This window comes from Ornithorhynchus anatinus, chromosome 3, assembly GCF_004115215.2.
Source record: "Ornithorhynchus anatinus isolate Pmale09 chromosome 3, mOrnAna1.pri.v4, whole genome shotgun sequence".
Classification (NCBI taxonomy): Eukaryota; Metazoa; Chordata; class Mammalia; order Monotremata; family Ornithorhynchidae; genus Ornithorhynchus; species Ornithorhynchus anatinus.
Window position 1 is genome coordinate 3,479,656 of NC_041730.1, and position 69,421 is coordinate 3,549,076.

General features: G+C 60.0%; 2 protein-coding genes across 2 annotated transcripts in view; both read right to left on the reverse strand.

Annotated features, from left to right (window-relative positions):
- Positions 1-16,421: 16,421 nt before the first annotated feature.
- PNPLA2 (patatin like phospholipase domain containing 2) lies at positions 16,422-46,453 on the reverse strand. Its single transcript, XM_029059409.1, has 9 exons — positions 46,185-46,453; positions 33,961-34,193; positions 33,794-33,859; positions 24,504-24,713; positions 22,492-22,552; positions 20,217-20,390; positions 19,476-19,608; positions 17,499-17,621; positions 16,422-16,695 (listed from the first exon to the last, which is right to left on the reverse strand). The coding sequence occupies exons 1-9, from the start codon at positions 46,369-46,371 to the stop codon at positions 16,422-16,424; spliced, it is 1,461 nt and encodes a 486-aa protein (XP_028915242.1). The 5' UTR covers positions 46,372-46,453.
- A 14,426-nt stretch (positions 46,454-60,879) lies between these two features.
- Positions 60,880-69,421, reverse strand: part of RPLP2 (ribosomal protein lateral stalk subunit P2) — an 8,931-nt gene continuing 389 nt past the window's right edge. Inside the window, exons 2-5 of the mRNA XM_029059430.2 lie at positions 65,267-65,390; positions 61,892-61,940; positions 61,283-61,384; positions 60,880-61,000 (exon numbers count right to left, since the gene is read on the reverse strand). Coding sequence (XP_028915263.1) covers positions 60,921-61,000; positions 61,283-61,384; positions 61,892-61,940; positions 65,267-65,389 — 354 coding nt within the window. The 5' untranslated portion in view covers position 65,390 and the 3' untranslated portion in view covers positions 60,880-60,920. The remainder of the gene's footprint in view (positions 61,001-61,282; positions 61,385-61,891; positions 61,941-65,266; positions 65,391-69,421) is intronic.

The following is a 69,421-nucleotide window of genomic DNA, read 5'->3' on the forward strand; positions in this document are numbered from 1 at the left end:
CTGCCTGCTCTGCTCCCACTCTGACTTCCATCCCCCCTTCTCCCCTCTCGACTGACGGTATTTATTAAGCGCCTACAGTGCACGGAGCACTGTTCCGAACACTTGGGAGAGGACGGTAGCCTTAATAACCATCATCTCTCCCCTCAAGGAGCTCACGGCCTACTTCGAGGCGAACTCTGCGCTCGACGCTTGGGAGAGAAGAGTAGAATTAGTGGGCGTGATCCCCGCCGTCGAGGAGCTCGCCGTCTACTGCGTGCAGAACGCTGTGCCGAGCGCTTGGGAGAGTCCAGTGGACTTAGTAGCTACAGTCCTTCGAGAAGCTTACAAGCCGACCGTGCAGGGCACTGTGCTGAGTGCTTGGGGAAGGACCGTAGGGGCAAAAGGCTCGGTCCCTGCCCTCGAGGAGTTTAAGGGTCTACTGTGCGCAGAGCGCCGTGCTGAGCGTTTGGGAGAGGACAGTAGAGTTGGTAGACACCATCCCTGCCTTCCAGAGACTGACACTTTGGGGGGAAGCAAGAGAGAGACACTAAAGTATGTTAGAGATCCAGCCTTCCTGTCCCGCTTGCCCGATGCCAAGAATTCAATCGGTGATACTTACTGAACGCTTCCCGAGAGGGGGCGGGGAGGACGGGGAGTCCCGCCAGCAGGAGCCCAGCCCTCATCACTGACACTTTCCCCCCTCCCCTCTCTCCATCCTCCTTCCTCCCCCCTCTCCTCTTCGTCCTCTCCCCCTCCCCTTCCTCTTCCCCCTCCTCTTCTTCCTCCCCTTCCCCTTCCCCTTCTTCCTCTCCTCTTCTCTCTTCCTCCTCTCCCCCTCACCTCTTTCTTCCCCCCTTTTTCTCCCCATCTCTTCTCCCCTCCCCCTCCTCTCCCCTCACCCTTTCTTCCCCCTTTTCTCCCCTTCCTCCTCTTCCCCCTTTTCTCCCCCTTCCTCCTCTCCCCCCTCCTCTTTCCCCCTTCCTCCCCTTCCTCCTCCTCGCTTTCTTCCCCCCATTTTCTCCCCCTTCCCCCTCCCCCTCCCCTCTTCTTTCTTCCTCTCCCCCTCCACTTCTTTCTTTCTCTCTCCCCCTCTCTTCCTCCTCCTCCTCTCCCCTTCCCCCTCTTTCTCCCCGTCCTTCCTCCTCTCCTCCCCTCCTCCTCTTCTTCCTCAGCCCCACGACCCCCCGGACCGGGCTGGGCTTGGGGGTCTGGGCTTGGGGGGTCTGGGGGCGGGGGGGGGGGGCTCTGTCTCCCAAACACCCCCCCCCCAAGGCCGGCAGCCGCTCAGTACACTGCCTGGCCCTTAGCAGGCGCTTAACCAATAGCATTAAGGCAAACTAAGGGCCGGGGGCCGCCAGCTGGGCCCCGGGGCAGACGCCCCCCGGGGATCCAGCTGGAGGGACCCCAGACCCTCCCCTCCGGAGGCCGGGGCGGGGGGTCCCGGGGCCCTCCCACCCGCCCCCACCTCCTACCTGCACCGGGAGCGACACCTGCAGCCCCGGGGGGCGGGGCGGGCGGGAGGGAGGGAGGGGCGGGCTGGTCCCCGTAACCCTTTCCCCGCCGGCAGCACCCCCCTCCCCGACCCCCCCCCCCCCACCCCGGGGGTGGGGGGGAGGCCACCGGGCTGACCCCGGGCCCCGACCCCGGGCCCTGACCCCGCTGACCTTGAAGCCCCCGGAGCGGTCCCGGCTTTGGGCCGGAGCCCGGGCCCAGCGGGCGGACACACCCTCGCAGGGCACACGCAGGCACACACAGAGACACACGGAGACACGCAGAGACGGGGGCCGGGAGGGCGACACGTCCGGAGACAGAGAGGCGACCGAGACAGGGAGAGAGAGCTGGGGGGCGGGGGGGGCAGAGAGATCCGGGAGGCAGAGAGAGATCTGGAGGGGAAGAGAGACCCAGGTGGAGGAGAGATCTGGGGGAGGCAGAGAGATCTAGGGGGACAGAGAGACCCTGGGGGCAGAGGGATCTGGGGGGCAGAGAGATCTGGGAGGCAGAGAGATCTGGAGGGGAAGAGAGATCGGGGGGGCAGAGAGATCTAGGGGGACAGAGAGACCCTGGGGGCAGAGGGATCTGGGGGGCAGGGAGAACTGGGGGCAGAGAGATCTGAGGGGGCAGAGACACCCGGGGGAAGAGAGATCTGGGGGGATCAGAGACACCCTGGGAGCAGAGAGATCTAGGGGGCAGAGAGACCCAAGGGGCAGGGATCTGGGGGGGCAGAAAGACCCTCGGGGCAGAGAGACCCAGTGGGCAGAGAGATCGGGGGGGCAGAGAGACTCAGGGGGAAGAGAGATCCTGGGAGCAGAGAGATGGGGGGGGCAGAGAGACCCTGGGAGCAGAGAGATCCGGGGGGGCAGAGAGATCTGGGGGGCAGAGAGACCCAGGGGGAAGAGAGATCCTGGGAGCAGAGAGATCTGGGGGGGGCAGAGAGACCCTGGGAGCGGAGATACCCGGGGGGGCAGAGAGATCCAGGGGGCAGGGGGCGAGCGGGCACCTTCCCTGCAAGCCACTGGGCCTGTCCGGTGCTGGGCTCCTTTCCCAGCCCTGGGGGCCCAGCCGGGGCTCCGAGCCCAGAACCAACCGGAATGACCAGGTGGAGGGGGAAGGGAAGGGGAGGGAAGGAAGGAGGAAGGGGGGGGGGGAGAGACAGGTGCGAGGTTGGGGGTGGGGGGCGGGCGGGGGGCGATGGGCCAGTCATTTCACTTCTCTGGGCCTCAGTTTCCTCATCTGTGCCTGCCCCCAAACTGTAACCCCGTTGTGGGCAGAGACTGTCTCTCTCTATTGCCCAACTGTCCTTTCTAGGCACCTAGTACAGGGCTCTGCCCTCAGCAAACGCTCAATAAATAGGACCGATTGAATGAATGAATGTACACATGGGTGCGTGCGTGCGCACGGACTGTACGGATACATATGGATGCGGGGGGACGTATATGTGCGTGCTGGGGGGGGCATCTGAATATGTCCGCATCCAGGTGTGGGTATCGGGGTACGCGTATGACAGGGTGTAACTTTTTGTGTGTGTGTGCAAGGAGGTTCAGTGTGTGTATGGGAATGTGTTATCTTTGCGTATGGTATTTATGGTATTTGTTAAGCACTTGTTGTGCCAGGTACTGTACTAAGTACTGGGGCAGATAGGAGCAAATTCATTCATTCATTCATTCATTCATTCATTCATTCATTCATTCATTCATTCATTCATTCATCCAATCGCATTTACTGAGCGCTTACTGTGTGCAGAGCAAGGGACTGAGCGCTTGGGAAGTACAATCTGGCAACAGATAGAGACCACCCCTACCCGACAACGGGCTCGCGGTCTAGAATCAGGTTAGACACCGTCCCTGTCCCCCGGGGGGGCTCACGGTCTCAATTCCCCTTTTCCAGATGAGGGAACTGAGGCCCAGAGAAGGGAAGTGACTTGCCCAGGGTCACGCAGCCCACAAGAGGCAGAGCTGGGATTAGAACCCACGACCTCTGACTCCCAGGCCCCGGCTCCAGCCACTGCACCACTGCGTCTTTGCCTAGGTAAGTGCATATTTATCCCCTAGATGGGCAGAGAATGTATCTGATGTTGAATCGTCCTCTCCCAAGTGCTTAGTACACTGCTTTTCACACAGTAAACTCTCAATAAATATGATTACTACTACTACTAATAATAACGATGGTATCTGTTAAGCGCTTACTATGTGCCAAGCACTGTTCTAAGCGCTGGGGTAGATACAAGGTCATCAGGTTGTCCCTCGTGGGGGGTCACAGTCTTCAACCCCATTTTATAGACGAGGTCACTGAGATACAGAGAAGTGAAGTGATTTGCCCAAGGTCACCCGGCAGACAAGCGGCGGAGGCGGGATTAGAACCCACGACCTCTGACTCCCAAGCCCGGGCTCTTGCCACTGAGCCACGCTGCTTCTCGTCTAGACTGTAAGCTGGTTGCGGGCCGGAAATGTGTCTGTTTACGGTTCTATCATCCTCTCCCAAGCACTTAGTCCAGCGCTCTGCACATAGTAAGCGCTCAATAAATACCACTGACTGACTAGAGGCGGGGAGGGGTGGAGCTTCTATTAACGTCTGTTTCCCCCTCTAGACGGTGAGTTCGAGGCGGGCAGGGAATGTGTCTCTTTATTTTTATACCGTCCTCTCCAGAGCGCTTAGTCCAGTGCTCCGCACACGGTAAGTGCTCAATAAATGAGAAGCATCATGGCTCAGTGGCAAGAGCCAGGGCTTGGGAGCCAGAGGTTATGGGTTCTAATCCCGGCTCCGCCGCTAGTCAGCTGCGTGACCTGGGGCAAATCACTTCACTTCTCTGGGCCTCAGTGACCTCATCTGGAAAATGGGGATGAAGACTGGGAGCAGAGTAAGCGCTCAACAGATACCAACCTTATTAATAAATCCGATCGAAGGAAGGAACGACTGAATCCCGGCCAAACGGGCTCCGGCCTGCCCCGTTCCCAGGACGGCCGGGCCCGCCCGGGCAGCCCCGCTGTCTTGGCCGCCGTTGGCACCCGCTCCCTGCCACGTGCCCCGCTGCCACACGCCCGCTGCTTCTGCTCTCCCGGCCCCGGGGGGAACCCGGAGGGACAGAGGAGACGGAAGGAAGGGAAGCAGCGGGGCCTAGAGAAGCAGCGTGGCTCAGTGGAAAGAGTCAGAGGTCATGAGTTCGAATCCCAGCTCTGCCACTTGTCAGCTGTGTGACCCTGGGCAAGTCACTTCACTTCTCTGGGCCTCAGTTCCCTCATCTGTAAAATGGGGATGAAGACTGTGAACCCCACGTGGAACAACCTGATTCCCCTGTGGCTACCCCAGTGCTTAGAACAGTGCTCTGCACAAAGTAAGCGCTTAACAAATACCAACACTATTAGCGGGGCTCAGTGGCAAGAGCCCGGGCTGGGGAGTCAGAGGTCATGGGTTCTAATCCCGGCTCCGCTACTTGTCAGCTGTGGGACTCTGGGCAAGTCACTTCACGTCTCTGGGCCCCAGTTACCTCATCTGTAAAATGGGGATGAAGACTGTGAGCCCCATGAGGGACAACGTGATCACCTTGTATCCCCCCCCAGCGCTTAGAACAGTGCTTTGCACATAGTAAGAGCTTCACAAAAACCAACATTATTATGGAGAAGCAGCGTGGCTCAGTGGAAAGAGCCCGGGCTTGGGAGTCAGAGGTCACGGGTTCGCATCCCGGCTCTGTCACTTGTCAGCTGTGTGACTGTGGGCAAGTCACTTAACTTCTCTGGGCCTCAGTTCCCTCATCTGTAAAATGGGGATGAAGACTGTGAGCCTCACGTGGGACAACCTGATGACCCTGTATCTCCCCCAGCGCTTAGAACAGTGCTCAGTGCGCTTAATAAATACCAATATTAGAGCCGGGCCTGGGAGTCAGAAGGACCTGGGTTCTAATCCCGGCTCCGCTTCTGGGAGACCTTGGGCGAGTCACTTCCCTTCTCGGGGGCCTCGGTTCCCTCATCTGGAAAATGGGGATGGAGACTGGGAGTCCCATGCGGGACGGGGACTGGGTCCGACATGATTAGCTTGCATCTACCCCAGCGCTTGACGCATAGGAAGTGCTTAACAAATGCCACCGTTATCGAGGAGCTTATAGTCTAGAAGGGGAGACAGACAATAATAGAAATTAAAAAATAAATAAAAAGAAATGGTGGTATTTGCTAAGCGCTTACTATGTGCAAAGCACTGTTCTAAGCACTGGGGGATACAAGGTGATCAGGTGGTCCCACCTGGGCCTGTCAGTTTTATGGGTATATAATTACAGAGTCAGGATTTAGAGGGGGTCCACTCCTTATCATTATTTATTTCTATTAATGTCTGTCGCGAATGTGAAGGGAATGTGAAGGGAATGTGTCCGATTATTATTATTATTATAATTATGGTGCTTTTTAACACTCGCCATGTGCCAAGCACTGTTTAAAACACTGGGGCAAATACAAGGTAATAATAATGTTGGTATTTGTTAAGCGCTTACTATGTGCCGAGCACTGGGGTAGATACAGGGGAATCAGGTCGTCCCACGTGGGGTTCACAGTCTTCATCCCCATTTTACAGATGAGGTAACTGAGGCACCGAGAAGTTAAGTGACTTGCCCAAAGTCACACAGCTGACAGATGGCCGAGCCGGGATTTGAACCCATGACCTCTGACTCCAAAGCCCGTGCTCTCTCCACTGAGCCACGCTGCTTCTAGGTAGTCAGGTTGGACACAGCCCCTGTCCCCCGTGGGGCTCACAGTCTTAATCCCCATTTTCCAGACGAGGGAACTGAGGCCCAGAGAAGTGAAGTGACTCGTCCAAGGTCACACGGCAGACGCGTGGCGGAGCCGGGATTAGAAGCTTCTGACTCCCAGGGCCATGCCGGGGGCCACGCTGTTTCTCCCAGGGGCTCGGTAGAGTGCTCTGCACACTGTAAGCGCTCAATAAATACGATTGCACGAGTGAATGAATGCTGCGAGGTCGACAGTTCGGGAGGACAAACAGTATTGTCCCAGTGTCCCTGTCCAAGTCACAGGTGTTGGGCCAGCTGTCACTCCTGGGTTTATAGTTGATTTCCTCGTCGGAGGAGCAGGAAAGAACTTGTGACCTTCCTGGCTCTTCGCAACACTTCCTTCAGCGCGATCGTGGGGGGAGCCCTGGACTGAGCATTTTCATCCATACAATCCTATTTATTGAGCGCTTACTGGGTGCAGAGCACTGTACTAAGCGCTTGGAAATCCAACTGGGCAACATAGTAATAATTATAATAATATTGATATTTGTTAAGCGCTTACTATGTGCAGAACACTATTCTAAGCGCCGGGATAGATACAGGGTCATCAGGTTGTCCCACGTGAGGTTCACAGTCTTAATCCCCATTTTACAGATGAGGTCACTGAATTATAGTATTTGTCAAGCGCTTACTATGTGCAGAGCACTGTTCTCAGCGCTGGGGTAGACACAGGGTCATCAGGTTTTCCCAAGTGGGGCTCACATTTTTTAATCCCCATTTTGACAAATGGGGTAACTGAGGCCCAGAGAAGTGAAGTGACTTGCCCAAGGTCACACAGCAGACAAGTGGCGGAGCCGGGATTAGAATCCACGACCTCTGACTCCCAAGCCCGGGCTCTTTCCACTGAGCCACGCTGCTTCCCTACCCAACGACGGGCTCACGGTCTAGAAGGACGAGACAGACAACAGAACAGGTGGACAGGCATTAATAGCATCAATATAGATAGAATTATAGATTATATATACATCATTAATAAAATAAATAGAATAATAAATATGTATAGACACAGTGCTGTGGGGCGGGGAAGGGGGGAGAGCAGAGGGAGGGAGTCGGGGCGTTGCGGAGGGAAGGGGGAGCAGAAGAAAAGGGGGGCTCAGTCTGGGAAGGCCTCCTGGAGGAGGGGAGCTTTCAGGATGGCTTTGAATTCATTCGATCATATTTATTGAGCGCTTACTGTGTGCAAAGCGCTGGACTAAACGCTTGGGAGAGAAAAATAGAACAATAAACTGACATATTCCCCACCCACAGTGAGTTTACAGTGGGAAGCAGCGCGGCTCAGTGGAAAGAGCCTGGGCTTCGGAGTCAGAGGCATGAGTTCGACTCCCGGCTCTGTCACTTGTCAGCTGTGTGACTGTGGGCAAGTCACTTCACTTCGCTGTGCCTCAGTTCCCTCATCTGGAAAATGGGGATTAACTGTGAGCCTCACGTGGGACAACCTGATGACCCTGTATTCACCCCAGCGCTTAGAACAGTGCTCTGCCCATAGTAAGCGCTTAACAAATACCAACATTATTATTACAGTTTAGAGATGAGCTTCCTTACTGTGTGCAGAGCACTTTACTGGGCACCTGTTATGACCAGAGCCCTGTTCTGGGAAGCAGTATGATCTAGCGCTTAGTACAGTGCTCTGCATATAGTAAACGCTCAATAAATACGAGTGAGTGAACGAATGAATGAATCTAGGGGACAGAGCTTGGGCCTGGGAGCCGGAGGACCTGGGTTCTAATCCCAGTTCCGCCGCTTGACTGCTGGGTGACTTTGGACAAGTCCCGTGACTGAACTGTGCCTCGGTTCCCTCATCGGTAAAATGGGGATTAAGGTTGCGAGTCCCACCGGGGACGGCGACTGAGTCCAATCTGACTACCTTGTATCTACCCTAGGGCTCAGTATACTGCCTGGCACATAGTAAGCGCTTAACAAATACCTCAGGGAAAAAATAGGTAACCATATCTGAATTCATTCAAGTGCTTAGCATAGTACTTCCCGCATAGTAAGCTGCAAGGTCTAGCAGGAGCCTAGGAGTCAGGGGACCTGGGTTCTAATCCCAACTCTGCCATGGTTTGGCTGTATGACCTTGGGCAAGTCAGCGTGGCTCAGTGGGAAGAGCCCAGGCTTGGGAGTCAGAGGTCACGGGTTCTAATGGAGTCAGGGCTCATGAGTTCGAATCCCAGCTCTGCCACTTGTCAGCTGTGTGACTGTGGGCAAGTCACTTAACTTCTCTGTGCCTCAGTTCCCTCATCTGTAAAATGGGGATTAAGACTGTGAGCCCTACGTGGGACAACCTGATTCCCCTGTGTCTACCCCAGCGCTTAGAACAGTGCTCGGCACATAGTAAGCGCTTAACAAATACCAACATTATTATTAACATTATTAATCCCGGCTCCGCCGCTTGTCAGCTGTGTGACTTTGGACAAGTCACTTCACTTCTCTGGGCCTCAGTGACCTCATCTGTCAAATGGGGATGAAGGCTGTGAGCCCCGGGGGGACATTTTGATGACCTTGTATCCCCCCCCAGCGCTTAGAACAGTGCTTTGCACATAGTAAGCGCTTAACAAATACCATCGCTATCATTATTATTATTTACCTTCTCTGGGCCTCAGTTCCCTCATCTGCAAAATGGACATTCAATCCTCTTCCCTCCCATCCAAACCAGAGCCCCATGTGGGACCGGGACTGCGCCCAACACTACAACCTTGTATAATAATAATAATAACGTTGGTATTTGTTAAGGGCCTACTATGTGAAGAGCACCGTACTAAGCGCTGGGGGAGATACAGGGTCATCAGGTTGTCCCACGTGAGGCTCACAGTTAATCCCCATTTTCCAGATGAGGTCACTGAGGCCCAGAGAAGTGAAGTGACTCGCCCACAGTCACCCAGCTGACGAGTGGCAGAGCCGGGATTCGAACCCCTGACCTCTGACTCCCAAGCCCAGGCTCTTTCCACCGAGGCACGCTGCTTCTCTCTCTGCCCCAGCAGTTTAGTACAGTGCTTGGCACATAGGAGGCTTTTAACAAATACCACACCATAGTGATCCAGCCCCAGTCAATAGCAAGGCTAGGATGGCGTGTATCTAGCTATAATTCTATTTATTTATATTGACGCTATCGACGCCCGTCTATTTGTTTTGTTCTGTTGTCCGTCTCTCCCCTTTCTTGACAGTGAGCCCGTTGTTCATTCAATAGTATTTTTATTCAGTAGTATTTATTGAGCGCTTACTATGTGCAGAGCACTGAACTAAGCGCTTTGAATCGGCAAATCGGTAACAGATAGAGACCATTCGTTCATTCAATAGTATTTATTGAGCGCTTACTATGTGCAGAGCACTGGACTAAGCGCTCGGAATGGACAGATCGGTAACAGATAGGGACGGTCCCCGCCCTTCGACGGGCTCACGGTCTGAGCGGGGGAGACGGACGGATGAGAACAATGGCAATAAATAGAATCGAGGGGAAGAACAGCTCATTAAAACAATAGCAAATAAATTGGGTAGGGATGGTCTCTATTCATTCAATAATATTTATTGAGCGCTTTCTATGTGCAGAGCACTGGACTAAGCGCTTGGAATGGACAATTCGGCAACAGATAGAGACCGTCCCTGCCCACTGACGGGCTTCTATCTGCTGCCCAATTGGCTTAGTACAAGTGCTCTCCCAAGTGCTTAGTACAGTGCTCTGCACACCGTAAGCGCTCGATAAATACCACTGAATGAATGAAGATGGGGGAATTGGGAAGATACAAAGGGAGTCCGAACCTTTTGCAGCCTCAGAGAAAGGAATTGCTAAATGGGATGGGGCAGGACAGACAGAGGAGGCAGAGAAGATAAAAGCGGAATGATCGGCGATGAATCGGAAGCCACAGATAGACGGATGCCACGTTCCCCTGGTCGGAGGTGAGATCAGGGGAGCCCTCCCCACCCCCACTTCGAAGCCGTATCGAAGGCCCGTCTCCTCCCAGAGGCCTTCCCTGACTGCGCCCCCCTTTCCCCTTTTCCCGCTCCTTTCTGTGTCGCCCGACTTGCTCCCTTTCTTCATCCCCCCATCTCTTGCCGCCTTCCCAGCGGATACAAGTAAATGGGGTTGGACGCAGCCCCTGTCCCCCGTGGGGCTCACAGTCTCCCTCCCCATTTGACAGATGAGGGAACTGAGGCCCAGAGAAGCGAAGCGACTCGCCCAACGTCACGCAGCAGACAAGGGGCAGGGTCGGAATTAGAACCCATGACCTTCTGATTCCCAGGCCCGGGCTCTGTCCGCTACATCATGCGGCTTGGTGATTATTTTGTATTCATTCATTCGTCCAGTCGTATTTATTGACTGCTTACTGTGTGCAGAGCGCTGTACTAAGCACTCTACTAAGTACAATATAGCAATAAAGAGAGACAATCCCTGCCTACAAGGGGCTTCATTCATTCATTCATTCATTCAATCGTATCTATTGAGTGCTTCCTGTGTGCAGAGCACTGTACTAAGCACTCTACTAAGTTCAATATAGCGATAAAGAGAGACAATCCCTGCCCACAAGGGGCTTCATTCATTCATTCAATCGTATTTATGGAGCGCTTACTAGGTGCAGAGCACTGGACTAAGCGCTTGGAATGGACAATTCGGGATCAGACAGAGACCATCCCTGCCCAATGAGGGGCTCACGGTCTAACGGGGGGGGGAGACAGACGGCAGAGCGAAACAGAACGAAACGAAACAAGACAACATCATCGCGATAAACAGAATCAAGGGGATGGACACCTCATTAACCAAATAAATAGGGTAATAAATAAAATATATACAAATGAGCACGGTGCTGAGGGAAAGGGGGAGGCTTACAGGGGCTTACAGTCTAAGGAAGGGGGAGACAGACATCAATAGAAATAAATAGAATTATAGATTTAGACGTAAGCGGTGCGGGGCGGGGAGAGGGGGGAAGAGCAAAGGGAGCGAGTCAGGGGGATGCGGGAGGGAGGGGGAGAGGAAGAAAAGGGGGTTAAGTCTGGGAAGGCCTCTGGGAGGAGGTGACCCTTCAGTCAGATTTGATTTGAAAGGAGGGAGAGTCACTGTGTGGCGGATTTGAGGCAGGAGGGCCTTCCAGGCCAGAGGGAGGACGCGGGCCGGGGGTCGGCGGTGGGACGGGGGAGATGGAGGGACCGGGAGAAGGTGAGAGGCCGCAGAGGAGCGGAGGGAGCGGGCCGGGACGGAGAAGGAGAGAAGGGAGGTGAGGGAGGAGGGGGCCGGGGGATGGACGACCCCAAAGCCGATGGTGACGAGTTTTTGTTTGATGCAGAGGTGGGTGGGCAACCGCTGGAGATTTCTGAGGGGCCGGGGGTGATGTGCCCCGAACGTTTCCGTAGAAAGATAATCCGGGCAGCGGACTGGAGTATGGACTGCGAGCCCTTCGTCGGGCAGGGAGGGTCTCTATCCGTTGCCAAATTGTCCATTCCAAGCGCTTCGTCCAGTGCTCTGCACAGAGTGAGCGCTCAATAAATACGACTGAATGAATGGGGCAAGGCAGGAGGTTGGGAGGTAATGACGGTTCTGTTAAGTGCTTACTATGTGCCAAGCACTCTTCTAAGCACTGGGAGGCAGACACACGGCAATGAGGTCGTCCCCCGGGGGGGGGGTCACAGCCTTCAACCCCATTTTCCAGATGAGGGAACTGAGGTCCAGAGAAGGTAAGTGACTGGCCCAAAGTCGCACAGCAGACAAGTGGCGGAGGTGGGATTAGAACCCACGGCCTCGGCCTCCCAAGCCCGGGCTCTTGCCACTGAGCCGGGCTGCTTCTCAGCCACTCTGCTTCTCACTAGGTCAGAAGCAGCGTGGCTCAGTGGAAAGAGCCCGGGCTTGGGAGTCAGAGGTCATGGGTTCGATTTCTGGCTCTGCCGCTTGCCAGCTGTGTGACTTTGGGCAAGTCACTTAACCTCCCTGTGCCTCAGTGACCTCATCTGTAAAATGGGGATTAAAACTGTGAGCCCCACGTGGGACGACCTGATCACCTTGTATCCCCCAGCGCTTAGAACACTGCACATAGTAAGCGCTTAACAAATACCCACCATTTATTTTGGGAAGCAGCGTGGCTCAGTGGAAAGAGCCTGGGCTTCGGAGTCAGAGGTCATGGGTTCGACTCCCAGCTCTACCACTCGTCAGCTGGGTGACTGTGGGCGAGTCACTTCACTTCTCTGGGCCTCAGTTACCTCATCTGTAAGGGGGATGAAGACTGTGAGCCTCCCGTGGGACAACCTGATTAACCTGTATCTACCCCAGCGCTTAGAACGGTGCTCTGCACATAGTAAGCACTTAACAAATACCAACATTATTTATTATAGTCTTAAGGAGATGTTCATCCCCTTGAGTCTGTTTACTGCTATTGTTCTCGTCCGTCCGTCTCCCCCGATTAGACCGTAAGCCCGCCGAGGGGCAGGGACCGTCTCTATCTGTTACCGATTCGTCCATTCCAAGCGCTTAGTCCAGTGCTCTGCACATAGTAAGCGCTCAATACATACTATTGAATGAATGAATGAATAAAGTATCTACTCCAGCGTCTAGTGCCGTGCCAGGGCTCATCGCAAGAGCTTAATAAACACCCTTAAAGAAAACCCCCCAAAACCCCACCGGGTCTGAATTTCCCCGGGGGGACGGGCGTCCCTCTCTGGACCCTGGATGCCAAGCCTAGCCGGACCTCACCTATGGCCACGCCGACCAGCTGGCTCATTCATCCAATCGTCTTTATTGAGCGCTTACTCTGTGCGGAGCACTGGACTAAGCGCTCGGCAACAGATAGAGACGATCCCTGCCCAGCAACGGGCTCACCGTCTAAAAGGGGGAGACAGACGACGAAACGAAACAAGTCGTCGGGCGTCGGTGCCATCAAGATAAATAGAATCGTAGGCACATCATTAACAAAACAAATAGAATAATAAATAATAGATACAAATACGCACAGGGCTGAGGGGAGGGGAAGGGGGAAGAGCAGAGGACGGGAGAAGGGGGAATGGGGAGGGGAGGAGGGAAAGGGAGGGCTCAGTCTGGGAAGGCCTCCTGGAGGAGGGGAGCTCGGAGGGGAGGCAGACAGAAAGGAAACTTTCTATTTTTGTGGTACTTGATAAGGGCCAGGCGCTGTGCTAAGCGCTGAGGTGGATTCAAACTAATCGGGTTCAACACAGTCCCTGTCCCCCGTGCACGGTCCTCGTCCCCATTTGGCAGAAGAGGGAACTGAGGCCCAGAGAAGTCGAGTGACTTGCCCCAGGTCACGTGACAGACAAGTGGCGGGGTCGAGACTAGAACCCAGGTCCTTCTGACTCCCGGGGTCGGGCACTAGCCACTGGGCCACGCTGCTTTAGCTTACCGTGTGCCAAGCACTGAGCTAAAAGTTAAGATAAGCGAATCGGACGGTCTCAAGAAGCGTGGCTCAGTGGCAAGAGCCCGGGCTTGGGAGTCAGAGGACGTGGGTTCTAATCCCGGCTCCGCCGCTTGTCTGCCGTGTGACTTTGGCAAATCGCTGCACTTCTCTGGGCCTCAGCTCCCTCATCTGTAAAATGGGGATGAAGGCTGTGAGCCCCACGTGGGACAACCTGATCACCCTGAATCCTCTCCAGAGCGTAGAACAGTGCTTTGCACATAGTAAACGCTTAACAAATGTCATTATTATTATTATTTCCTCACCTATAAAATGGAAGTGGGATGCCTGCCTCATAGACTGTGAGTCCCACATCATCCCCCCCCCCCCCCCCGGCCCCCAGGGGACAGGGTCCATCTGATTATGTGTATTCATTCAATAGTATTTATTGAGCGCTTACTATGTGCAGAGTACTGTACTAAGCGCTTGGAATGGACGAATCGGTAACAGATAGACACGGTCCCTACCCTTTGACGGGCTTACAGTATCTATTCTTATGTTTGGTATAGTAGGTCTAGCGCTTAGTACGGTCCCTGGCACCTAGTACACATTTTGGCATGAATATGGGGAGGGGGCACGGTGATCTGACCCTCGAATTCACAGTCCAGCCCTGCGCTTTGTCTCCGTGCCCTGTGGGCGTTCGATATTCGCCCCATCCTTAACCCCACGGCACTTTCGTCCGTATCTTCAAATTATATAAATGATTTATTCGTTTACATTCATTTCTGTCTCCCCCATTAGCCTGTAAGTTCACTATAGGCAGGAATGGCATCAGCCAAGACAGCCGAGAAGCAGCGTGGCGGAATGGATGGAGCCCAGGCCTGGGAGTCGGGAGGTCGTGGGTTCGAATCCCGGCTCCGGCAGTCGACCGCTTTGCGACCTGGGGGAAGTCGCTTCGCTTGGCCTCAGTTTCCTCATCTGTAAAATGAGGATAAAGAGCGTGGGCCCCATCAGGCCAGCTCTTTAAAATGGTATCTCTCAAGTGTTTACTCTGTGCTAGGCACTGTACTAAGTCCTAGAGTGGATACAATCCCTCCATGGGATTCATAGTCTCCATCTCCATTTTACAGAGGAGGTAACTGAGGCCCAGAGAAGTGAAGTGACTTACCCAAGGTCACCGGGCAGGCACGTGGCCGAGCCGGGATTAGAACCCGGGTCCTTCCGACTCCCAGGCCCACGTTCTACCCACTAAGTCCCGCCGCTTCTATCCACTCCGGCGCTCAGTACAGCGTTTGGCAGAAAGTAAGCACTGTCTCTAGACTGTTGAACTCACCGTGGGCAGGGAATGTGTCCGTTTATTGTCACGTTGTCCGCTCCCCAGCGCTTAACACGGTGCTTTGCACCCAGTAAGCACTCAATAAATACGATCGACCTTGACTAGCGCCGAGGAAATACCACCGATTGACTGGCCGAGGACCACGCTGCGAGTTTTTCGAGTTTTTATTAGAGTTGTGCTTCTTCCACAATAAATAGTTCTTTACACATTCTCCGGCAAAACGGTGGGAAAGGAAAAGGAAAAAAAACCAGAACCACAAAAGCATCCGAAAGGTGATAATACTGAACTGGGAGGTGGGGGAGGGGTCGGCGCACGGTGTGGTGGACGGATCCTGGGCCTGACGGTCACGAGTTCTAATCCTGCCTCCGCCACGTGTCTGAGTGACCTTGGGCAAGTTACTTCACCGGGCCTCAGTTGCCTCCTCTGAAAAACGGGGATGGAGATTGTGAGCCCCATGTAGGGCGGGGACTGAGTGGCCTGGTGGGTGGAGGCCGGGCCCGGGAGTCAGGTCACGGGTCCTAATCCTGACTCTTCTCTGCTGGGTGACCTTGGGCAAGCCATTTCACCGGGCCTCAGTGATCTCATCGGTAAAATGGGGATGGAGATTGTAGGCCCCATGTAGGACGGGGACTGAGTGGCCTGATGGGCAGAGCCCGGGCCCGGAAGTCAGGTCACGGCTTCTAATCCTGCCTCCACTTGTCTGCTGAGTGACCTCGGGCGGGTCACTTCACCGGGCCTCAGTGATCTCATCTGTCAAATGGGGACGAAAGCTGCGAGCCCCACGTGGGACCAACCCCCAGCGCTTGGAAGAGGGCTTGGCACATTGTAAGCGCTTCACACACACACCATCATTTCTTTTATTTTCTTTTCACCCGATTTGCCTGCTCCCCACCCCGGCGCTTAGTACAGTGACGGCCACACCGGAGGCGCTTGACCGCCAGCCTCCTTAGTTCCTCTAAACATTCACAGCGTCGAGGCCCAAACCGGTCGGACGAGCGAGGCGGGCCAAGCCTCGCGAGACTTGAGGCGCCGAGGTCACGCGGCCCGGTACGCGTTGGGGGGGGGGCGCACAGGGGAGGGAAGGGCGAGCAGCCAATCGGGAAAAGGCACGGCTGCGGCCCCGCCCAATCAGATGAGGCCCCGCCCGGCGCCCGCCGCCCAATCAGAAGAGGGCGATCTCAGCGAGTCCGCCGCCCGGCCAATGAGCGAGGCCGGGGCGGGCGCCCGTCGCCCAATGAGCTGAGAGCGCGGCGGGGAGCCGTTGCCGAGGCTGGAGTTGGCCTCCCTCCCCGTCCCCCAACCGGAAGTCCCGCCCCGGGGGCTGACTGACAGCAGCCCGAGGCCCCCCTCCCCCAGCACGGGGGCGCCCCCTCGCGGCCGGGGGCCCAGCGGCCCACTCCCGCCCCCTTCCCCGCCCCCCTTCTGCTGCCCCGCTCTCCCCTCCCACCCCGGGGGCGAGGGGCGAGGGTGGGGGTCCGCGCGTGGAGGCGGGGCGGAGGGGAGCGGGGCGGGGGGCTCAGGGGCGCGGGGAGGCCGGGGCGGGGTCGGCGGCGGGCAGGGCGGGCTTCATGCGCAGGGCGTCGGGCGGGAAGAGGGGGGCCTGCAGGTCGACGTTGACGCAGAAGAGGCCGAGCAGGAGCTGGCGCTGGTAGTCCTCCCACTTGTTGACCACCTCCGCCAGCGACAGGTTGTTGCGCAGCCAGGCGGGCAGGGCGTCCCCGTAGCCGGCGCAGGTCAGGGGCACGGCCGGCAGGCTCCGCGTCCGCCGCAGCTCCGCCCGGTCCGCCAGCCTGCACGGGACCCGCGGGGGAGGCCCGGTTGGCGCCGCCTCGGCCTCGCCCCCCTCCGTCACCCGCCCCGACCCCCCCGGGCCGGCCCGGGGCCCGGCTCCCCCCGGAAAGAGCCCGGGCTCGGGAGTCAGAGGTCGCGGGTTCGACCCCCGGCTCTGCCACCTGTCAGACGTGAGGCTCGCGGTTAATCCCCGTTTTCCAGATGAGGGAACCGAGGCCCAGAGCAGCGAAGCGACTCGCCCGCCGTCACACAGCTGGCAAGCGGCAGGACGGGGAGTCGAACCCACCACCTCTGGCTCCGAAGCCCGGGCTCTTTCCACTGAGCCGGTGTCCTACCGTCCTCTCCTGGGTGCTCAGTACAGTGCTCCGCACCCAGTAAGCGCTCATTAAATAGGACTGACTGACCGCCTGGGAGCCCCGGGCGGGACGGGCGGAATGGGGCGGGGACGGTCTCTTATCGGTGGCCCAACTGTCCGTTCCAAGCGCCCGGTCCAGTGCTCTGCACCTAGTAAGCGCTCAATAAATACTTGATTCTATTTATCGCCATCGTTCTCGTCCGTCCGTCTCCCCCGATCAGACCGTGAGCCCGTCAGAGGGCAGGGGCCGTCCCCATCTGTGACCCGTCTGTCCGTTCCGAGCGCCCGGTCCAGTGCTCGGCACGTAGTAAGCGCTCAGTAGATACTACCGAATGAATGACCAGGGCTGAATGAATGAAACGGGTGACCCTGTATCCACCCCGGGCCTTCGAGGGGGGGCTTCGACGCCCGGGGGGGAGACCGGTCATGGGGGGGCGGAGGGTCTACCTGGCCGAGAGGTGGCCGCCCAGCTTCTTCTTGGCTCTCATCACCAGGTACTGGCAGATGCTGCCCGTCTGCTCCTTCATCCAGCGGATGTCCTCGGGCACGTCGGGCAGCCACTCCAGGAGCCTGGGCGGGGGGGAGAAGGGGGCGGCGGGCCCGGTCAGCGGGGGAGGTGGGCCCCACGGCCCGGGGGGGCTCGCGCGGGGGGCCGAGACGACCCCCGCGGGCGCTGGCGCCCTGCGGGCGCTGGCCACCCGGTGCCCACACGGGCCGAGGAAATGGAGGGTTTTATACTCTCCTCCAGCGCCCACCGGGAGTCCGGTCGATGCCCTCCACCTGCTGGTAATGGCGCCCATAAAGGCAGAGGAGGAGAAAATGGAGCCTCTCTCTCACGCGTACAGGTGATGATGATGATGATAAGGTCGGTATCCGTTAAGCGCTTACTATATGCCCAGCACCGTTCTAAGCGCTGGGGGAGATCCAGGGTCAATCGGGTCGTCCCACGGGAGGCTCACGGTCTGAATCCCCGTTTTACAGACGAGGGAACTGAGGCACCGAGAAGTGAAGTGATTGCCCCCAGTCACCCGGCGGACGGGTGGCCGAGCCGGGATTCAGACCCACGACCTCTGACTCCAAAGCCAACGATGGCATCTGTCAAGCACTCACTGTGTGCCGAGCACCGTTCTAAGCGCTGGGGAAGACACGAGGTCATCAGGTTGTCCCCCGCGGGGCTCCCGGCAGCGTGGCTCAGTGGAAAGAGCGCGGGCTTTGGAGTCAGGGCTCATGAGTTCGAATCCCAGCTCCGCCACTTGTCGGCTGTGTGACTGGGGGCGAGTCACTTAACTTTTCTGTGCCTCAGTTCCCTCGTCTGTAAAATGGGGATGAAGACTGTGAGCCCCACGTGGGACAACCTGATCCCCCCGTGTCTCCCCCAGCGCGTAGAACAGTGCTCGGCACAGAGTAAGCGCTTAAGACCAACATTATCAGTATTATTCATCCCCATTTGGCAGATGAGGGAACTGAGGCCCAGCCAAGTCAAGTGACTTGCCCACAGTCACACGGCTGATAAGGGGCAGGGCAGGGATTCGAACCCACGACCTCTGACTCCCAAGCCCGGACTCTTTCCACTGTGCCACGCCGCTTCTCTACAGATGCGTGTGCCCCCACCCTCCCCGGACCTATTTTTAGCTCCTGAGTCAGAAGCAGGTGACTGGGGGGGGGAAGGGGGGGAGGGGGGGGGCCCTCCATGCCCTTATCACTCAATCGCCGGTATTTATCGAGCACCTCCCGGAGGGAGAGCGCCGGACTGAGCGCTCGGCAGATGCCCTGTCCCTGGATCGGGGGCAGGACACGCCTCAAGGCGGGGGGTTCAGGGTACAGCTCCATTCATTCGATAGCATTTAGCGAGCGCTTACTACGCGCAGAGCACTGGGCCGAGCGCTCCAACGGCCAGGTCCCTGGGAGGGGGTGGCGGGGCGGCCCCGCCCCTCTCCCGGCTCTCGGACCGGACTCCGGGGGGAAGGGAGAGGGTTCGTCCCGGTCAGGGCCGCGGGAGTGGGCCCAAGGTGGGCCGTGTGAGGTCGGCCGGGTGCCCCGTCCCTCTCTGAGCCTTGGGAAGCCCCAACCCGGTCCACCCTTCGGAGCCTTGTCGCGGGCCCGCCTCCTCCGAGAAGCCCTCCCCGGCTAACCCTCCCTTCTTCTCCCACTCCCTTCTGCGCCGCCCGGGCTTGCCCCACGCCACTCGTGTCCGTCATTTGTTTATTCCTATTACCGTCCGTCTCCCGCCTCTAGGGCCGTAAGCTCCTCGTGGGCGGGGACTGTGTCTACTGTTCTACTGCCCGCTCGCAGGTCCTTGGGACGGCGCCCACCGCAAGCGCTCGGTAAATGCGACCGACCGAAGGAGCGGACGGAGGGGGTCGGCCCCGAACCCGGAGCCGCGTCCGGCCCCAACCAGGATGCCGGGCCCGCGCCGGCCCTCACCGGATGGTGAAGGAGACGGCGGACTCGAGGGGCAGCGTGTAGGGCGTCATCATGGCGGTGGCCAGGCGGATGGGCAGCATGTTGGAGATGGTGGTCAGCAGGTCCTTCCTTTCCACGCAGGCTTCCAGCAGGGCTGGGGGACGGACGGAGACGGGGAGGGTCCTCGCCGGGTCCCGTGGGGGCCGGGAACCCACCCTCCTCTAACCGCCCCCCACCCACTTGTGCCGGGTGACTTCTTCTTTTAAAAAAAAGGAATTTAATTTGGGCAACGTGCCACCCGGGATAGATACGAGATCACGCGGGTGGACGCGGACCCCGTCCCACGTGGGGCTCGCCGTCTTAACCACCATTTTGCAGGAGGGGACTGAGGCCCGGAGAAGTAATCATCATCAGTGGTGTTTTTAAAGCTCTCACTATGTGCCGAGCACCGTTCTAGGCCCTGAATTCGGTCGGAGGCGGTCCCTGTCCCAAATGGGGCCCCCGCTCTCATCCCCATTTTATAAATGAGGTAAGCGAGGCCCAGACAGGTGAAGTGACTTGCCCGCAGGCGCGCGGCAGAGCCGGCGTGAGAACCCAGGGCTTTGCGCCTCCCAGGCCCGCGTTCCAGTCGCCGCGCCACGCTGCGTGTCCCCCCCCCCCCCCCCCCAGGGCCCGGGGGGAGAGGGCTGCTCTGCCTTGCTCCGAGCCGGGGCTGCCCTCCCGGGGACGGTCTGGGGGACCGGAGCGGGGGACCGTGCGCACCTTCGTTGAGCCGGGCGGGCAGGTGCTCGAGGATGTGATCGTCCACGGCCGCCATGGTGCCGTTCTCTTCCATCTGCCTCTCGTCGGCCTGCGCCTCGGCGTCCTCGGGCTCCGGACCCTCGGGGGGCTTCTCCGGGCCCAGCGGGGGCAGGGGGCTGGGCCGGTGCAGGAGGCCTGAGGGGGTCCACAGGGGTGAAGGGGGAGCGGGGGGGGGGGGGGGTCCACAGAGGTGGGGGGGGGAGGCCCACGGGGGGCAGGGAGGAGGGTCCACAGAGGTGGGGGGGGTGGGGATGGGGGTCCACAGACATGGGGGGGGGCGCTCAGCCTTCTCCCTGCACCTTCCCCTCTCGGCCACCAGGGGTCGGTAGAGGTCCAATGCGGTGGGCCGTTGGCGCCCCCCTGTGGCAGCGGGGGGGGGGAGTGCGGCTGGCTGCCCTTTTTTTTTTTTTAAAATAATAATAATAATGATGTTGGTATTTGTAAAGCGCTTCCTATGTGCCCGAGCACTGTTCTAAACGCTGGGGGAGATCCAGGGTCATCAGGTTGTCCCACGTGAGACTCACAGTCTTCGCTTGACAGATGAGGCTCACAGTCCCCATTTGACAGATGAGGTCACCGAGGCCCCGAGAAGTGAAGTTTTGTCCGTCCGTCTCCCCCCCCCCCGATCAGACCGTAAGCCCGTCGCTGGGCGGGGATGGTCTCTAGCTGTGGCCCAATTGTCCGTTCCAAGCGCTTAGTCCAGCGCTCTGCACCTAGTAAGCGCTCAATAAATACTATCGAATGGATGAACGAAGCGACTTGCCCAAAGTCACAGTGCCGACAGGTGGCGGAGTAGGGATTAGAACCCACGACCCCTGACTCCCAAGCCCGGGCTCTTGTCACTGAGCCACGCCGCTTCCCTTTAAATATCATCTGTTGTTAATAACGTTGGTATCCGTGAGGCGCCGACTATGCGCCGAGCACCGTTTCAAGCGCCGGGGGAGATACAGGGTCATCGGGTCGGCCCACGTGGGGCTCACGCTTTTAATCCCCGTTTGACAGATGAGTTAACTGAGGCCCAGAGAAGTCAAACGGCTTGCCCAAGGTCACACAGCAGGCGAGCGGCAGAGCCGGGATTTGAACCCATGACCTCTGATCCCTAAGCCCGTGCTAAGCACTACGCGCCAAGCACTGTCCTAAGGCTTTTAGGAGCGCCCCCCCCCGGTCGGGGACGCCCCCCCGAACCCCGTACCCTTGCCTCTTTTCAGTGGTATTTGTTAAGCACTTACTTTGTGCCAAGCACTGTTCTGAAACCTGTAGGACCCCCCCCCCCCGCCCATACCCTTGCCTTTTTTTAAAACTTTTTTTTTTAATAGCATTTGTTAAGCGCTTAACTATGTTGGAGACGACTCGACGGCATAAGACAAAATGATCCGAGCACCGTTCTACGGCCTTTAGGAGGACACACACCACCCTCCCGCCGCCCATCCCCTCCATACTCTTGCCCTTTTTTAAAAAATGGTATTTTTAAGCGCTTACTACGTGCCAAGCACTATGCTAAGACCCTAAGGAGGACCTCCACTCCCTAACCTCAGACACTTGCCTCTTTTAATGTATTTTTTTTTAAATGGTATTTGTTAAGCACTTACCATGTGCCAGGCACCGTTCTAAAGCCTTTAGGGAGGACCCCCCCCCCCCACCTCAGCCCCTTACACAAGCACACACTCTTGCCTTTTTAAAAACGGTATTTAAGCGCTTACTATGTGCCAGGCAGGCGACTGACACCGGGGGAGACCCCCGTTCATCAGGCTGAACGCATTCCGTATCCCCCATGGGGCTGGACCGTCTTCATCTCCTTGATCCATAACGAGGAAACTGAGGCCCGGTGAAAGTGACTTGCCCGGAGTCCCACCGCAGACGAGTGGCGGGGCCCGGATTAGGACCCAGGCCCTGGCCCTTTCCACCAGGCCACGCTTAGTGGACAGAGCCCGGGCTCGGGAGTCAGGGGTCGTGGGTTCTAATCCCGGCTCCGCCACTCGCCAGCTGGGTGACCGCGGGCGAGTCGCTTCACTTCTCTGTGCTTCAGTGACCTCATCTGGATGATGGGGATGAAGACGGTGAGCCCCACGTGGGACAACCTGACTACCTCGTATCCCCCCTCAGCGCTTTAGAAGAGGGCTCGGCACAGAATAAAATGCCGTTATCATCATCATCATTATTATTATTATTGAACACGTCGGCCGGATGGGGGGCGGGGGGGAGACCCGGGGAACGAACGAGAGCAACCTCTGCCTACCGTTTCTCCTCAGAAAGCGCAGTCCGTCCCGATAGCCCTGCTTGCACATCTCCCGCAGCACCTGCGGGGCAGAGGAGGGAAGGCGGGCAAGGTCGGGGGGCCCCGGGGGGGGGGGGGGCACGAGGGGTCCCCCGCACCAGGGGCCGGTCTTCCCTGCAGAAGCCGCACGGCTCAGTGGGAAGAGCCCGGGCTTGGGAGTCAGAGGTCGTGGGTTCTAATCCCGGGCTCCACCACTCGCCAGCTGTGTGACTTGGGGCAAACCACTTCACTTCTCTGGGCCTCAGTTCCCTCATCTGGAAAATGGGGATTAAAACCGTGAGCCCCACGTGGGACAACCCGATCACCTTGTATTCCCCCCCCCCCAGCGCTGAGAACAGTGCTTGGCACATAGTAAGCGCTTAACAAATACCGCCGTTATTATTCCCTGGGGAACTGGGGGTCCCCTCGGAACCCCAGCGTGGGGTGGAGGGTGGGAGGGGGCACCCGCCTGGGACACTCCGGTGCCCTTGCCCTTGGGGGCAGCTGCCCCCTCCGCCCCCGACAACAGTCAGTGGTATTTACCGAGCGCTGACTGTGTGCAGAGCACTGTACTAAGCGCTCGGGAGAGGAAATACAACAATCAACAGACACATTCCCTGCCCACAACGAGCTCGCGGTCTAGAGGACGGTCTCGAGTCCAGTCACTGCTATCTGTTAAGCACGTAAGAGCCCGGCTTGGGAGTCAGAGGTCACGGGTCCTAATCCCGGCTCCGCCGCTTGTCGGCTGTGTGACTTTGGGCCAGTCGCTTCACTTCTCTGGGCCTCAGTTCCCTCACCTGGAAAATGGGGATTGAGACGGTGAGCCCCACGTGGGACAGCCTGATCCCCTTGTATCCCTTCCCAGCGCTTAGAACGGTGCTTGGCACATAGTAAGCGCTTAACAGATGCCATCATTATTATTAGAACACTGTACTAGGCACTTGGGAGAGTATGCCTACACATTCCCTGCCCGCAACGAGCTCACAGTCTAGAGGACGGTCTAGAGTCCGGTCAGCGGTGCGTGTCGAGCGCTTACCGTGTGCAGAACACTCATTCTACTCCTGAATTCTATCCTTGATTCTATTTATCGTGATGACGTTGTCTTGTTTCAGTCCGTCCGTCTCCCCCGATTTAGACCGGGAGCCCGTCGTCGGGCAGGGACGGTCCCTGTTGCCCAACTGGTCCATTCCGAGCGCTTAGTCCAGTGGTCCGCGCATAGTAAGCGCTCAATGAATACGGTTGGATGAATGAATACTAAGCACTTGGGAGAGTATACAAGAAGAATAAGGAGACACCTTCCCTGCCCACCGCGAGCTCAGAGGACGGCCTAAAGCCCAGTCAGCCGGTGGCATTTATCTGGCGCTTACTGGGATGACGTTAGCATTTGCTAAGCGCTTACTATGTGCCAAGCGCCGGGGGACACAAGGCGATCAGGTTGTCCCTCATGGGGCTCACATTTTGAATCCCCAGTTTACAGACGAGGTCACTGAGGCCCAGAGAAGTCAAGTAACTTAATAATAATAACGTTGGTATTTGTTAAGCGCTTACTCTGTGCCGAGCACCGTTCTAAGCGCTGGGGGAGATACGGGGTCATCGGGTTGGCCCACGGGAGGCTCCCCGTTTACAGATGAGGTCACTGAGGCCCAGAGAAGTGAAGTGACTCGCCCACGGTCACGCAGCTGCCGGGCGGCAGAGCCGGCATTCGAACTCATGACCTCGGACTCCCAAGCCCCGGGCTCTTTCCACCGAGCCACGCTGAACCTGCCCCAGGTCACCCAGCCGGCGAGCGGCAGAGCCGGCATTAGAACCCACGACCTCCGAGTCCCAAGCCCGGGCTCTCGCCACTGAGCCGGGCCGCTTCGCGTGCGCGCGGGGCACCGTACTCAGCGCTCGGGAAGAGGGGAACGGGGTAATAACGACGACGGTCTAGAGTCGGAGCTCCCAGCCCCCGAGGCCCGCGGCCTTCCCGGGTGGGGCGGGGACGGGACGCTCACCATGGGCTCGGGCGGGAACAGGGCCTTGGACAGGCGGTAGAGGTTGCGGAGGTTGAACTGGATGCTGGTGTTGGTGACGCGGAGCTCGTGGATGTTGGTGGAGCTGTCCTGGGGGCAGATGTCGCTCTCCCCCGAGAACGGGGACACCGTGATGGTGTTCTTCAGCTCGTACAGAGGCAGGTTGTCCGAGATGCCGCCGTCCACGTAGCGCTGCGGGGGGGGGGGGGGGGGGAAACCGAGTCGGCGGGGCCGGCGGGGAGCCGGTGCCCGCTCTCGGGAGCGGGCGTCGCGCTGCGGAGGGGCAGCCCGCCCCGCCCGTTATTAGCAATAGTAATCACGATACTTGTTAAGCGCTCACAGGCCCCGTTCTAAGCGCCGGGGCGGATCCGGGCGAATCGGGTTGGACGCAGTCCCCGTCCCCACCTGCAGCTCACACTTGCCACCCCCGTTCTACAGATGAGAAGCGGCGGGGCTCAGTGGGAAGAGCCCGGGCTTGGGAATCAGAGGTCATGGGTTCGAATCCCGGCTCTGGCCCTTGGCAGCTGAGTGACCGTGGGCGAGTCACTTCACTTCTCTGGGCCTCGGTTCCCTCATCCGGAAAACGGGGACGGAGACTGGGAGCCTCACGCGGGACGACCCGACGGACCTCGCATCTCCCCCAGTGCTTAGAACGGTGCTCGGCACGTAGTAGGCGCTTAACAGATACCGCCATTATTATAAGGTCACGGAGGCTCAGGGAAGCGACTTGCCCAAGGTCCCACGGCAGACAAGCGGCAGAGCGAGGGTTGGAACCCACAAGCTTCTGGCTCCCGGGCTTTATCCGCTACACGATACCGCTTCTCTGTCATTAATAATAATAACTGTGGCATCTGTTAAGCGCTTACTAGGTGCCCGGCACCGTATTAGGCGCCGGGGTGGATGCGAGCAAATCGGGGCGGACGCGGTCCCCGTCCGACGTGGGACTCTCGGTCTCAATCCCCGTCGTACGGACGAGGGAACTGAGGCCCGGAGAAGTGAAAAGCCTGGCCCGAGGTCACCCGGCAGACAACCCCCTCCCAGTCCCACGGCGTTTACGTACATATCTGTAATCTGATTTATTTGTATCGACGGCTGTCTCCCCGCCTCCAAGTCTACCGTGGGCAGGGAATGTGCCCTTTATTGTTATACTGCCCTCCCCCAAGCACTCGGTACAGTGCTCTGCACACGGTAAGCGCTCAATAAATACCACCGACCGACCGGCCAAAGGTCTCGTCTATCTCGGCGCTGACCTCTCGCCCACATCCCGCCTCTGGAGCGGAAGGCCCTCCCTCCCTCCCTCCCTCCGAGCCGACGATGACTCTCCCCTCCTTCAGAGCCTTATCGGAAGCCCGTCTCCTCCAAGAGGCCTTCCCCGCCTGTGGCCTCCAGCGTGGCTCAGCGGCAAGAGCCCGGGCTGGGGAGTCAGAGGTCACGGGTTCGAACCCCGGCTCTGCCCCTCGGCAGCTGGGCGACTGTGGGCGAGTCGCTTCGCTTCTCTGGGCCTCGGTGACCTCGTCTGGAAAATGGGGATGGAGACCGGGAGCCTCATGTGGGACAACCTAGTTACCCTGTAGATCCCAGCGCTTAGAACAGCGCTCTGCACACAGAAAGCGCTTAACAAATACCAACGTCATTCACTTCTCTGGGCCTCAGTGACCTCGTCGGGAAAATGGGGATGAAGGCCGGGAGCCTCCCGAGGGACGTACCTGATGACCCTGTGTCTCGCCCAGCGCTCAGAGCAGCGCTCTGCACATAGTAAGCGCTTAACGAATACCAACATTATCGTTATTTCCTCTTCTCCCGCTCCCTTCTGCATCGCCCGGTCCCCCACCACCCATGTCCCCCTCTGTCATCTATTTCTTTCTATTCACGTCTCTCTCGTCGTAGGCAGGGAACGCGTCTGTGGTACTGTACCCTCCCAAGCGCTTAGCAGAGTGCTCGGCACGCGGTAAGCGCTCAATAAATACGACCGACCGACCGAAGGTCAAGAGCCGCCCGGCCCGGAGCGGCAAAACCCTGTGAGGAGAGTCAGGGGCGAGGGGCGGACGGGACGGGCGAGGGGGCGTTTCGGAGCTCTTCCGAGACGCGGGGAAGGGCGTGTGTGGGTGTTCGGCGGGGCGGGGATGGCGAGGCGGGCGCCCTTTCGGGAGCCCAACGGCCCCTCGCCCCCGTTCCCGCCCGCCGCCCCCACCCCACCGCTATCCTTATCACCTCACTCACGTCACCGGAGTCGAAAACAGGCCAGGCCGGCGTCACGCGGCCTCTGCCCGCCGCCAGGGACGGGAAGGCCGGCAGCGAGCGGCCAGGCCGAGGGAATTCCCCTCCCTCCCCCCGAAACACACCCACCCCCGGCTCGGGGAAGGCGAGCTCGGGCGGGGAGGCCCCGGGAGAGACCCCCCCGCCCCCCCACCCCCCCGATCCCGCAGCCTCAGCCCGGGTTCCCCCCTACTTCTCGCTGGCCAAGGCGGGCAGCACCAGCTGGGGGGGGGGGGGTCCTGCTCTGTGCCCACCTGCCCGGGGGGGGTGGGTTGGTTGCTCCCCCCAGGCACCTGCTCGTTTGGGGCGAGGGGGGAGCGGAGGGGGTGCGCGGGGACCGGCACTGTTTATTGTCGTCCTCTCCCAAGCGCTCAGCAGGTGCTCAGTAACTGACTGACTCCAAACCCCACGACCTGCGACTCCCTCACCGCTCCACAGCGCCGCCGGGAACAGACGTCTGAGGAGAAAGATGGGGGATTCTGGGGTTCGGGCCACGTCGCCCGTGGATTTAAGTGCTTCCTCTGGGCCGACGATGATAAGCGCGGTATCTGTCAAGCGCTGACTATGTGCCAGGCGCCGTACTAAGCGCTGGGGCGGATACGTCCCCGTCCCCCGTGGGGCTCACGGCCTCGATCCCCGTCCGACAGATGACGTGACGGACCCAGGGAAGTGAAGTCACTCGCCCAAGGTCACCCAGCAGATAAGTGGTGGAGCCGGGATTAGGGGCGGGTCCTCTGGAGAAGCCGCCTGGCGGGAAACAGCCCGGGCTTAGGAGACGGAGGTCGTGGGTTCTAATCCCGGCTCCGCCCCCTCATCGGCTGGGTGACTCCGGGTGAGTCGCTCTGCCTCTCTGTGACCTCATCTGAAAGACGGGCATGAAGCCCGCGAGCCCCACGTGGGGCAGCCTCATTACCTCGGATCTACTCCGGCGCTTAGGACAGCGCCTGGCACACGGGGAAGCAGCGGGGCTCGGTGGAAAGAGCCCGGGCTCGGGAGTCAGAGGTCAGGGGTTCGAATCCCGGCCCTGCCGCTTGGCAGCCGGGTGACTTCGGGCGAGTCGCTTCACTTCTCTGGGCCTCGGTTCCCTCGTCTGTCAAATGGGGACGGAGACCGGGAGCCCCGCGTGGGACGGCCCGATGACCCTGGATCTCCCGCAGCGCTCAGAACAGTGCTCTGCATATAGTAAGCGCTTAACAAATCCCCACATTGTTACCTCTAGAGGAGAGAGACTGTGAGCCCATCGTTGGGCAGGGATTGTCTCTCCCTGTTCCCCAACGGTACTTTCCAAGCGCTCAGTCCAGTGCTCTTGCACACGGTAAGCGCTCGCCTCTATTTATCCTGACTCTCTTTATCTTGACTCTATTTATCGCCATCGTTCCCGTCCGCCCGTCTCCCCCGATCAGACCGTGAGCCCGTCACAGGGCGGGGACCGTCTCTATCCGTTGCCGACTCGTTCGTTCCAAGCGCTTAGTCCAGTGCTCTGCACATAGTGAGCGCTCAATAAATACTACTGAATGAATGAACTGAACGAATGAAAATCCACCCCCTCCACCCACGCTTCCAACGCCATTCCTTCGCACCCGATCGAAGCACCTGCCCCCTCCTTTCTTCCCTCCCTGCGCGGGGCTCAGTGGAAAGGGCCCGGGCTTTGGAGCCGGAGGTCATGGGTTCGAATCCCGGCTCTGCCACGTGTCAGCTGGGTGACCGGGGGCGAGTCACTTCACTTCTCTGGGCCTCAGTGACCTCATCTGGAAAATGGGGATGAAGACTGGGAGCCCCACGTGGGACGACCTGATTGCCCCGTGCCTACCCCAGCGCTTACAACGGTGCTCCGCACGTAGTGAGCGCTTAACAAATACCAGCATTATTAGTAGTAGTATCATCATCATCATCATCTTCAACCGCTGGCTTCCCGATGGCTTCTTCCCCACCGCTTGCGAACACGCCCAGGTCTCCCCTCCCCTAAAATAAGCCCTCCGTTGCCCCCACGGCTCCCTCCAGTTATGGCCCCAGCTCCCTCCTCCCAGTCCTCTCCAAAACGCTTGGGCGAGTTGTCCTTGAGAAGCAGCGTGGCTTAGCGGAAAGGGCTCGGGAGTCGGAGGTCGTGGGTTCTAATCTCAACTCCGCCGCTTGTCAGCTGGGGGACCCTGGGCAAGCCCACGTCATTTCTCTGGGCCTCAGGGACCTCATCCGGCAAACGCGGGTGCAGCCTGGGAGCCCCGGGTGGGACAACCTGATGAACTTGTATCTACCCCCGCGCTTAGAACGGTGCTTGGCACACAGTAAGGAGAACTGCTATAAAGTTAGAGAAGGGGCGTGGCTCAGTGGAAAGAGCCCGGGCTTGGGAGTCGGAGGTCATGGGTTCTAATCCCGCCTCCGCCGCTTGCCAGCTGTGTGACTTTGGGCGAGTCACTTCGCTTCTCCGGGCCTCGGTTCCCTCATCGGCTCCCTCAAACTGTGAGCCCCAGGTGGGACGACCTGATCGCCTTGTATCCCCCAGCGCTTAGAACACTGCACGTGGTAAGCGCTTAACGAATACCACCGCCATCATTACCGGGAAGCGCTTAACAAATACCACTATTGCTATTAAATTAGAGCCGCTGCCTCGGGTTCCTCTCCGCCAGGTCTCTCCCGGACCCGCTCCGATCTGGCTCCCGTCCCCTCCGCTCCACAGAAACCGTCCCCTCAAAGGTCACCGGCGACCTCCTTCTTGCCAAACCCGACGGCCTCGTCTCCCTCCTGATCCTCCTCGACCTCTCGGCTGCCTTGGACAGGGCGGACCGCCCCCTTCTCCTGGGAACACGATCCAGTCTCTGCGTCACCGCCGCGGTCCTCCCGGCTCTCCTCCTCTCTCCCGGGCCGCTCGTTCTCCGTCCCCTCGGCGGGCTCCTCCTCCGCCGCCCACCCCCCTACTGTGGGGGGGTCCCTCAGGGTTCAGCCCCGGGTCCCCTCCTCGTCTCCGTCTCCACCCCCTCCCTCGGAGAACTCATCCGCTCCCACGGCTTCGAATCCCGCCTCTCTGCGGATGATTCCCAAATCTCCCTCTCCCGCCCCCATCTCTCTCCCTCTCCGCCGTCTCGCGTCTCCTCCGGCCCTCGGGACATCTCTCCCTGGACGTCCTCCCGTCACCCCGACTTAACACGTCCCAAAACAGAGCTCCTTATCTTCCCACCCAAACCCCGTCCTCCCCCCGACCTTCCCGTCACCGCCATCCTTTCCCTCTCACAAACCCGTCACTTTGGCCTTAACCTTGCCTCATTCATTCATTCAACAGGGTCTATCGAGCGCTCACTACGTGCCGAGCACTGGACTGAGCGCTTGGAATGGACCAGCCGGCAACAGATAGAGACGGTCCCCGCCCTCTGACGGGCTCCCGGTCTGATCGGGGGAGACGGGCGGACGGGAACGATGGCGCTGAGTAGAGTCAAGGGGAAGAACATCTCCTAAAAACAATGGCAAATCAGTAGAATCGACCTGTCCTCGAATCGTGTCGCTTCAACCTGCGCGCCATCGCTAAAATCCGCCTTCTCCTCTCCAGCCAGACCTTACTCCAAGCCCTTCTCCTCTCCCGCCGGGATGACCGCGACGGCCTCCTGGCTGACCTCCCCGCCTCCCGTCTCCCCCGACTCCGGTCCACACTTCACCCCGCTGCCCGCGTCGTTTTTCTACAAAAGCGTCCGGTCCGTGTTTTCCCGTGGCGGTTGCCCGCCCACCTCCCATCGGACGGAAACTCGTCACCGTCGGCTTTAAAGCCGTCCGTCCCCTCTCCGCCTCCGACCTCACCTCGCTGCTCTCCCACTCCGACCCGGCCCTCAGGCTCCGCTCCTCTAATGCCAACCGTCTCAGCGGACTTCCATCTCGTCGACCTCGCCGCCCACCCGTCGCCCCCGTCCCGGAACGCCCTCCCTCTGCGTATCCCACAGACGATCGCTCTCCCCGATTTCAGAGCCTCATTAAAAGCCCGTCTCCTCCCGGAAGCCTTCCCCAACAAAGCCCTCCTCTCCTCTTCTTCCGCTCCCTTCCGCGTTCCCCCTTCCACTTGGATCTGTCCCCTTCACTCGCCCCCCACCTCAGCCCCACGGCACCTGCCCGTGCCCGGCGTTCATTTCTTTCTGAAAAAACCCGGGTTTGGGAGTCAGGGGTCCTGGGTTCTAATCCCGGCCCCGCCGCTCGTCAGCTGGGTGACTCTGGGCAAGTCACTCAACTTCTCTGTGCCTCGGTGACCTCATCTGGAAAACGGGGATGAAGACGGTGAGCCCCACGCGGGACCACCTGATTACCCTGTATCCCCCCCCCCCCCCCCCCCAGTGCCCAGCGCACAGTAAGCGCTTAACAAATGCCATCGTTATCATCATTATTAATCACGTCCATCTCCCCCTCTAAACCGTTAAGCTCACTCTGAGCAGGGAACGCGTCTCCCAACTCGGACTGTACTCTCCCGAGCGCTCAGTATAGTGCACGACTGTGTGCCGAGCGCTGTCCTAAGCACTTGGGAGAGGCCAATATAACAATGAGGCGCATTCCCTGCCCACGGTGAACTTACAAGTCTAGAGGGGGAGACGGACACTCATATGAATAAACGAAGGATACGGACCTAAGAGCCGCCGCGGGTCCGAGCGGGTGGGTGAATAAACTGCCTAACTGTACTTCCCAAGCGCGTAGCACGGTGCTCTGCACCCGGTGGGCGCTCGATAAATACGGTCGAACGAATAAGGGAACAAATCAGGGCGCCGCAGGATGGAGTGAGAGCTAAAAGGAGGGCTTAGTCAGGGAAAGTCCTCTTGTTAGAGACGTGGGACCGGGACCGTGTCCAACTTATTGACCTTCTATCTCCCCCAGCGCTTAGGACAGGGCTTGGCGCATAGTAAGCGCTCAACAGGGACCATCATTATTTGGATCACTGGAGCAGACGCGTGGGAGGGGGTCTCGTGCCGAGAGCTCGGGCTTGGGAGTCAGAGGTCACGGGTTCGAATCCCGGCTCGGCCCCGCGTCAGCTGTGTGACGGTGGGCGAGTCACTTCTCTGTGCCTCAGTTGCCTCGTCTGTAAAATGGGGATTAACTGGGAGCCTCACGTGGGACGACCTGACGACCCTGTATCTCCCCCAGCGCTTAGAACGGTGCTCGGCACAGAGTAAGCGCTTAACGGATACCAACATCATCATCCAGGGGCGCCCCCGGGGGTGGGCAGAACGTGGGCGGAGCCCCTCAGGGACTTCCTCGATTTGGGGGGGGATGGGGCAGGGATTTCCTCAACGGTGGGGGGGGGGGGGCGGGGGAGACCGCGGACTTCCCCAGTGCTCGGAAGCAAGGGCCTGGGCCCCAGGGACTTCCTCATTCGTTCAGTCGTATTCACTGAGCGCTTACCGCGTGCACAGCACTGGACTGAACGCTTGGGAGAGGACGACACGACGGATACAGAGAGCTTCCTCAAAGGGGTGGGATCCCAGGACTTCCTCAACAGTGGGGGTGGACGGGGGACGCCCAGAAGCCGCGTGGCCCAATAATAATAATAATAACGTCGGTATCCGTTAAGCGCTTACTCGGTGCCGAGCACCGTTCCAAGCGCTGGGGGAGACACGGGGTCATCGGGTCGTCCCACGGGAGGCTCCCGGTCTTCATCCCCATTTTCCAGATGAGGTCCCCGAGGCCCAGAGAAGTGAACTGACTGGCCCACGGTCACCCAGCTGACAAGCGGCAGAGCCGGCACTCGAACCCAGGACCTGGGACTCCCAAGCCCGGGCTCCTTCCACTGAGCTGTCCCCCGTGGGGCTCACGGTCTCCATCCCCATTTTACAGAGGAGGGAACTGAGGCCCAGGGAAGCGAAGCGACTTGCCCGAAGTCACACGGCTGACACGTGGCGGCGCCGGGATTCGAATCCACGACGGAGCCCGGGCCTGAGGGTCAGACGGACCTGGGTTCTAATTCTCTCTACCCCCTGTCTGCTGTGTGAACCTGGGCAAGTCACTTCGCTTCCCTGGGCCTCACTGACCTCGGGTGTAAAATGGGGATGAAGACTGGGAGCCCCACATGGGACGGGGACCGGGTCCAACACCCCATTTTCCTTATATCCGCCCCAGTGCTTAGTACAGCGCTCGTGAGGGCTTAAGAAACAGCAGCACGGCTTAGAGGACAGAGCCCGGGCCTGGGAGTCGGAAGGACCTGGATTCTAATCCTGCCCCTTGCGCAGAGAAGCAGCGTGGCTCAGGGGAAAGAGCACGGGCTCCGGAGTCAGAGGTCAGGGCTTCGAATCCCGGCCCGGCCACCTGTCGGCTGGGTGACTTCGGGCAAGTCGCTTCACTTCTCGGTGCCTCAGTTCCCTCATCTGTAAAATGGGGATGAAGACCGGGAGCCCCACGTGGGACGACCCGATTCCCCCGGGGTCTCCCCCAGCGCTCAGAACGGTGCTCCGGCACCTAGTGAGCGCTTAACAAACACCAACATTATTACTACTGTTATGTCTGCTGGGGGACTTTCGGGGAGTCGCTTCGCTTCTCTGGGCCTCGGTTCTCTCATCTATAAAATGGGGATAAAGCCCGTGGGCCCCAAGCGAGACGGGGACTGCGTCCAACCCGATCAACTTGTATCCACCCCAGTGCTCGGCACACAGTGAACGCTTAACAGGCACCATACTCATTATTATTAAATACCATTCTAATCCCAGCTCCGCCGCAAGTCGCTTCACTTCTCCGAGCCTCGGTTCCCTCATCCCTAAAACGGGGATGAAGACCGCGAGCCCCACCCGAGACCGGGTCCGGCCCCATTTGCCTGTAGCCACCTCAGCGCCTAGAACGGTGGCCGGCACGTAGTAAGCGCCCAACAAGTCGTTATTTGTCATCATCGTCATTCCTCGGCGGGCGGGATAACGGGACTGGGACTTTCTCAGAGGGGTAGGGCCCAGTTTGGGGGCGAGAAGAGGGGGAGCCCCGGGTCGGCGTGTCACCCCCCGAGCCGATGGCGGGGGGCACCCCCCGACCGCCCCAACCTCTCGGGGACGGGGGACGGAACCGGAACTCACCACGCCCTGCAGGGTTGGCGGGATCAGGCCGCAGTACACCGGAATAAACGTGCTGCACACGTTGGCCTGCAATAGAGATCGGGGGGACGGTCAGCCTGGGGGGCCGGGGTTGGGGGGGGGGTCCCCCCGCTCCCCCCGCTCCCCCCCCCCCCGGGGTCCCCTCCCACCTGGATGAGCTCCTCCTTGGAGTTGAACTCGGAGAGGATGACGTTCTCGCCGTCGGACACGCGGGTGAGGGAGATGCCCAGCCGGCCGGCGGCCAGCTCGTGCCCGTTGTCCGGCAGGGTCTTGCTCAGGCAAAGGCGGATGATCTTCACCAGGTTGAAGGACGGGTGCAGGGGGCCGAGGAAACGCTTCCGGGCCTCTTTGGACACCTCGATGATGTTGGCTCCGGCATCGCCTGGCGGGGAGGGGACACCCTCAGCCGGGAGAGGCCATCGCCTCGGGGAGGGGACGCGAGGGACAGGGAGACCGTCGGCCGGCCGGGGGAGGGAGGATCAGCGGGGATAAAATAATCAAGCGCTTACCCCGGGGCCAAGCACCGTACCGGCCAGACGCAAGAAAATCGGGTCGGACACAGTCCCCCGTCCCGCCGAGGGCTCCCGTTCTCGACCCCCATTTTCCCGATGAGGGAACTGAGGCCCAGAGAGGGGAGGTGACCCGCTCGGGGTCATCCAGCCGCAGAACCCGGGTCCGATCCACCGGGCCACGTCGCGTCCCGCTGTCCGAGGACGCAGGGAGAGGCGATGCTTCGCTTATATCCCCCCCCAGCGCTTAGTACGGCGCTTTTGCCAATAAGCGCGCAGCTAAACCGCCACCACGACCCTCGGCCGAGGGAGGGGGGAGTCCCAAGACCCCAGCTTGCACACGAGGGGGCCTCCGTCCATTCGGTTGTATTTACGGAGCGCTTACCGTGTGCAGAGCGCTGTACTAAGCGCTTGGGAGAGGACGACAGAATAACGAGCGGGGTCCCAGCCCACAAGGAGCTCACGGTCTAGAATTGGGGGGGGGGGGGGGGGGGAGACAGACGTTGACCTCCGGCGACTCTCCCCGCTCCGGCACCTGCTCCGGCCGGGGGGAGCCGGGCCGGCGCGGGCCGGGCGCCCTTCGCTTCCCATCCACCCGATGCCCCCCAATCTGCCCCAACTCTTCGCCCCTCTCCTCAGAGCCCGGGTTCGGGCACCGGCGGGCATGGGATGCCCCGCTGGGGTGGCACCAAACCACTACTCCCCTCCGTGCCCGGCCCCTGGGGAGGACGGGGAACAACAGCTATAATAACTACGCTACTTAATAGTGATGATAATCACGTCGGTATCCGTTCAGCGCCCACTATGCGCCGAGCACCGTTCTAAGCCCCGGGGGAGATGCGGGGTCATCGGGTCGTCCCGCGTGAGGCTCACGGTCTTCGTCCCCATTTGACAGATGAGGTCACTGAGGCCCAGAGAGGTGGAGTGACTCGCCCACAGTCACCCAGCTGACAAGTGGCAGAGCTGGGATTCGAACCCACGACCTCTGACTCCCAAGCCCGTCCCCTTGCCGCCGAGTCACACTGCTTCTCTATTTTTATTTTTTATTTGTTTATCGTTAAGCGCTTACGCTGTGCCAGGCACTATATCCGCTCTCAACTCCACCCTCTCTACTCGTCTCGACTCTCTCGCCCCCCTTTCCCTCCGCCGCTCTCGCTCCACTAACCCACGGCCCCGGATCACCTCCTCCGTCCGCCTCCTACGCTCCTATGCTCGAGCCGCCGAGCGCCGCTGGCGAAAGTCCAAGCACCGAGCCGACCTCACACGCTTCAGATTTATCCTTTCCTGCCTTAACTCCGCCCTCTCCTCCGCCAGGCAAAGCTTCTTCTCCTCCCTCGTCGACACCCACGCCCGTCACCCCCGCCGATTGTTCCGGACCTTTAACTCTCTCCTTAGGCCCCCTGTTCCTCCCCCTCCCCCATCTCTCACCCCCAATGATCCGGCCACCTATTTCCTCACGAAAATCAACACGATCGGGTCTGAGCTCCCCAAAGTCACCCCTCCGCCTCTCCCCTCCCCCCCAACGACCCCCTCCCCTACTTTCCCATCCTTCCCTGCAGTATCCTCAGAGGAGATCTCCTCCCTCCTCGCAAGCGCCACCCCCTCCACCTGCGCCTCGGACCCCATTCCCTCTCACCTTCTTAAAACCGTCGCCCCTGCCCTCCTCCCTTCCTTAACTTCTATTTTTAACCACTCGATCTCCAAGGGCTCCTTCCCCTCTGCCTTCAAACACGCCCACGTCTCCCCCATCCTAAAAAAACCCGCCCTTGACCCCACCTCCCCCTCCAGTTATCGTCCTATCTCCCTACTACCCTTCCTTTCCAAAATCTTAGAACGAGTCGTCTACGATCGATGCCTAGAATTCCTTAACTCCCATTCTCTCCTAGACCCCCTCCGATCTGGCTTCCGTCCCCTCCGCTCTACCGAGACTGCTCTCTCTAAGGTCACCCGTGACCTCCTTCTTGCCAGATCCGATGGCTCCCACTCCATTCTGATCCTCCTTGACCTCTCTGCTGCCTTTGACACCGTCGACCATCCCCTCCTCCTCCATACCTCATCTCACCTCGGCTTCACGGACTCTGTCCTCTCCCGGTTCTCCTCTCACCTCTCTGGCCGGTCATTCTCGGTCTCCTTCTCTGGCGCCTCCTCCCCCTCCCATCCTTTAACTGTTGGAGTTCCTCAAGGGTCAGTTCTCGGCCCTCTTCTGTTCTCCATTTACACTCGCTCCCTCGGTGAACTCGTCCGCTCTCACGGCTTTGACGACCATCTCTACGCAGATGACACGCAGATCTACATCTCCGCCCCTGTCCTCTCCCCCTCCCTTCGGGCTCGCATCTCCTCCCGCCTCCGGGACGTCTCCGCCCGGATGTCGGCCCGCCACCTAAAACTCAACGTGAGCGAGACTGAGCTCCTCATCTTCCCTCCCAAGCCCGGTCCGCTCCCAGACTTCTCCGTCACCGTGGATGGCACGACCGTCCTTCCCGTCCCGCAGGCCCGCGATCTCGGTGTCATCCTTGACTCGTCCCTCTCGTTCACCCCACGCATCCTATCCGTCACCGAGACCTGCCGGTTTCACCTCTACAATATCGCCAAGATCCGCCCTTTCCTCTCCACCCAGACGGCTACCTTACTATTACGGGCTCTCGTTATATCCCGGCTAGACTACCGTGTCGGCCTTCTCTCTGACCTCCCTTCCTCCTCTCTCGCCCCGCTCCGGTCTATCCTTCGCTCCGCTGCCCGGCTCATCTTCCCGCAGAAACGATCTGGGCGTGTCACTCCCCTTCTTAAACAACTCCAGTGGTTGCCCATCGACCTCCGCTCCAAACAAAAACTCCTCACTCTAGGCTTCGAGGCTCTCCGTCACCTCGCCCCTTCCTACCTCTCCTCCCTTCTCTCTTTCTACCGCCCACCCCGCACGCTCCGCTCCTCCGCCGCCCACCTCCTCGCCGTCCCTCGGTCTCGCCTATCCCGCCGTCGACCCCCGGGTCACGTCCTCCCGCGGTCCCGGAACGCCCTCCCTCCTCACCTCCGCCAAACTGATTCTCTTTCCCTCTTCAAAACCCTACTTAAAAATCACCTCTCCGAGAGGCCTTCCCAGACTGAGCTCCTCTTCCCCCTCTACTCCCTCTGCCATCCCCCCTTTACCTCTCCGCAGCTAAAGCCTCATTTTCCCCTTTTCCCTCCGCTCCTCCACCTCTCCCTGCCCATCCCCACGGCACCGTACCCGTCCGCTCGACTGTATATATTTTCGTTACCCTATTTATTTTGTTAATGAATCGTACATCGCCTCGATTCTATCTAGTCGCCATCGGTTTTTACGAGACGTTCTTCCCCTCGACGCTGTTTAGTGCCATCGTTCTCGTCCGTCCGTCTCCCCCGATCGGACCGTAAGCCCGTCAAACGGCGGGGACCGTCTCTATCTGTTGCCGACTTGTTCATCCCAAGCGCTTAGTACAGTGCTCTGCACATAGTAAGCGCTCAATAAATACTATTGAATGAACTATACTGAGCGCCGGGGTGGATACGAGCAAATCGGGTCGGACACGGCCCCCGTCCCACGCGGGGCTCACGGTCTCAATCCCCCTGTTACAGATGAGGGAACTGAGGCACAGAGAAGCGAAGTGACTTGCCCAAGGTCCCCCGGCAGACAAGTGGCCGAGCCGCGATTAGAACCCATGAACCTCTAACTCCCAGGCCTGGGCTCTAATAATAATAATAATAATAATAATAATAATAACGTCGGTATCTGTTAAGCGCTTCCTATGTACACAGCACTGTTCTAAGCGCTGGGGGAGATACAGGGTCGTCGGGTTGTCCCACGGGAGGCTCCCAGTGAATCCCCATTTTCCAGACGAGGGAACTGAGGCCCAGAGAAGTGACTTGCCCACAGTCCCCCGGCTGCCAAGTGGCAGGGCCGGGATTCGAACCCATGACCTCTGACTCCCAAGCCCGGGCTCTTGCCACTGAGCCACGCTGCTTCTCTAGAGCGCTCTAGCCACTCTGCCACGGAAGAAGGGGAGGAGAGGGAAGCGGGGGCGACGGGGAGGGTCAGGAGGGTCTGTGGAAATCCGGGCCTGACTCCCGCCCGAAGCCCCATCCGGCTCTTTACGGGCATCCGTTCCGTCGTTCCCATTGAGCGCTTACTGCGTGCCGAGCGCTGTACTGAGCGCTCGGGAGGGCCCACTATAACAACAAACAGCCGCTTTCCCTGCCCACAGCGAGCTCACAGTCTAGAGACAGTGACTGCTAACTGCGGCTGTGCCGTCCTCTCCCGAGCGGCTCAGTCGGGTGCTCTGCACCCAGCAGGCGCTCAATAAATAGGACCGAAGGAACGAGTGGCAGGCCGGCGCCCGCCGCGTCGTTCACCTCCGTCCCCCCCCCGGAGCCGGGCCGACGGCCGGACGACCGGGCAGAACGCCCGACTGCCCCCGCGGGGCGAAGGGCGTCCGCCACCCTGAGCCGGGCCCGGGGCAGTCGGGGTTGGGGGGCGGCTCAGCGTGGCTCAGCGGAAAGAGCCCCGGGCTTGGGAGTCGGAGGTCATGAGTTCGAATCCCGGACCTGCCACTTGGCAGCTGGGGGACTGTGGGCCAGTCACTTCACTTCTCCGGGCCTCAGTGACCTCATCTGGGAGACGGGGATTAACCGGGAGCCTCACGTGGGACGACCCGACGACCCCGTATCCGCCCCAGCGCTCAGAACAGTGCTCTGCACACAGTAAGCGCTTAACAAATACCAACAGTATCATTACCCCCCGGGTCCGGCCCGGTGCCCCGGCTGGAACCTCGCTGGGGGTGGGCAATGTCACTTTACTTTGGGGTCGTCCTCTCGGTGCTCTGCACGCTGTAAGCGCTCAATAAATAACGACCGAAGGAATCGGCCACGTCCCTCTGCCCCTCCCCGCCCCCGGCATGGCGCAGTGGCGGGAGCCCGGGCCTGGGAGTCACGGGGTCACGGGTTCTAATCCCGGCTCCGCCACCTCTCTGCCGGGGGACCCCGGGCAAGTCGCTTCCCTTCCCTGGGCCTCACTTACCTCATCTGGAAAATGGGGCTTGAGAGGGTGAGCCCCAGGTGGGACGGGGAACGTGTCCAACCTGATTGGCTTGTAAAATAAAAACTGTGGTATTCGTTAAGCGCTTACTATGTGCGGAGCACCCTTCTAAGCGCTGGGGGGGATACAAGGCGATCGGGTCGTCCCACGTGGGGCTCACCGTCTTCCTCCCCACTTGACAGATGAGGTCACTGAGACCCAGGGAGGTGAGGTGACCCGCCCACAGTCACCCAGCTGACGAGCGGCCGAGCCGGGATTAGAACCCGTGACCTCTGACTCTTTCCACTGAGCCACACTGCTTCTCAGTACAGTGCCCGGCACACGGTAAGGGCTTAACGAACATCACAGTTATCATCATTAGGCTGCCTACGTCATCCAGGCCTCGGGGGCCTGGGGCGACCAGCGGAGCGACGACACGGCCCGGTGGCTAGAGCCCGGCTCTGGGAGACCCAGAAGGACCCGAGTTCTAATCCCGGCTCCGGGCCTCGCTGGCTGTGTGACGCCGGGTGAGTCGCTTCACCTCTCCGGGCCTCGGTTCCCTTATCTGGAAAACGGGGATGAAGAGCGGGGGCCCCAGGCGGGAGAGGGGCTTGTACCGACCCCGGTGCTTGGCACGGTGAGCGCGGAGTACCCCCTGAGTGCTTGACAAACATCGGGGAAAAAAAAAAAAAGAAAGGAAGAGGTCGGGGGTGGGAGTCAGGAGACCCGTTTCCGACCCCGGCCCCGCCGGGTCACCTCGGGCCAGTCGCTCAACCTCTCCGGGTCCGGAAAACGGGGCGGACGATCCCCGGGGGAGGGAGGGGGCCGGGGGAAGCCGGTGGCGGGAAGAAAGCCGTTCCCGGTTCCCAAATTCCGGGACGGGAGAAGCCGGGAAAGGCCGGAAGGAGCCGGAGCGGGGCAGAGGCCGGGCCGGTCTTCCGAGAACGGGGCTCCGCGGAAGGGCGGGCCCGGGGCCAACGGGGCAGCCGGCACCTCGGCGCCCGGCCAGCCGTACGTCGACCCCCTCCCCGCTTCTCTGGGGGCCGGGCCGGGGTCTCCGGGCCCACGGGGTCGGGGGTCGTCGAGGGCCGACCCTCCCGGGGAGGATCCCCCCCCCCCCCCCCCCCGGCCCCCGGGCCGGGCGGCGCCGGGCGGCTGAAGGTCTCGGGGCGGGCTCCGCCGGGCCGGCCCCGCACCGGTCAGCTGCGGCCCCGGGCCCACCGGGACCCCCACGAGCCCGCGTCTCCTACGTCCGACGCCCGGATTGAGTCGCTTCACCTCTCGGGGTTCCCTCGTCTGTAAAATGGGGATTCATTCGTTCATTAGTGTCTACTGAGCGCTCACTAGGTGCAGAGCACTGTACTAAGCGCTTGGAACGAACAAGTCGGCGGCGAGCCCCGCGGGGGACCGTGTCCGACCCCCTGTGCTCAGTACAGTGTCCGGCACGTCGTAAGCACTCGCCCAACAGCACCGTTATTAGTATTATTCGGAGGAGGGCGGGTGGACGGTTCAGAGTTCCCCGGGAGCGGACCGTCCGTTCATTCAACGATATGAATTGAGCGTTGAGTGTGTGCAAAACACTGTACTAAGCGCTTGGGAGAGGACAACCGAACAACAAGCAGACACACTCCCTGCCCACGACGAACTTGGGAGTCCAGAGGGGGTGACGTGAGGCCCCCGCGCCAGTAGCCGGGAGGGTCCGTGGGGGCCGGGAGGTCAAAGGACAGTCCGGTGTCGACGTCTTCCGCCGTCTCCTCCGCTCCCCGCAGCCCAGCCGGCCCTCTTCATCCTCCCAGTCTCTCCTGACGGTCCGCCGGGTGGTATTTATTGAGCGCCTCCCGCGGGCCGGGGACCCTGCCCTTTGGTTTTGCCGCCTTGTCTCCCCCTCTTAGACCGCGAGCCCGCTGCGGGGCAGGGATTGCTCTATCTGTCGCCGAGCCGTACATCCCAAGCGCTGGGTAATACCGTTGGTATTTGTTAAGCGCCTCCTACGTGCGGGCCGCCGTTCCAAGCGCTGGGGGAGGGTCGGGGTCATCGGGCCGTCCCACGGGAGGCTCCCGGTTAATCCCCCTTTTCCAGATGAGGGAACCGAGGCCCGGAGAAGCGAAGCGACTCGCCCGCGGTCACCCGGCTGACGGGCGGCGGAGCCGGGAGTCGAACGCGTGGCCCCTGACTCCCAAGCCCAGGCTCCTTCCACCGAGCCGCGTCGCTTCCCCAACGGTGCTCTGCGCACGGTGAGCGCTCAGCCAATACAATTGAAGGAATGTACTAAGCGCTTGGGAGACTCCAATACAGCAGATACGCTCCCGGCCCACCTCTCCCACCCCCTAACCTTTCCATGGGCACCCTTCCCCCCGCCTCTGCCCCCCCCCGGGCAAATCCGACAGAAAATAGGTCGCCCCATCTTCAAAGGCCCCTCAGGGCTGTCCATTCATTCGTTCAGGAGTATTCATTGAGCCCTTACTATGTGCAGAGCACTGTACTAAGCGCTTGGAACCACCCAACAAGCCACTCCGAGCCCACGGTTCTCCCTCCCCGCCTTCCTACTCGTCGTAGCTTTAGGGATCAGCTTTTCTTTAACTGACATTTGTTCAGCGCCTACTACGCGCCAAGCACCGTACTAAACAGCACGACGTAGGGAGAAGCAGCAAGGAGAGAGCCCGGGCCCGGGAGTCGGAAGGTCATGGGTTCTAATCCCGGCTCCGCCCCACCTGCCCGCTGCGTGACCGTGGGCGAGTCGCTTCGCTTCTCTGGGCCTCAGTTCCCTCATCTGGAAAATGGGGATGGAGACCGCGAGCCCCACGTGGGACGGCCTGATTCCCTTCTGCCTACCCCAGTGCTTAGAACGGCGCTCGGCACATAGTAGGCGCTTAACAAATACCACCTTTTTTTTTTTAAATTTTTATTTTACAGTGCCCGGCACCAAGCAAGCGCTCAACAGATATCATCGTTATTATTATTACTAAACACTGGGGTTGGATACAAGTAAATCAGGTTGGACCCAGGCCCGGGGCTCGAAGTCTCCATCCCCTTTGTCCAGATGAGGAAACTGAGGCCCGGGGAATGCCCAAGGGCAGCCACCGGGCAAGTGGCGGTGCCGGGATTAGAACCCGGGCCCCTTCTGACTCCCGGGCCTGGGCTCTATCCCCCTAGGCCGGGCTCCTCCCGCCTAGCCAACGTGCAGACTTCCGCTGATTTCGGTAAGACTCGCACCCGGACCCCCACCTCGGGGCCGGACGGGAGACCCTCGGCCTCGTCGCGGATCTCCCGCTCCCCGGCCCCCATCTGGGCCCGAAGTTAAAGCCGAACCCGCGGCGGGAGGGAGCCGGAAAGATCACCGGAGCCGCAAAGCCGATGGCTGGGCCCCCCCGAGAGCCCGGGGGGCCGTCGGGGAGGGGGGGGACCCCCAGCTCCAGACGGAGGCACCCCGAGACGCGGCCCTCTCCCCCTGCCTCCTGGCCCGGCCGCCCAACGGTCAGCGCAAGGCGGTCAGCGCTGTTCTCTCCGGCCTCCCGCCTCGGGGGCGGAGGACAGCGGCCAAGTTGGCCTAGGGGAGTCGGGGGCGGACCGAGGTCGGGGGAGAGTCGGGATGGTGGGCTGGTCCCGCTTTTCATCATCATCATCATCATCATCATGGTGTTTTTGAAGCGCTTACTACGTGCCGAGCGCTGGGGGAGAGACCATAATAATAATGTCGGTATCGGTTAAGTGCCTACTACGTGCCGAGCACTGTTCTAAGCGCTGGGGGAGATCCGGGGTCATCAGGTGGTCTGTACTCGTCCACTCAACTGTATATATTTCCATTACCCTATTTATTTTGTTAATGTACATCGCCTCGATTCTGTTTAGTCGCCATCGGTTTTTACGAGACGTCCTTCCCCGCGACTCTATCCATCGCCATCGTCCTCGTCCGTCCGTCTCCCCCGATCGGACCGTGAGCCCGTCGGACGGCGGGGACCGTCTCTAGCTGTCGCCGACTCGTTCGTTCCAAGCGCTCAGTCCAGTGCTCTGCACATAGTAAGCGCTCGATAAATTCTATTGAATGAAAGGGGGTCGGCACGTGGGGCTCGCAGGGTCATCGGGTTGTCCCACACGAGGCTCACAGTTAACCCCGTTTTACAGATGAGGTCACTGAGGCCCAGAGAAGCGCTGTTCTAAGCGCTGGGGAGGGGATACAAGGTCATCAGGTCGTAGTAAGCGCTTAACCGATTCCACCATTTATTTTCCTCTGTCTCCCGATCTTCTCCCCCAGCGCTCAGGTCAGTGCTTGGCCCACAGTAGGCGCGTCACAAGTACCGTGAAAAGAAGGATAATGTTGGTATGGGTTAAGCGCTTATAATGTGCAGAGCGCTGTGCTAAGCGCTGGGGGAGATCCAGGGTCATCAGGTGGTGGCACGTGGGGCTCGCAGTCTTCATCCCCATTCGACAGATGAGGGAACTGAGGCCCAGAGAAGTGACGTGACCTGCCCACAGTCGCCCAGTTGGCAAGGGGCAGAGCTGGAATTTGAACCCATGACCTCTGACTCCCAAGCCCGGGCTTTTTCCATGATGGTGACGATGAAGTGATTAGAAGGTCCTCTCCCAGGCGCTTAGACCAGCGCTCTGCGTATAGTGAGCGCTCAGTAAATACGACCATGGGGGGTGGGGGGGGGGGGCGTCGGTTGGCTCCCCGTTGGGGTCAGAGGTCAGGCTCCAGTCAGGAGGGGCCCCTCCCCCCCACCCCTCAGGAGAACGATAATCATGTTGGTCTTTGTTAAGCGCTTACTATGTGCCGAGCACTGTGCTAAGCGCTGGGGAAGCAGCGTGGCTCAGTGGAAAGCGCATGGGCTTGGAAGTCAGAGGTCATGGGTTCGAATCCCACTCTGCCACTCATCAGCTGGGTGACTGTGGGCGAGTCACTTCTCTGGGCCTCAGTTCCCTCATCCTGGAAAATGGGGATGAAGACTGGGAGCCTCACGTGGGACAATCGGATTCCCCTGTATCTACCCCAGCGCTTAGAACGGTGTTCTGCACATAGTAAGCGCTTAACAAATACCAACATTATTATTATTATTATTATTATACAGGGTAATCGGGTTGGCCCACGTGAGGCTCCCGGTCTTCATCCCCATTTTCCAGATGAGGTCACTGAGGCCCAGAGAAAAGCGAAGTGACCTGCCCACGGTCACACGGCTGACAAGCGGCCGAGCCGGGATTAGAACCCATGACCTTCTAACTCCGGGGCCTGGGCTCTAATAATAATATCGGTGTTTGTGAAGCGCTTACTGGGTGCCGAGCACCGTTCTAAGCGCTGGGGGGGGGGGGGGGGGGGATCCAGGGGCATCGGGTCCGTCCCACGGGAGGCTCGCGGTCTTCATCCCCATTTTCCAGATGAGGTGACTGAGGCCCAGAGAAGTGACTCGCCCTCAGTCCCCCAGCTGCCGAGGGGCAGAGGCGGGATTGGAACCCACGACCTGGGACTCCCAGCCCGGGCTCCTGCCACCGAGCCGCGCCGCGTCAGCCCGGGGTGGTCGGGACTGGGGTGCAGGGACACTCCAGCCAGGGGGCAGGAGGCCGCCCTTCCCCCCTTCCCCCCCTCCCCCCTCCCCCCCTCCGCCATGGGCCTCGGCGAGGAAAACAAGGTCCGGGGCCGCCCCATTGGCTGCCCGCGGGGAAGCCCCGCCCCTCCGCCCTTCTCATTGGCCGCCCCCCCTCGGGCGCCCGGCGCCTCCCGCCTGCTCATTGGCCGAGCCGGGACGGCGCGAGACCCGCCCCGCGCGCGGCGCCCCGCCCGCGCGCGCCCCCCCCGCGCGCCCCGCCCCCGGCGCGAGACCCGCCCCCCCCGCGCGCCCCGCTCCCGGCGCGAGACCCGCCGCCGCGCGCGGGACCCCCCCCGCCCCGCGCGCGCCCCCCCCGCCGCCCCGCGCGCGCCCCCAACCTGGAAGGCCCAGGGGGGGGAGGGGAAGGCCAGCGAGGCCCCTCGGGGGCCTCTGCTCCCTTCCCCCCCCTCCCCCCCCCAATAATTCCATGGGATTCCCTGAGCGCTCACTCTACGCACAGCACTGCACTGGGCGCTCAGAACAGACAATTCCGATAGAGACCATCCCTGCCCGTCCCGGCCCCCCCGCCCCCAGCACTCTGCTCATCCGTCTAGATTTGGCTGACCCTGTTTATTTGGCTCATGAGGCGTCCATCCCCTTCATTCTATTTATCGCCATCATGGTCGTTTTTGTCCGTCCCTCTCCCTCCATTAAACCGTGAGCCCGTCGTCGGGCAGGGACGGTCTCTCTCGGGTGCCCAATCGACCATTCCGAGCGCTTAGTCCAGTGCTCTGCACGTAGTGCGCGCTTAACTATGACCCTATTTATTTTGTGAAGGAGGTGTTCATCCCCTTCATTCTATCCATCGTGATGATGATGATGTCTTGTTTTTGTCCGTCCGTCACCCCCGATTAGGCCGTCACTGGGCAGGGATGGTCTCTGTCTGGTGCCCAACTGTCCCTTCCAAGCGCTTAGTCCAGTGCTCTGCACAGAGTAAACGCTCCATAAATACTACCGAATTAATGAATTGTCTCTGTTGCCGAATCGGCCCTTCCAAGCGCTTAGTCCAGTGCCGCGCACATAGTAAACGCTCCATAAATGCTACTGAAGGAATGCACTGTCTTTATCTGTTGCCTAAGTGTCCCTTCCAAGCGCTTAGCCCAGTGCCGCGCACACAGTAAACGCTCCATGAATGCTATCGAACGAACGAGAGGTCGGGGCCCGACCCAACCCTCCTCCCCCGTCCCCGTCCCCGCGGGGGGCTGCGGGTGGGTTGGGTCGGGGTGGGTTGGGGGGGCGAGGGGGGGGGGGTCACTCACCCAGGCAGGCTCCGGTGACGAGCGCGGTGGCGGTGAGCGCCCCGGCCGAGGCCCCGTAGATGTGCCGGGCGTTGGCCACCAGGAAAGGGGCGCGCTCCTGGAGGCAGCTGGCCACGCCGATGTGATAGACGCCCAGGAAGCCGCAGCCGGCGAAGGAGATGTTCCAGGTGGACTCCTTGGGGTACATGGCGCCCACCCGGGCCGGAGGGGGCCGGGAAGGACCGGACGCTCCTCCTGCTCCTGCTCCTGCTCTTCCCGCTCCTCCCTCCGCTGTTCCTGCGGCTCTTCCCTCTCCCTCCCTCCGCTGTTCCTGCGGCTCTTCCCCCTCCCTCCCTCCGCTGGTGCTGCGGCTCTTCCCTCTCCCTCCCTCCACTTCTTCTACTTCTTCTTCTACTTCTTCTTTTCTTCTTCTTCCTCCTCCTCCTCCTCTCCTCCTCCTTCTTATTCTACTGCTGCTGGCTCTTCCCGCTCCTCCCTCTGCTGTTCCTGCGGCTCTTCCCTCTCCCTCCCTCCGCTGGTGCTGCGGCTCTTCCCGCTCCTCCCTCCACTTCTCCTTCTCTTCTTCCTCCTCCTCTTCTTCTTCTCCTTCTTATTCTACTGCCGCTGGCTCTTCCCGCTCCTCCCTCCACTTCTTCTTCTTTTTCTTCTCCTCCTCCTCTCCTTTTCCTCTCCTCCTTCTTATTCTGCTGCCGCTCCCTCCCTCTGCTGTTCCTGGGGCTCTTCCCGCTCCCTCCCTCCGCTGTTGTTGCGACTCTTCCCTCTCCCTCTGCTGTTCCTGAGGCTCTTCTTCCTCCTCCTCCTCCTCTTCTTCTTCTTCTTTTCTTCTTCTCCTTCTTATTCTGCTGCTGCTGGCTCTTCCCTCCGTCAGCTGTTCCTGAGGCTCTTCCCCCTTCCTCCCTCCTCCTCCTCTTCTTCTTCTTCTCCTCCTCCTCCTCCTTTTTTTTCTTCTTCTTCTTCTTCTTCTTCTGCTGCTGGTGGCAACGCTGTGCGGTGCGAGCTGCGGGGCAGCCGTTAGTATAAGAAGGAGGCGGGGTGCGGGGCGGGCCCGGCCTGGAGGCGGCCAGCCAATGGGCCCGGGTGGGCGGGGGCGACCGACGAGGCCCCGGGGACCGGCTCCCCTCCGCCCCACCGCTCACTGGTGATAATCATTCATTCAATAGGTATTTATGGAGCGCCTACTATGTGCAAGAGCACTGGACTGAGCGCTTGGGATGGACAGATCGGCAACAGAGACGGTCCCCGCCCTGTGACGGGCTCACGCTCTGATCGGGGGAGACGGACGGACGAGAACGATGGCGATAAATAGAGTCGAGGGGAAGGACGTCTCGTTAAAACGATAGCAGATAAATAGAATCAAGGTTAATGTTGGTACTGGTTAAGCGCTCACTATGCGCAGAGCACTGCTCTAAGCGCTGGGGGGGGATACAGCAGCGTGGCTCGCTGGAAAGAGCACGGGCTTTGGAGTCAGAGGTCATGAGTTCGAATCCCAGCTCTGCCACTTGTCAGCTGTGTGACTGTGGGCGAGTCACTTAACTTCTCTGGGCCTCAGTTCCCTCATCTGTAAAATGGGGATGAAGACGGTGAGCCCCACGTGGGACATCCTGATTCCCCTGTGTCTACCCCAGCGCTTAGAACGGTGCTCGGCACATAGTAAGCGCTTAACAAATACCAACATTATTATTATTACAGGGTGATCAGGTGGTCCCTCGTGGGGCTCACCGGCTTCCTCCCCATTTTCCAGATGAGGGAACTGAGGCCCAGAGAATCATCATAATGTTGGTATCCGTTAAGCGCTTACTAGGTGCGGAGCGCTGTTCGAAGCCCCGGGAAGGGATACGAGGTGATCAGGTGGTCCCTCGTGGGGCTCATGGACTTCCTCCCCATTTTCCAGATGAGGGGACTGAGGCCCAGAGAATAATAATAATAACGTTGGTACTGGTTAAGCGCTGACTAGGTGCGGAGGAGCGCTGCTCTAAGCGCTGGGGGGGATACAAGGCGATCAGGTTGTCCCTCGTGGGGCTCGCCGTCTTCATCCCCATTTTCCGGATGAGGGAACCGAGGCCCAGAGAAGAAGAATCATGTTGGTATCTGTAAAGCGCTTACTAGGCGCGGAGCGCTGTTCGAAGCGCCGGGGGAGATGCGGGGTCATCGTCCGTCCAACAGTAGTATTTATTGAGCGCTTACCATGTGCAGAGCACCGGACTGAGCGCTTGGAACGAACGAGTCGGCGACGGATAGAGACGGCCCCCGCCGTCCGACGGGCTCACGGTCCGATCGGGGGAGACGGACGGACGAGGACGACGGCGATGGATAGAGTCGAGGGGAAGGACGGCTCGTAAAAACCGATGGCGACTAAAGAGAATCGAGGCGTGAGGCTCCCGGTCTTCATTCTACCCCGGCGCTTAGAACGGCGCTTGGCAAATACCAATCATCATCCCAAACTGGGGGGGGACGCTGACCCCAGGGCCACGCACCCCTCCCCCGCGCACGTGTGCGCAGAGCCCGGCTTGCACACGCAGGCCCACGGTCGCACACCAGCAGTGAGCGTGGCCTAATGGGTAGAGCCCGTGAGTCAGAAGGACCTGGGTTCTAATCCCGGCTCCTCCCGCCTGCCCGCTGGATGACAACAGACACGTCGCTTATCCGTTGACAAGTCACTTCCCTCTTCTGGGCCTCAGTTCCCTCGTCTGGAAAATGGGGCTGAAGACGGGGGGGGGGGGGGGGGGGGGCCCAGGGACCGGGGCCGACCCGATCAACTCGTATCTACCCCGGCACTTAGAACGGCAGCTGGCGGACGGTGAGCGCTCAGCGAGTACCGTTATTATGAAGTACGCGGACAGACAGACGGCGCTCCCGGCCCCAACACGCAATGGCGGGCGGGCGGACACACCCACGGCCGACCGGTCCCAGGTAGCCGCGGCCCCGGCGGCCCCGGGCTACCCGGGCCTCTGGGCCCACGAACCCAACCGGGAGCAGCGGCTCGGCCTAGTGGGTAGATCCCGGGCCCGGGAATCGGGAAGACCCGGGTTCTAATCCCGACTCCGCCGTTCGCTGACCGCGGGCCAGTCGCTGCGCTTCTCCGTGCCTCGGTTCCCTCACCTGTCAGATGGGGATGAAGACGGCGAGCCCCCTGGGGGACAGGGACTGCGTCCAGACTGTCTCGGACCTACCCCGGCGCTTAATACGGTGCCTGGCCCCTAGTAAGAGCTTAACAGAAACCGAAAACCAAGCCAAACCGGAAAAAAAAAAGCGTCCTTATAATACCCGTGGCGATTGTTAACTACGTGACTGTACTAAGCGCTGGGATGGATTCAAGCCGAAGGGGGTGGACACAGTCCCTGTCCCACGTGGGGCTCACGGTCTCCCTCCCGTTTTCCAGATGAGGGAACCGAGGCCCAGAGAAGCGAGGCGACCCGCGACGGAGCCGGGACGACCTTGGGCCTCCGGCCCCTTCCCCTTCTGCCCCCCGACGCCCCGGGCCCTGGCTCAGTTTCCATGCCCTAGACGGCCCGCCGTGCCCACTGCGCTCTCCTCCTCCCTGCCCGGTCCGGCTCCCGGGCCAACGAGGGCAGCCGGTCCCCGGGGCTTATCGGCCGGGCGGCGGGTGGCTCCCCCGGGCCCCGCCTGGAGCTTAATGACCGCTCCCCGAGGGTGACATCACGCTTGCTCACCCCTGGCCGCTTCGCCACATTTTTCCCTGCCAGCTCACCCGCGGGAACTTCCCCCGCTCGGGTCACCCGCCCGCCCTCGGGGGTGCCAGGGCGACCCGGGACGAGGGGCAGCACCCCAATACGGCGGGGGGGAGGGGGAGGGGGGGCGTCCCGGCACGCCCCGTCCCCTGCCGAAGCCTCGGCCGGAGCTAGGTTGGCTGGACCCGCTGATGAGAACGTTGGTATTTGTTAAGCGCTTACTACGTGCAGAGCACTGTTCTAAGCGCTGGGGGAGATCCAGGGGAATCGGGTCATTTTCCAGATGAAGTGACTGAGGCCCAGAGAAGTGAGGTGACTCGCCCACGGTCCCACAGCTGGCAAGCGGCAGAGCCGGGAGTCGAACTCGTGACCTCTGACTCCGAAGCCCAGGCTCTCTCCGCCGAGCCAGGCCTGACCCTCCTTCACTCCACCGCTCGATGGTATTTTTTGAGCACCGGCCGTGGGCAGAAGACTGTCCTAAGTGCTTGAGGGGGTACGGCTTGCTCCCTTCATTCACTTACCCCTAATTATTCATTTATTTCTCGGAGAGGCAGCGTGGCTCCGTGGCAAGGGCCCGGGCTCGGGAGTCAGAGGACGTGGGTTCTGATCCTTCCTCCGCCGCCTGTCTGCTGTGTGTGACCTTGGGCAAGGCACTTGACTTCTCTGGGCCTCAGTTGACCTCATCTGGAAAATGGGGATGAAGACCGTGAGCCCCGCGGGGGACGACCCGACGACCTCGTATCTCCCCCAGCGCTTAGAACAGTGCTGGGCACATAGCAGGCGCTTAACAGATGCCATCATTGTTATGATTATTGTTATCGCCCCTCCCAACCCCAGAGCGCTTCTGTCCAGAGCTGTCATTTATTTCTTTCAGTAATGTCTGTCTCCCCCTAGACTGTCAGCTCACCCGTGGGCAGGGAATGTGTCTATTTATTTATTTAGAGAAGCAGCGTGGCTCAGTGGAAAGAGCCCGGGCTTTGGAGTCAGAGGTCATGGGTTCGAATGCCGGCTCTGCCGCTTGGCAGCTGGGGGACCGTGGGCGAGCCGCTTCACTTCTCTGGGCCTCAGTTCCCTCATCTGTAAAATGGGGACGAAGACCGTGAGCCCCACGGGGGCCGACCCGATTCCCCTGTGTCTCCCCCAGCGCTTAGGACGGTGCTCGGCACGTAGTGAGCGCTTAACAAATACCTACATTATTATTATTATCGGTGTATTGTCCTCTCCCAAGTACTTAGTACGGTGCTCTACGCACAGTAGGCACTCGGTAAATGCAATCGACTGACTGTAATATAGCAGAGCTTTTTGTTGGGTTGGTTTTTTAAAAAATGATATTTGCCAAGTAGTCACTACGTGCCAGGTACTGTAATAATACCGTAATAATAATGATGGCATGTGTTGAGCGCTTACTATGTGCAAAGCACCGTTCTCAGCGCTGGGGTCGATACGAGGTCATCAGGGTGTCCCACGTCGGGCTCCTAGACTTCAACCCCATTTTCCAGATGAGGGAACCGAGGCCCAGAGAAGTGAAGTGACTTGCCCGAAGTCGCTGACGAGTGGCGGAGGCGGGATTAGAACCCACGACCTCTGACTCCCGAGCCCGGGCTCTTTCCATTAAGCCACGCTGCTTCGTCGTAATGATAACGCTGGTCTTGGTTAAGCGCTCGCTATGTGCCAGGCACTGTAATAAGCGCTGGGGTGGGAGCCAAGGACATCGGGTCGGACCCGGTCCCCTGTCCCACGTGGGGCTCGCAGTCTCCATCCCCATTTTCCAGCTGAGGGAACCGAGGCCCCGAGAAGCGAGGCGACGTGCCCGAGATCACCCGGCCGACGAGCGGCGGAGTCGGCATCAGAACCCGTGACCTTCTGAGCACCGTACTAAGCACCGGGGTGGATGAAAGCCCACCGTGGGCCGTGTCCCCCAGAGGGCTGTCGGGGGGCGGGGGGGAGGCGTCGGAGGGAGGGGTCCCGACACTTCCTGGCCAACCGATCCGGGTCACGTGCCGCCCAGAGCGGGGAAACTGAGGCCCGGAGGCGGCGAGACGCTTCCCCGAGCCAGTCATCGGTGGCGCCGGCCGAAACCGACCCCCTCCCACCTCTCTCTCCACGTTCTCCAGAAGTCGGGGAGACAGCGGGGTGGGACGGGGGCGAATCGAGGAGGAGAGCTCAGCGGCTACCTCGGCCCCGGAGCCCTCGCCTCCTTGGGGAGGCCTTCCCAGATCGGAGGCGGTTCACGGGCACGTGTGTTTTTCTCGCCTTAACCTGTACAACTCGTTCTTTCCGGGTTTATGATGTTTACTCTTCCAAGAGGCCATCACAGGCCGCGGGGGGGGGGAGAGGGGGGAGGCGGGGGCCACCGGCGGCGGCGGTCGGGGGGAGAAACCGAGGCCCGGCGGGGCACGGGAGGCCGGGTCGGGTGGTCCCGGCCGCTCCCCCCGACCCGCTCCCGCTCCTCCCCGAAGGCCCCTCCGGCCATCTTCCCTCCCCGCCCTTCCGGTGGGGCAGAAAATCAGGATAGTTCTCGTTTGGCGCTCACTCGGTGCCGAGCACCGTTCTAAGCGCCGGGGGAGACGCAGGTTAATCAGGTTGGATTAACTGGGCTCACGGTCCCATCTCGCAGGTGAGGGAACCGAGGCCCAGGGACGTGAAGTGAATTGTCCCAGGTCACACAGCAGACAGGGCGGAGAAGGCCCCGAGTGACCGTCACCCCGTCCTCGCTGGGGGCAGGGGACGTGCCTGTTGATTGGAATAGCGTCCTCTCCCCAGTGCTTAGTCCGGTGCTCTGCACACAGTAGAGAAGCAGCGCGGCTCGGCGGCGAGAGCCCGGGCTTGGGAGTCCGAGGCCGTGGGTTCGAATCCCGGCTCCGCCGCTTGTCAGCTGTGTGACCGAGGGCGGGTCGCTCCACTTCTCTGGGCCTCGGTTCCCTCCTCCGTCAAACGGGGACGAAGACCGGGAGCCTCCCGTGGGACGGCCCGATGACCCCGTACCTCCCCCGGCGCTTGGACCGGTGCCTGGCACATAGTGAGCGCTTAACGGATACCATCATTAATAAGTGCTAAGTAAATACAATTAAATGAATGAAGGTCCTCTTTTTTTGAATGGTATTTGTTATGCGCTCACTATGTGCCAGGCACTGTGCTAAGCGCTGGACTAGGCGCAAGATAATAGAATTGGACGCAGTCCCCGTCCCACATGGGGCTCACGGTCCCCTTCCTCAGTGACCCTCACCCGTCTTTCCCGGAGGCCCCACCCCTCTTCCTCACGAGAAGCAGCCTGGCGTAGTGGGTAGAGCCCAAGCCTGGGAGTCAGGAGGTCCTGGGTTCTAATCCCAGCTCCGCCCCTTGTCTGCTGTGGGACCTTCCGCCAGTCACTTCTCTGGGCCCCAGTTCCCTCGTCTGTCGAATGGGGATGGAGACGGTGAGCCCTGTCCACGGGGGACAGGGACTGCGTCCAACCCGACTGGCTTGTAATAATAATAACGTTGGTATTCGTTAAGCGCTTACTCGGTGCAGAGCCCTGTCCTAAGCGCCGGGGGAGATCCAGGGGAATCGGGTGGTCCCACGTGAGGCTCACGGTTAATCCCCGTTTTCCAGCTGAGGGAACCGAGGCCCAGAGAATAGTAACGTCGGTATTCGTTAAGCGCTTACTATGTGCAGCGCCCCGTTCTAAGCGCCGGGGGAGGTCCGGGGTCATCGGCTGGTCCCGCGGGAGGCTCCCGGTCTTCATCCCCATTTTCCAGATGAGGGAACTGAGGCCCAGAGAAGCGAAGCGACTGGCCCGCGGTCACCCGGCTGCCGAACGGCAGAGCCGGGATTCGAAGCCGTGACCTCTGACTCCCAGGCCCGGGCTCTTGCCACCGAGCCGCCGCGCTGCCTCTACCCACCCCGGCGCTTAGTCCGGCGCCCGGCGCAGAGGAAGCGCTTACAAATAGGATACATACCCTCCTATCGCCCCTATCGCGTCGCCGGCCCCTGCCCCTCTGCCCAGCGGCCCCCGGCTCTGCAAACCGCAAGGCCGGCTTGCCCGGTCCCGGCTCCACGAGGCCGGCCCCCGTCGCCCGGGCGGCCGAGGGCGGCGGGGGCGGCCCTCCGACGGGGCCCGGGAGCCCACGGTTCCCTCTGCCCTCGTTTCCCCGGAGCGGGGGCCGTTGCGGCCTCCGTCCCCCGCCCCCCGCCCCCGGTCCCCGGGGATGGACGGTGCTCTCCGCCTCCCTTTCCCCTTCCCGGAACCCGTGACGCTCGGCCGCGGGGCCGGCCGAACCGCCCCGTTCCCTCCCCCGAGGTGGACTCTCTCTCATTCGTCCATCCCTCCGATCGGATCGAGCGCTTACCGCGTGCGGAGCGCCGCGCCGAGCCCTCGGGAGAGTCCCCCGGAAGATGTCCCCTCCTGCCTCCGCCGCAGGGGAAGGGCGAAGGCTGGGAATCCCCCGTTATTAATGATAATAATTAGAGACGCAGCGTGGCTCTGCGGCAAGAGCCCGGGCTCTGGAGTCAGAGGTCATGGGTTCGAATCCCGGCCCTGCCACTTAGCTGGGCCACTGGGCGAGTCACTTCACTTCTCCGGGCCTCAGTTCCCTCATCTGGAAAATGGGGATGACGAGCGGGAGCCCCACGTGGGACGACCCGATTCCCCTGTGTCTAGCCCAGCGCTTAGAACGGCGCTCTGCACACAGTAGGCGCTTAACAGATACCGACGTCGTTATTATAATAATAGCGGCTCTTGGTAACGCTGGTACTTTTTAAGCGCTTACTCTGGGCCGAGCACCGTTCTAAGCGCTGGGGTGGGGACAGGTTGAGGAGGTTGGGCACGGTCCCCGGCCCACGGGGGGCTCACTCTGTGCAGAGACGGCGATGATGGCAGAAAAGCAGCGTGGCTCGGTGGCAAGACCCCGGGCTTGGGATTCGGAGGTCGTGGACTCTCATCCCGGCTCCGCCGCTTGCCTGCCGGGTGACCTCGGGCCAGTCGCTTCACTTCTCTGGGCCTCAGTGACCTCACCTGGAAAATGGGGATGGAGACTTCGAGCCGGCTCATCGTGATGTATTGGACTCTCCCAGGCGCTTTAGTACACTGCTCTGCACCAAGCGGGCACTCGATAACCACCACCGGTCGACTCAGCTTGTGCCCCGTGTGGGCGGAAGCAGGGTGGCCTGGTCGACAGAGCCCGGGCCTGGGAGTCGGAAGGTCGTGGGTTCTAATCCTGGCTCCGCCGCTGGTCCGCCGTGTGATGGTGACTTCTCCGTGCCTCGGTTCCCTCATCTGTAAAACGGGGGTTAAGACTGTGAGCCCCACGTGGGACGGGGACCGTGTCCCGACCTATCACCTTGTATTCACCCCAGCGCTCAGAACAGTGCCTGGCACGTGGTAAGCCCTTAACAAATACTATTATTATGATTCAGCGTGGCTCAGTGGAAAGAGCACAGGCTGAGGAGTCAGAGGTCATGGGTTCTAATCCCAGCTCCGCCACCTCTCAGCTGTGTGACCGTGGGCAAGTCACTTCACTTCTCGGTGCCTCAGTTCCCTCACCTGTAAAATGGGGATGAAGACTGTGAGCCTCATGCGGGACAACGTGATGATCGTATATCTATCCCGGCGCTCAGAACGGTGCCCGGCACATAGTGAGCGCTTAACGAATACCAACATTTTTATGATTATCATCCGTTCCCCCTTTCCTCGGCCCCCGGCAGCCACACCTCACAAGCCCGCGGTTGGGCAAGGGAAACTCCTGCCAGGCTCGTTGTGCCAAAGAGACCCAGAGGCTAAGATGAATCTTGGGTCTCCTGCCACCGATGTGATCTGCGGCGAGTCGCCACCCCTCGGTTTCCTCCTCTGTAAAACGGGTGTAAGATTTCCGCTCTCCCTCCCTTTCGGACTGTAATCCCCGGGTGGGACAGGGACCGTGTCCAATCCGATTCTCTTGCCTTTTGCCCCGAGTGAGCAGCTAATCCAGATCACCATTTTGCTAATCAAGCGATCAGATCTATTGAGCGCTCACCGTGTGCAGGGCCTTGTGCTGAGCACTTGGGAGAGGACGACACAACAGCGTAACAGTCCTGCCCACAACCAGCTTGGAAGCTAGAGGAGGAGACATTCATAGTTATAAGCTGTTCATTCATTCAACAGTATTTCTTGAGCGCCGACTGTGTGCAGAGCACCGGACTGAGCGCTTGGAACGGACAAGTCGGCAACGGATAGAGACGGCCCCCGCCCTCTGACGGGCTCACGGTCTAATCGGGGGAGACGGGCGGACGAGAACGATGGCGATAGAGAGGGTCGAGGGGAAGCACATCTCGTTAAAACAATGGCAAATAAATAGAATCAGGATATTAGACTACGCTCTGCACATAGTGAAGTGCTCAATATTGAATGAATCAATCAATAAATTACGGATACGGACGTAAGCGCTGCGGGGCTGGAAGACGCGGAAGGGAGTGGGAAAAGAGGAAACCGAGGGCCGAGTCACGGGAGGCCTCCTGGAGGAGACGGGCCGTCGATGAGGTTCTGAGGCGGGGGAGAGGGATGATCTGTTTGATGTGAGGGAGGGCGTTCCGGGCCAGAGGCGGGATGCGGGCGAGGGGTCGGCGGCGAGACAGACGAGACGGAGGGACGGGGAGAAGGTCGGCATCGGAGGAGTAAAACGTGCGGGCCGGGTCGGAGTAGGAGAGCGGCGAGGCGAGGTGGGACGGGGCGAGGGGATGGACGACCTCAAAGCCGACGGTGACCAGTTTCTGGCGGACGCGGAGGCGGACGGGCACCCGCTGGAGGGTCTCCAGGAGGGGGGAGACACGGCCTCAATTTCTCGTAGGCCCCGGGCCCGGCCTTCCTTCCCGCTTTCCCGCATTGGTCAGTGAACTCTTTGAGGGCGGGGATCGTCTTTTCACCCTGGCCTGCCCTCCCAAGTCAGTCGCACGGCGCTCCGCGGGCGGTAGGTGCCGCATAAAGGCCCTTGCCGGCCTCCCTTTCCCCTCCGCCAGCCCGACGATCTCCGCGGGCGGCCGGGGCCCCGGCCCCTTCCCCCGCTTCAGGTCGGGGCAGGTGACGGGGCTGAACCCGCTGGCATCCGAAGGCCACGTGGGCTACCGTCTGCCAGCCGCCCGGCCCCGCGTACCCGCCCGCCGGCCCTCGCCGGGCCCCTCGCCAGGCGGGGAGACACAGTGTTTCAGGAGGGTGTCGTAACCGGGCTCGAAAACTGAAAGTCTGTTTTCGAGGCAAAGTTTAAGGGCAGAGGGAGGGGGTGGGCGGAGGGACGGGGGTCCCCGGGGGAAGTTCTCACCCGGGCCCGGCTTCCGAGAGGTCAAGGGTCCGGTAAACAGAGGGGCCGGGGGCGGGGCGGACCGGCCCCGCCGACTCCGGCAACGAGGCTCCCGGCGGCCGCTGGAACCGTTCGTTCACTCGATCGTCTTTATTGCGCGCTCACTGTGTGCGGAGCGCTGTACTAAGCGCTTGGGGGGCTATAAAACAGTAATAATTACGGCATCTGTTCAGCGCGATGTGCCGGGGACCGTACCGAGCGCCGGGGTGGATACAAGCAAATCGAGTTTATTGCCATTCTTCTTGTCCGTCTCCCCCGATGAGACCGTGAGCCCGTCAGAGGGCAGGGACCGTCTCTATCTGTTACCCATCTGTCCGTTCCCAGCGCTTAGTCCAGTGCTCTGCACAGAGTAAGCGCTCAATAGATACCATGGAGTGAACGAATGAATGAATCGGATGCCGTCTCAGCCTCGATAAACCTTTATACGGATGAGGTCACCGAGGCCCGGAGAAGCCAATTGCCCGAGGTCACGCAACAAATGGTGGAACTGGGATTAGAACCCATGACCTTCCGACTCGCAGGCCAGCGCTCTTTCCACCGCACCGTGCCGCTTCTCCGTTACGACACGATCCCTGCCCCCCAGCGAGCTCAGGGTCTAGGAGCAGTACTGGGGTGGGGTGGTTTGTCTCCACAGCCCTCCAAACGCACCCGAAAAAAGACACTAACTCTTCCCCTCTCGCTTCAAAGCCTTACTGAAGGCCCACCTCCTCCAAGAAGCCCTCCCCGACTAAGCCCTCCTTTCCTCCTCTCCCTGGCTTGCTCCCTTTATTCGTCACTTCACTTCTCTGGGCCTCAGTTCCCTCATCTGTAAAATGGGGATGAAGACCGTGAGCCTCACGTGGGACGACCCGACGACCCCCTATCTCCCCCAGCGCTTACAACGGCGCTCGGCACATAGGAAGCGCTTAACGAATACCAACGTTATCATCATCCCTCCCCCCCCCGGCCTCGGCTATACGTCTCTATAATTCATTCATTTCTATTAATGTCCGTCTCCCGCTCTAGACTGTAAGCCTGTTGCGGGCATGTTTGTCGGGAAGCGGCGCGGCTCACTGGAAAGAGCGCGGGCTTGGGAGTCGGAGGTCGTGGGTTCGAATCCCCGCCGGGTGACTGTGGGCAAGTCGCTTCGCTTCTCCGGGCCTCAGTGACCTCATCTTTCAAACAGGGATGAAGACTGGGAGCCTCCCGTGGGACAACCTGAGGACCCCGTATCTCCCCCGGTGCTCAGAACGGTGCTCTGCATATAGCGAGCGCTTAACGAATACCGACTTCATTTATCACTTCTTAGACTGTCCTCTCCCGAGCGATCGACTGGCACCAGGTGGGGGGGGGGGGGGGTGACCCCGGGCCCACTGGGCCAGATGAACTCCCCGTCACATCTCCTGACTCGTTTTGGGGCCGAGGGAGCTCCGGTCCCCTGGGCCGCAGGGTTGGAAGGAGAACGGGGAGGGGGGGGGGCCCGAGCGGAGCGGGAGGTGGCTTTCTCGGTGACCTTTCTCCAACATTGGCCCAGCTGGAGCCCCCGTCCGACCGGAACGGCCGAGCCGGGGTCGGCCCCGAAGGGCGGGGGCCGAAGCATTCCCTCAGCCCGAAGTACCGGGTCCGGGCGGGGGAGACGGCAAGGTTGGTGGGGGTGTCCACCTATCCCACAGTGAAGCAGCGTGGCGCGGTGGAGGGAACGCAAGCCTAGGAGTCGGGTGGCCACGGGTTCTAATCCCGCCTCTGCCGCTCGCAATAACAACGTTGGCATTTGTTATACGCGCCTGGGGTAGACGCAAGGTTACCAGGTTGTCCCCCGGGGGGCTCACCGTCTTCGTCCCCATTTTCCAGATGCGGGAACAGGCGCAGAGAAGTGACTTTATCGGTTACACAGCTGACAAGCAGCAGAGCCGGGATCAGAACCCACGACCTCCGACTCCCCGGCCCGGGCTCTTTCCGCTGAGCCGCGCCGCTTCTCAACTTGTCTGTCGTGTGGCCTTGAGGAAGTACCTTCACTTCTCAGGGCTCCGGTGACGTGGGAAACGGGGATTGAGACGGCGAGCCCCACGGGGGGGACGGGGACTTCGACTGGATTTGCTTCTATTCCTCCAAGAGGCCCACCCTGATTAAGTCCTTTTTCCCTTTTCTGTCACTTCCTTCCCGACACGCTCCCCCACCGCGCTGACGTCTACATCTGTCATCGTTTTACGCTCACGTCTGCCTCCGTCTAAACTGGAGGCTCGCTGTGGACGGGGACCGTTTTTCTATCGTCCTCTCCCAAAAGCTTAGTACGGTGCTCTGCACACGGTAAGCGCTCGATAAACGAGTTCCTGACTGATTTCGTTTCAGTGGCTCACGTTCCCTCCTCAGCAAAATGGGGATTCGATGGGTTTCCCTCCTACTTGCACCCAGAGCCCCATGTGGGACCCGATGAGCCGTCCTAGTGATGACCTAATTGTGGTATTTAAGTGCTTACTATGTGCCGGTGAAAAGAGCACGGGCTTGGCGGGCAGGGGTCATGAGTTCGAGTCCCAGCTCTGCCCCTGGGCCTCAGTTACCTCATCTGGAAAATGGGGATGAAGACTGTGAGCCCCACGGGGGAAGACCTGATTCCCCCGTCTCCCCCCCCCCCAAGCGCTTAGAACAGTGCTCTGCACATAGTAAGCGCTCAACAAATACCAACATTATCATTACTAAGCGGCGGGGTAGATACGAGCAAATCGGATTGGACACGGTCCCTGTCCCACATAGAGCTCACAGCCTTAATCCTCTCAATCCCTCAGAGAGGGATTCTCTCTCTGTTGCCGAATTGTCCGTTCCAAGCGCTTAGTACAGTTCTCTGCACATAGTAGGCGCTCAATAAATACTACTGAATGTACAGGTGAGGTAACTGTGGTCCATAAGTGAAGTGACTTGCACATGGTCTCACGATAGGTGGCAGAGCCAAGTTAGAACCCAGGTCCCGCTCCCCGCCAGGCCCGTATTCTCCCCATTAGGCGACGCTGCTTCTCCTAAGTAGTGCTTGGCCCATAGTAAGCGCTTAACAGAGACCTCAAGAATTACCTCTCCTCATTTTACAGATGAAGTAAACTGAGGCCCAAGGAACTGCACGCTGATGGACGCCTCCTTTTGTTCGGGGTGTGGGGTCAGACCGATCGCTCCTTGGTGTGCACCATGTACCAGACTCTGTTCTTTGCTGTGTACTTCCATTTATCGTTATCGTGATTACGTTGCCTTGTTTCCGTTCCGTTCTGCTTTGCTCTGCCATCTGTCTCCCCCCGATTGGGGGGGGGGGGGGGGGTCCCGGGGCGGGGACGGCGTCTATCTGTTGCCGAACTGACCATTCCAAGGGCTTAGTCCAGTGCTGTGCACATAGTAAGCGCTCAACAAATACTACCGAACGAACGAATACCCAGACCGTGCTCCTCGGCGGCGGTGGGGGTGAGAGAGAGAGACGGCACTGTACGCTCCTTGACGGCGGCAGGGAGTCCCGTCCGGGCCGACCCCTTCCCCAGTCAGCTGGCGTCCTCGACCGCCGAGGGCAAGGAAGATGACGCCCATCTCCCCCGGGGATCTGCGGTGACCGGGGTCATCGGCCGACTCGCCTCGAAGCCGAGGCGCCCGGCCGGGGGGGCAACCGGTCCCCGGGCTCGGCCCCACGGCGTCATCCGGGCCGACCCACGGGGAGGGACGGGCGCGCGCACGGGAGCCGAGGCACTCTCTAAATAAAAGGGTTTATTTACGTCGGTCGGGGCGGGCGCTTAGTCGAACAGGCCGAAGCCCATGTCGTCGTCCGACTCTTCGGACTCCTCCTTCTTCTCTTCCTTCTTCTTCTCCTCGGCTGCGGGGGAAGCCGAGCGGGGTCAGGGCCGGGTCGACACCTTCTGCCCTCCCCCTCCCCGGGAATCTTGGATGTGGGTGGGGGGTAGCCCGAAGGAGAAGGGGCCTCTGATGCATCCGAGCCCTCTGGAGAGATCTCTGGGGAGACCCTCCGCGTCAGCTTGTCTACCATCTCCGTTGTACTGGGCGCTCCTAAGTGCCAGGACGCCCCACGGAGTAAGCGCCCATTAAACACCCGGCCGGGGGGGGGGGGGGGGGGGGGGGGGGAAGAGCGGAGACTCACCGGCAGCCGGGGCAGACCCCCCGGCGGCCGGAGCGGGGGCCCCGGCGCTGGCCGAGACGGCCACGGCTCCTCCGGACGGCAGGCTGGCCAGCTTGCTGTTGCCTGGGACCCGAGCGAGGGGAGAGGCGGCGTGAGGTCCGGCCGGGGGGTGTCGAGCTTCCCCCCGGGGGGGACCCCCCCCCGCTTCCGAACCGTCCGTCGGGCCCCCCTCACTGGCCTCTGGAATCCCAGCGAGGCCGGGCGGGTCCTCCCCGAGACGTGAGCGTCTCCCGCCCGTGACCCGACGATAGACATGTTTGCGGGCTGGCGGACGGAGTCGGAGGGAGGCCCCGGGCCGGGTCCGAGGCCGCCCTCGGGGCTGGCGGGGAAGGGTAGGGCAGGACCGCCAACTCTCTCCCGGCTGAGACGAGGCGAAGAACCCCCCCGCCCCCCGGGTTCCCCTCGGAGGGCAGCCCCTGTCCCACCCTGCCCGGGGGGACGTCTCCCCGCGGAAACACCGTCCCTGGGCCGGTGGGGTTGCTCTGGTCCACAAGCGAAACCCGGCAGGCACGGCGGTCGGCCAGCGGGCATTAGGATGGACGGCGAGGGGCGGGCCTGAGCCCCACTCACCCTGAGCGATGACGTCTTCGATGTTCTTCCCGTTGAGCTCGCCGATCACCTGCGGGGCGACCGACAGCGAGGTTGGCCGGGTGTCCCCCCCCCCCCCCGGCCCTGCCGACTCCCGGCTCTTTCCGGAAGGCGAGGAAAACCAAGACGGGACACGGCGCCAACCCGAGCCGGGAGGGCGAGAGGGCACCGGGTGGCTCAGCCCGCCCCGCGGCCCAGGCCCGGTGGCAGGCGGGTGGCGGGCTCGGGGCAGGACGTTTAGCTCACTGTGGGCGGGGGCGCTTTTAATAATAATAATAAGGTTGGTATCTGTTAAGCGCTTACTATGTGCAGAGCACTGTTCTAAGCGCTGGGGTAGACATAGGGGAATCAGGTCGTCCCACGTGGGGCTCACAGTTAATCTCCGTTTTACAGACGAGGTAACCGAGGCCCAGAGAAGTGAAGCGACTCGCCCACAGTCCCACAGCTGACAAGTGGCAGAGCCGGGAGTCGAACTCATGACCTCGGACTCCGAAGCCCAGGCTCTTTTCCACGGAGCCACGCTGCTTCCCACTGGAGAGCGGCAGCGCCTCCTACTGGAAAGAGACCAGACCGGGGAGTCACAGGACCTGGGTTCTCATCCCGGCCCCGACGGTGACCTTGGGCAATTGGCCGTGCCTCAGTTACCCTCCCAGTGAGATGGGGACTGACCTCTACTCAGACTCCGAGCCCCACTCGGAACAGCGCTTGCCACATCGTGACAACGTACCCGTCAGGCACTGACTCTGCGCCGCGCACTGTACTCAACGCCGGGGAGGACAGGAGCAAACCGACCTGGACACCGTCCCTGTCCCACACGGGGCTCAGTCTCGATTTTCCCGACGAGGGAACTGAGGCAGAGAGGTGACTCGGCCAAGAGGACACAGCGGACAGGGGGCGGAGCCGGAATTAGAACCCACGACCTCCTTGACTCCAGGGCCCGTGCCCTATCCACTCGGCCACGCCGCTTCTCTTTAAAGTTACGATTACGGTACCCCTCGAGAAGCGGCGCGGCTCAGGGGGAAGAGCCCGGGCTCGGGAGTCGGAGGTTGGGGGTTCTAATCCCGGCCCCGCCGCCTGTCAGCTGTGGGACTCTGGGCAAGTCACGTAACTTCTCTGGGCCTCGGTTAACCTCATCTGTAAAATGGGGCCACGTGGGACAACTTGATTACCTAACGGTGCTCGGCACATAGTAGGCGCTTAACAGATACATCATCATTACTCAGTACAGTGCTCCACACACAGTAAGCGCTCAGTCGATTCTCTGTGCTCGTTACCCCATCCGTAAAACGGGGATTGAGACGGCGAATCCTACACTGGGATAAACAGCATCTGTTTAAGCGCTGGGGCGGACACGGGTCTGTCTGGTTGGAATCAGGGGCAGAGCTGGGATTAGAACCCGGGACCTTGCTCTCCCCACGGGGCCATGCTGCTTCTCAAGAGTTCAACAGTAATAATAATAACGTTGGCATTTATTAAGCGCTTACTAGGTGCCGAGCACCGTTCTGAGCGCTGGGGTAGACGCGGGGGAATCGGGTCGTCCCACGTGGGGCTCCCGGTCTTCATCCCCATTTTCCAGATGAGGTCACCGAGGCACAGAGAAGTGAAGTGACTCGCCCACAGTCACACGGCTGACGAGCGGCAGAGCTGGGATTCGAACCCATTTTCTCGGACCATCCCCAGTTCTTAGTACAGTGCCTGGCTCGGTGTTCGGGACAAGGCTTTGCACCCAGTAAGCGCTCAAAAGCAGGACTGAATGAATGCAGCGTGGCTCAGTGGAAAGAGCTCGGGCTCGGGAGCCGGGGGGCATGGGTCGAATCCCGGCTCTGCCACTTGGCAGCCGTGTGACTGTGGGCGAGTCGCTTCACTTCTCTGGGCCTCAGTTTCCTCATCTGCAGAATGGGGATGAAGACGGCGAGCCTCACGTGGGACAACGTGGTGACCCTGTATCTCCCCCGGCGCTTAGAACGGTGCTCGGCACATAGTAAGCGCGTAACAGATACCAGCATTATCGTCGTCATTATTAATGCCAGAGGACACCGGGGATAGGAGACTGCCCTTCCCTTCAAAACCTGAAGGATTGGGCCAGGGAGGCGAATCCTTCAACTTTTTACCTCCACTCTCCCCTCCCATTCCACCCCAGCTCACACCCTTATTGCCCTCAAACCTACCTACTCGCCCCCTGCCTTGACCGCTTCTTGTCGCTAGGACCTCTTACTATTCCTTCAGCCTCGAACTCCCCCGGTCCCCTTCTTTCTTTCAGGGCTCTTCTCCTCTCCTAGGAGGCCCTCCCTGATTTTTCTCCCAACCGCCCTTCTGTACGATACTTCGGCACTAACTCGTGTCACTTCTCCGCCGTCCCCTCCCCGTCGCAGACAACGGAAGGCGGGCAAGATGTTGACGGCGAGACAGACGAGACGGAGGCCCGGTGAGAAGGGTGGCATTAGGGGAGTGAAGGGCGCGGGCTGGGGTGGGTGGCGGCCAGGTGAGGCGGGAGGGGGCAAGGGGACGGACGCCTTTCGAGCCGACGGCGACGGGTTTCTTTGAGGGGGAGGGGGATGGGCGACCACTGGAGGGTCTCGAGGAGTAGGGAAAGAAGGAAGCAGCGTGGCTCAGTGGAAAGAGCCCGGGCGTTCGAGTCCGAGGTCATGGGTTCGAATCCCGGCCCGGCCACTCGTCAGCTGTGTGACTTTGGGCGAGTCGCTTCACTTCTCGGTGCCTCAGTTACCTCATCTGTAAAATGGGGATGAAGACTGTGAGCCCCACGTGGGACAACCTGATTCCCCTGTGTCTACCCCAGCGCTTAGAACAGCGCTCCGCACGTAGTAAGCGCTTAACAAATACCAACATTATTATTATTTTGTAGAAAAATGGTCCAGGGGGCAGAGTTTAGTATGGACTGGAGTGGGGAGAGCCGGGAGGCCGGGGGGGGAGGGGGGGTCAGCGAGGAGGCTGATGCCGCAGTCCAGGCTCCCACCGGGTCTCTGGACAGTGAGTCTGTAGAGTGACCACACGCCTAACGCCAGATCTTTCTTTTCCGGACGGGAGACGGGAGAGGATGACTCCTTGGATTAACGTGGAAGCGGTCCAGACGCAGAGGAAAAAGGCAGATTTGGGGGATTTTGCGAAGGCTGCACCGACGTGATTTAGCCACTCTGAACATGTGGGATGGAGAAGAGGAGTCAAGGAAAAACGCTCAAGGGTTCGGGAGTCAAAAAGGATGGTGGGGCTGTTTACGGTGAGGGGAAAATCAGGGGTGGCGGGAGTGGGGGACGTGTCCCCCTGCCCCAACAGAGAGAGAAAGCGTGCGTCTGTGCGTGTCCGTCGGTCCACCCGCCCCGATTCCGGGAGCGTCTCTACCTTCTTCAGGCGTTCGTCGTCCGTCTCGATGCCCACGCTGTCCAGGATCTTCTTGAGGTCCTTCAGGGCCGGGGAGTCGTTGCCCCCGAGGACGGCCAGGAGGTAGGCGGCGACGTAACGCATCCTGCAGAAGGATTCATCCGGTCAGTCGTATTTACCGAGCACTTGGGAGAGGACGTTCGGGCAGTAAACAGACACGTTCCCTGCCCGCGACGAATTCAGAGGCGGGAAGCCACAGAAATGTTACATGTATAGGGGTGTGGGGCTTGGGGGGGGGGGGGGGGAGGGGGGGCGGACGGATGAAGGGAGCCGGTCAGGGCGACGCGGAAGAGGAGAGGAGGGAGCGGTCAGGGAAGGCCTCTAGGAGGAGATGGGTCTTCGATAAGGCTCCGTGAGGGGAGAATCGTCGTCTGTGGGATCTGGGGAGGGAGGGTGTTTCAGGCCAGAGGTAGGACCGGGGTTAGGGGACAGCGGCGACATAGGAGAGATCGAGGGACAGTAAGAAGGTTGGCTTCAGAGGAGCCAGGTGAGCTTTCCCACAGGGCACCACAGCGGGAACCGACGGGCAACACTCAAAAAACGGCTGCCTAGCGGGCACAGTCGTATTACGGCACCCGGGGGGGGGGGGGGGGGGGGGGGGGGGGGGGGGGGTCCCAAAATCAGCCCTGTGATAATGGCATTTGTTAAATGCCTACTATGTGCCATTTGACCGATGAGAAGCAGGAGCGTGGCTCCGTGGAAAAGAGCCCGGGCTGGGGAGTCAAGAGGTCATGGGATTCGAATCCCGGCAGCTGGGTGACTGTGGGCGAGTCACTTCACTTCTCTGGGCCTCTGGAAAATGGGGATTAACCGTGAGCCTCACGTGGGTCAACCCGATGACCCTGGATCTCCCCCAGCGCTTAGAACGGTGCTCTGCACACAGTAAGTGCTTAACGAATACCAACATTATCATTATTAATAGATGAGGGAACTAGAGCACAGAGAATACTACTAACTGTGGTAATTGGGCCAGGCACTGTACTGGGCGCCGGGAAAGATACGGTCTGTCCCACAGAGACCCCCTCAAAGGCTGAAAGCCCATTTTACAGATGAGAGGAGAAAACCGAGGCGCAGCGCCTAGCCCGAGGTCACCCAACTGACAAGGGGCATGGCCGGGATCGAAACCCAGGTCCTCAGACTCCCAGGCCTGAGCTCTTCCCACCAGATACTGTCTCCCCAATCCCTTAAGGGCATTTACCAATTACATTTATTGAGCACTCGCTATGTGCCGAGCACTGTACCAAGCGCTTGCCCAGCACCCCTCTCCCCAGCTCAGAGCACCAAATTGGCCGAGTGGAGAGAAGCCGGGCCCGGGACCTGGGTTCTAATCCCTGCTCCGCCATTTATCTGCTGGGTGACGCCGGTCAAGTCATTTCACTTCTCTGTGCCTCAGTTCCTTCATCTGCAAAGTGGGGATTGAGACTGTGAGCCCCAGGTGGGACAGGGACTGTATCCGGTCTGAATGTCAGTGAGTCGATCCTATTTATTGAGCGTCTGCTGTGGACACTGTGCTAGGTAGGCACCGTGTTAGGCGCCTGGGAGGACAATATAATAGTGTAACAAGACAAACTACCTGCCAACAACAGTCTACACAGTTTACGTGCTTAACAAATACCACGATTATCACCAATCCCGCCTTTAAACCTGTGACAGGTCACCGAATGCCAGTGACTTTTGACCCCAGTTTCCCACCATCTATGAGGGCATTTGCTTGACACCCCCCCCCCCCAACTATGCCTCACCCGAATAATGACGACAGCATTTGGTTACGCTCTTACTATGTGCCAAACACTGTACTAAGCGCTGGGGAAGGGACAGGCGAATCAGGCTGGACAGTCCCTGCCTCCTGTGGGGCTCACAGCCTCAACCCCCATTTTACAGATGAGTGAACTGAGGCCCAAAGTCACTCAGCACCCAACCCCCTCCCAGACCCACAGCCCTTATGTACATATGTGTAATTTTCTTGCAAATAAACTTTATTGCTGGGGGGCCTCGGCCAAGTCATTTCACTGTGCCTCAGTCTACTCATCTGGAAAATGGGGATTGAGGCTCTGAGCCCTAGGTGGGACAACCTGATTACCTTGTATCCACTTTAGCACTCAGAACAATGCTTGGCACATAGTACGTGCTGAACAAATACCATTATTATTATAATTAAGAGAATTGAAACTGTGAGCCCCATGTGGGACAACCTGATTACCTTGTATCTCCTCTAGAGTTTAGCACAGTGCTTGGCACATAGTATGTGCTTAATACCATTATCATTATTATTATTAAGAGAACTGAAACTGTGAGCCCCGTGTGGGACAACCTGATTTACCTTGTATCTCCTCTAGAGTTTAGCACAGTGCTTGGCACATAGTATGTGCTGAATACCATTATTATTATTGAGAATTAATAATAATAATGTTGGTATTTGTTAAGCGCTTACTATGTGCCGAGCACTGTTCTAAGCGCTGGGGTAGAATTGAAACTGTGACCCCATGCGGAACAACCTGATTACCCTGGATCTTCTCTAGAGTTTAGCACAGTGCTTGGCACATAGTATGTGCTTAATACCATTATTATTAAGAGAATTGAAACTGCGAGCCCCATGTGGGACAACCTGATTACCTTGTATCTCCTCTAGAGTTTAGCACAGTGCTTGGCACATTGTATGTGCTTAATACCATTATTATTATTATTATTATTAAGAGAATTGAAACTGTGAGCCCCATGTGGGACAACCTGATTACCTTGTATCTTCTCTAGAGTTTAGCACAGTGCTTGGCACATTGTATGTGCTTAATACCATTATTATTATTATTATTAAGAGAATTAAAACTGTGAGCCCCATGTGGGACAACCTGATTACCTTGTATCTTCTGTAGATTTTAGCACAGTGCGTGGCGCAAAGTAAGCGCTTAACAAATACCATCATTCCATTAATACTAAAAAGGGGATTGAGCCTGTGAGCCCCACGTGGGACAGCCTGATGACCTCGGATCCGCCCCAACGCTTAAAACAGTGCTCGGCACATAGTAGGTGCTTAACACACTCACTACGATCATTAAAATGGGGATGGAGATTGAGAGCTCCATGTGGGACGACCTTGCATCTCATTCCCAGCGCTTAGAACAGTGCTCGGCACACAGCAGGCGCTTACCACGCTCACTACGATCATTAAAATGGGGGTGGAGATTGCGAGCTCCACGTGGGACGACCCTGCATCTCCCCCAGCGCTTAGAACAGTGCTCGGCACACAGTAGGCGCTTACCACGCTCACTACGATCATTAAAATGGGGGTGGAGATTGCGAGCTCCACGTGGGACGACCTTGCATCTCCCCCAGCGCTCACGACAGTGCTCGGCACGTAGTAAGCGCTCAACACCCTATGACTCAAACGGGGACTGGGCCTGGGAGCTCCACGTGGGACGACGTGGCCTCTCCCCCCAGCGCTTAGCACAGTGCTCGGCACATAGTAGGCGCTTAACAGACACCCTATGGTGATTATAATGGGGATGGAGGGGGAAGCCCCACGTGGGACGACCTCGCCTCTCCCCCAGCGCTCCGAGCAGTGCTTGGCACATGGTGGGCGCTTAATCGCGAGAAGCAGCGTGGCTCGGTGGCACGACCCCGGGCGGTCGTGGGTTCTAATCCCGCCTCCGCCCCTGGCCAGCTGGGGGGGGGGACGGGGGACTTGGAGCCAGTCGCTTCTCCGGGCCTCAGTTCCCTCATCTGTCAAATGGGGATGAAGACCGGGAGCCTCACGTGGGACCACCTGATTCCCCTGGATCTCCCCCAGCGCTTAGAACAGTGCTCGGCCCGTAGTGAGCGCTTAACAAATACCAACATTATTATTATTATGATTCTCTGGGCCTCAGTTCCCTCGTCTGTAAAATGGGGATGAAGACTGTGACCCTCCCGTGGGCCCACCCGATGACCCTGGATCTCCCCCAGCGCTTAAAACAGTGCTCGGCACCTAGGAAGCGCTTCACAAATCCCAACATCATTATTATTATTATTATTATCGTCTGGAAAATGGGGATGAAGCCTGGGAGCCCCCCGTGGGACCACCTGATGCCCTTGTGTCTCCCCCAGCGCTTAGAACAGTGCTCCGCACCTAACAAGCGCTTA

What these genes read in the sequence shown, in the direction of transcription:
- PNPLA2 (XM_029059409.1), bottom strand. Translation starts at nt 46,371, where the DNA reads ATGTACCCCAAGGAGTCCACCTGGAACATCTCCTTCGCCGGCTGCGGC. An exon ending in CCAAGGAGGAGCTCATCCAG is followed by an intron (nt 33,860 to 33,960) that starts GTGGGAGGGGAC and finishes TCTCTATTGCAG; the next exon opens with GCCAACGTGTGCAGCACGTT. An exon ending in GCCGTCTCCTTCACCATCCG is followed by an intron (nt 17,622 to 19,475) that starts GTGAGGGCCGGC and finishes CCCCCCGCCCAG; the next exon opens with GCTCCTGGAGTGGCTGCCCG.